We start from the raw sequence: 72,089 nt of genomic DNA on the forward strand, positions 1-72,089 counted from the left end.
GAGTCATCTGTTCTTTCTACAAATCGCCCCATGTGTTTTTATAAAATCAACTGTATGTACTGAACTTGTCTGATGCTTTAAGCACGCTGTTTGATTAAATAATTTAAACACAAATGACTGGAGGGAGCTCAGTCATCACTATAACCTGACTAGAGGGAGGGAGCCAGTCATCACTATAACCTGACTAGAGGGAGGGAGCCAGTTCACTATAACCTGACTAGAGGGAGGGAGCCAGTCATCACTATAACCTGACTAGAGGGAGGGAGCCAGTCATCACTATAACCTGACTAGAGGGAGGGAGCCAGTCATCACTATAACCTGACTAGAGGGAGGGAGCCAGTCATCACTATAACCTGACTAGAGGGGGGAGCCAGTCATCACTATAACCTGACTAGGAGGGAGGGAGCCAGTCATCACTATAACCTGACTAGAGGAGAGCCAGTCATCACTATAACCTGACTAGAGGGAGGGAGCCAGTCATCACTATAACCTGACTAGAGGGAGCCAGTCATCACTATAACCTGACTAGAGGGAGGGAGTCAGTCATCACTATAACCTGACTAGAGGGAGCCAGTCATCACTATAACCTGACTAGAGGGAGGGAGCCAGTCATCACTATAACCTGACTAGAGGGAGCCAGTCATCACTATAACCTGACTAGAGGGAGGGAGCCAGTCATCACTATAACCTGACTAGAGGGAGGGAGCCAGTCATCACTATAACCTGACCAGAGGGAGGGAGCCAGTCATCACTATAACCTGACTAGAGGGAGGGAGCCAGTCATCACTATAACCTGACCAGAGGGAGCCAGTCATCACTATAACCTGACTAGAGGGAGGGAGCCAGTCATCACTATAACCTGACTAGAGGGAGGGAGCCAGTCATCACTATAACCTGACTAGAGGGAGCGAGCCAGTCATCACTATAACCTGACTAGAGGGAGCCAGTCATCACTATAACCTGACTAGAGGGAGGGAGCCAGTCATCACTATAACCTGACTAGAGGGAGGGAGCCAGTCATCACTATAACCTGACTAGAGGGAGCCAGTCATCACTATAACCGGACTAGAGGGAGGGAGCCAGTCATCACTATAACCTGACTAGAGGGGAGGGAGCCAGTCAACATAACCTGACTAGAGGGAGCCAGTCATCACTATAACCTGACTAGAGGGAGCCAGTCATCACTATAACCTGACTAGAGGGAGGGGCCAGTCATCACTATAACCTGACTAGAGGGAGGGGAGCCAGTCATCAATATAACCTGACTAGAGGGAGGGAGCCAGTCATCACTATAACCTGACTAGAGGGAGGGAGCCAGTCATCACTATAACCTGACTAGAGGGAGGGAGCCAGTCATCACTATAACCTGACTAGAGGGAGGGAGCCAGTCATCACTATAACCTGACTAGAGGGAGGGAGCCAGTCATCACTATAACCTGACTAGAGGGAGGGAGCCAGTCGTCACTATAACCTGACTAGAGGGAGGGAGCCAGTCATCACTATAACCTGACTAGAGGGAGGGAGCCAGTCATCACTATAACCTGACTAGAGGGAGGGAGCCAGTCATCACTATAACCTGACTAGAGGGAGCCAGTCATCACTATAACCTGACTAGAGGGAGCCAGTCATCACTATAACCTGACTAGAGGGAGGGAGCCAGTCATCAATATAACCTGACTAGAGGGAGCCAGTCATCACTATAACCTGACTAGAGGGAGGGAGCCAGTCATCACTATAACCTGACTAGAGGGGAGGGAGCCAGTCATCACTATAACCTGACTAGAGGGAGGGAGCCAGTCATCACTATAACCTGACTAGAGGGGGAGGGAGCCAGTCATCACTATAACCTGACTAGAGGGAGGGAGCCAGTCATCACTATAACCTGACTAGAGGGAGGGAGCCAGTCATCACTATAACCTGACTAGAGGGAGGGAACCAGTCATCACTATAACCTGACTAGAGGGGAGGGAGCCAGTCATCACTATAACCTGACTGAGGGAGGGAGCCAGTCATCACTATAACCTGACTAGAGGGAGGGAGCCAGTCATCACTATAACCTGACTAGAGGGAGGGAGCCAGTCATCACTATAACCTGACTAGAGGGAGGGAGCCAGTCATCACTATAACCTGACTAGAGGGAGCCAGTCATCACTATAACCTGACTAGAGGGAGGGAGCCAGTCATCACTATAACCTGACTAGAGGGGAGGGAGCCAGTCATCACTATAACCTGACTAGAGGGAGCCAGTCATCACTATAACCTGACTAGAGGGAGCCAGTCATCACTATAACCTGACTAGAGGAAGCCAGTCATCACTATAACCTGACTAGGAGGGAGGGAGCCAGTCATCACTATAACCTGACTAGAGGGAGGGAGCCAGTCATCACTATAACCTGACTAGGAGGGAGGGAGCCAGTCATCACTATAACCTGACTAGAGGGAGCCAGTCATCACTATAACCTGACTAGAGGGGAGGGAGCCAGTCATCACTATAACCTGACTAGAGGGAGGGAGCCAGTCATCACTATAACCTGACTAGAGGGAGGGAGCCAGTCATCACTATAACCTGACTAGAGGGAGGGAGCCAGTCATCACTATAACCTGACTAGAGGGAGGGAGCCAGTCATCACTATAACCTGACTAGAGGGAGGGAGCCAGTCATCACTATAACCTGACTAGAGGGAGGGAGCCAGTCATCACTATAACCTGACTAGAGGAGGGAGCCAGTCATCACTATAACCTGACTAGAGGGAGCCAGTCATCACTATAACCTGACTAGAGGGAGGGAGCCAGTCATCACTATAACCTGACTAGAGGGAGCCAGTCATCACTATAACCTGACTAGAGGGAGGGAGCCAGTCATCACTATAACCTGACTAGAGGGAGCCAGTCATCACTATAACCTGACTAGAGGGAGGAGCCAGTCATCACTATAACCTGACTAGAGGGGAGCCAGTCATCACTATAACCTGACTAGAGGGAGGGAGGCCAGTCATCACTATAACCTGACTAGAGGGAGGGAGCCAGTCATCACTATAACCTGACTAGAGGGAGGGAGCCAGTCATCACTATAACCTGACTAGAGGGAGGGAGCCAGTCATCACTATAACCTGACTAGAGGGAGGGAGCCAGTCATCACTATAACCTGACTAGGAGGAGCCAGTCATCACTATAACCTGACTAGAGGGAGGGAGCCAGTCATCACTATAACCTGACTAGAGGGAGCCAGTCATCACTATAACCTGACTGGAGGGAGCCAGTCATCACTATAACCTGACTAGAGGGAGGGAGCCAGTCATCAATATAACCTGACTAGAGGGAGGGAGCCAGTCATCACTATAACCTGACTAGAGGGAGGGAGCCAGTCATCACTATAACCTGACTAGAGGGAGGGAGCCAGTCATCACTATAACCCGACTAGAGGGAGAGGAGCCAGTCATCACTATAACCTGACTAGAGGGAGGGAGCCAGTCATCACTATAACCTGACTAGAGGAGCCAGTCATCACTATAACCTGACTAGAGGGAGGGAGCCAGTCATCACTATAACCTGACTAGAGGGAGGGGGCCAGTCATCACTATAACCTGACTAGAGGGAGGGGAGCCAGTCACCACTATAACCTGACTAGAGGGAGCCAGTCATCACTATAACCTGACTGGAGGGAGCCAGTATCACTATAACCTGACTAGGAGGGGAGGGAGCCAGTCATCACTATAACCTGACTAGAGGGAGGGAGCCAGTCATCACTATAACCTGACTAGAGGGGGGGAGCCAGTCATCACTATAACCTGACTAGAGGAGGGAGCAGTCATCACTATAACCTGACTAGAGGGAGGGAGCCAGTCATCACTATAACCTGACTGGAGGGAGGGAGCCAGTCATCACTATAACCTGACTAGAGGGAGGGAGCCAGTCATCACTATAACCTGACTAGAGGGAGGGAGCCAGTCATCACTATAACCTGACTAGAGGGAGGGAGCCAGTCATCACTATAACCTGACTAGAGGGAGGAGCCAGTCATCACTATAACCTGACTAGAGGGAGGGAGCCAGTCATCACTATAACCTGACTAGAGGAGGAGCCAGTCATCACTATAACCTGACTAGAGGGAGGGAGCCAGTCATCACTATAACCTGACTAGAGGGAGGGAGCCAGTCATCACTATAACCTGACTAGAGGGAGGGGAGCCAGTCATCACTATAACCTGACTAGAGGGAGGGAGCCAGTCATCACTATAACCTGACTAGAGGGAGGGAGCCAGTCATCACTATAACCTGACTAGAGGGAGGGAGCCAGTCATCACTATAACCTGACTAGAGGGAGCCAGTCACCACTATAACCTGACTAGAGGAGCCAGTCATCACTATAACCTGACTAGAGGGAGGGAGCCAGTCATCACTATAACCTGACTAGAGGGAGGGAGCCAGTCATCACTATAACCCGACTAGAGGGAGCCAGTCATCAATATAACCTGACTAGAGGGAGGGAGCCAGTCATCACTATAACCTGACTAGAGGGAGCCAGTCATCACTATAACCTGACTAGAGGGAGGGAGCCAGTCATCACTATAACCTGACTAGAGGGAGCCAGTCATCACTATAACCTGACTAGAGGGAGGGAGCCAGTCATCACTATAACCTGACTAGAGGGAGGGTGCCAGTCATCACTATAACCTGACTAGAGGGAGGGAGCCAGCATCACTATAACCTGACTAGAGGGAGCCAGTCATCACTATAACCTGACTAGGAGGGGAGGGAGCCAGTCATCACTATAACCTGACTAGAGGGGAGGGAGCCAGTCATCACTATAACCTGACTAGAGGGAGCCAGTCATCACTATAACCTGACTAGAGGGAGGGAGCCAGTCATCACTATAACCTGACTAGAGGGAGGGAGCCAGTCATCACTATAACCTGACTAGAGGGGAGGGAGCCAGTCATCACTATAACCTGACTAGGGAGCCAGTCATCACTATAGCACCTGACTAGAGGGGAGGGAGCCAGTCATCACTATAACCTGACTAGGAGGGAGGAGCCAGTCATCACTATAACCTGACTAGAGGGGAGGGAGCCAGTCATCACTATAACCTGACTAGAGGGAGGGAGCCAGTCATCACTATAACCTGACTAGAGGGAGGGAGCCAGTCATCACTATAACCTGACTAGAGGGGAGGGAGCCAGTCATCACTATAACCTGACTAGAGGAGGGAGCCAGTCATCACTATAACCTGACTAGAGGGAGGGAGCCAGTCACCACTATAACCTGACTAGAGGGAGGGAGCCAGTCATCACTATAACCTGACTAGAGGGAGGGAGCCAGTCATCACTATAACCTGACTAGGGAAGCCAGTCATCACTATAACCTGACTAGAGGGAGCCAGTCATCACTATAACCTGACTAGAGGGAGGGAGCCAGTCATCACTATAACCTGACTAGAGGGAGCCAGTCATCACTATAACCTGACTAGAGGTGGGAGGGAGCCGGTCATCACTATAACCTGACTGGAGGAGCCAGTCATCACTATAACCTGACTAGAGGGAGCCAGTCATCACTATAACCTGACTGGAGGGAGCCAGTCATCACTATAACCTGACTAGAGGAGGGAGCCAGTCGTCACTATAACTGACTAGAGGGAGCCAGTCATCACTATAACCTGACTAGAGGGAGGGAGCCAGTCTCACTATAACCTGACTAGAGGGAGCCAGTCATCACTATAACCTGACTAGAGGGGAGCCAGTCATCACTATAATCTGACTAGAGGAGGGAGCCAGTCATCACTATAACTGACTAGAGGGGAGGGAGCCAGTCATCAATATAACCTGACTAGAGGGAGGGAGCCAGTCATCACTATAACCTGACTAGAGGGAGGGAGCCAGTCATCACTATAACCTGACTGGAGGGAGGGAGCCAGTCATCACTATAACCTGACTGAGGGAGGGAGCCAGTCATCACTATAACCTGACTAGAGGGAGGGAGCCAGTCATCACTATAACCTGACTAGAGAGGGGGAGGGAGCCAGTCATCACTATAACCTGACTAGAGGAAGCCAGTCATCACTATAATCTGACTAGAGGGAGGGAGCCAGTCATCACTATAACCTGACTAGAGGAGGGAGCCAGTCATCACTATAACCTGACTAGAGGGGAGCCGACCAGTTCTGAAAGCCTTTTGCCGTACCCTCATCCTACTCCTCTGGTGATGTAGACGTTATCCCAGGCCCTGTGTGTCCCCAGGCGCTCTCATTTGTTGACTTCTGTAACCGTAAAGCCTTGGTTTCATGCATGTTAACATCAGAAGCCTCCTCCCTAAGTTTGTTTTACTCACTGCTTTAGCACACTCTCCGCAAACCTTGATGTCCTTGCCGTGTCTGAATCCTGGCTTTGGAAGGTCACCAAAAATTCTGAAATTTCCATCCCCAACTACAACATTTTCCATCAAAATGAGAGGAGTTGCAATCTACTGCAGAGATGGCCTGCAATGTTCTATCATACTTTCCAGGTCTATGCCCAAACAGTTCGAGCTTCTAATTAAAAAAATGAATCTCTCCAGAAATAAGTCTCTCACTGTTGCCGCTTCCTGTTACAGACCCCCTCAGCTCCCAGCTGCCCTGGACACCATATGTGAATTGATTGGCTCCCATCTATCTTCAGAGTTTGTTCTGTTAGGTGACCTAAACTGGGATATGCTTAACCTCTCTAGGGGGTGTGGGACGCTACGCGTCCCACATGGCCAACATCCAGTGAAATTGCAGAGCACCAAATTCAAAACAGAAATACTCATTATAAGAATTCATAAAACATTCAAGTGTTATACATCGGTTTAAAGATTAACTTCTTGTTAATCAAAACCACGGTGTCAGATTTCATAAAGGCTTTACCGTGAAAGCATACCATGCGATTATCTGAGAACAGCGCCCAGCAGACAAATCATTACAAACAGTTAGCAGCCAAGTAGAGAGTTACACAAGTCAGAAATAGCGATAAAATGAATCACTCTTACTTTTGATGATCTTCATATCGTTGCAACTCACAAGACTCCCATTTACTCAATAAATGTTTGTTTGTTCGATAAAGTCTCTCTTTATATCCAAAAACCTCCGTTTTGTTCATGCGTTTGTTCAGTAATCCCACAGGCTCAAAGGCAGTCACTACAGCCAGACGAAAATCCTAAAAGTATCAGTAAAGTTCGTAGAAACATGTCAAACGATGTTTATAATCAATCCTCCAGGTTGTTTTTAGCCTAAATAATATATAACATTTCAACCGGACAATAACGTCGTCAATATAAAAGGTAAACAAGAAAGGTGCGCTCTCGGTCTCGCATGAAAAAATCTCTGAGATACTGAATGGTCCACTCATTCAGAGTGGTCTTACATCTCATTTTTCAGGATGCAAGCCTGAAACTATTTCTAAAGACTGTTGACATCTAGTGGAAGCCCTAGGAAGTGCAATTTGAGACCTAAGTCAATGGAATCTGTATAGGCAGTCAATGGAAAACACAACAACAACAAATCCCACTTCCTGGATGTATTTTTTCTCAGGTTTTCGCCTGTCATGTCAGTTCTGTTATACTCCACAGACATTATTTTAACAGTTTTGGAAACTTTAGAGTGTTTTCATCCAAATCTACCAAGTTTACTTTTGGCACGCTTTTCATCCGAGGTGAAACAGTGCCCCCTACCCTAGTGAGGTTAACACCCCGGCCGTCCTACAATTCAAGCTAGATGCCCTCAATCTCACACAAATTATCAAGGAACCCACCATGGTACAACCCCTAAATCTGTAAACATGGGCACCCTCATAGATATTATCCTGACCAACTTGCCCTCCAAATACACCTCTGCTGTTTTCAATCAGGATCTCAGCGATCACTGCCTCATCGCCTGCATCCGTTATGGGTTTGCGGTCAAACGGCCACCCCTCATCACTGTCGCATGCTCCTAGAACACTTCTGCGGAGCAGGCCTTTCTAATCGACCTGGTATACATATTCGTAGCCAAACCCACTGGCTCCAGGTCATCTATAAGTCTTTGCTAGGCCGACTTCACTCCGCTCACTGGTCACCATAGCAACACCCACCCATAGCACGCGCTCCAGGAGGTATATCTCACTGGTCATCCCCAAAGCCAACACCTCCTTTGGCGCCTTTCCTTCCAGTTCTCTGCTGCCGTCTGGGCAAAAAAATCCTGAAGTTGGAGACATATATCTCCCTCACTAACGAAGCATCAGCTATCTGAGCAGCTTACCGATCGCTGCAGCTGTACACAGCCAAAGCATCTGTACGTAGCCCATCTGTAAATAGCCCATCCAACTGCCTACCTCACCCTCATGTTTTTATTTACGTTTTTTTGCTCTTTTGCACGCAGTATTTCTACTTGAACATCTATCACTCCAGTGTTAAATTGTAATTACTTCACTACTATGGCCTATTTATGTGCCACCTCCAGTACTCCATTTGCACACACTATATATAGATTTTTTTTCTGTTGTACTTATTGACTGTTTTTGTTTGTCCAGCAGTGTAACTCTGTTGTTTTTTTGTCGCTTTTCTTTGCTTTATCTTGTGCCAGAGTTGCAGTTGTAAATGAGAACTGGTTCTCCAACTAGCCTACCTGGTTAAATAAAGGTGAAATACATTTTTTTTTTTTTTATCTTAGCTTTATTGATCTTGTAACTGTGTGCCTCAAATGGATTCTGTCATTAACGCGGTTCTTCAATAATTACACATAAATACTTAATACTACTGTAGATGTTTGAAGTTACAGTCACGCGATCAACTATCAGAAGATCCAGGAAATACTTTACGAATGCCGGTCGAATTACAAACATCGCGACAGCAACAACACCAGTAGCGCTCATTCATGACTCTGGTAAAGAACGGTTGTGCCGTGCTCCGTTGGATCCAACATCCCTAACAAATTGATGTTTTATAATGTGTTATTGTCTGCTTTGATTTACTGTAGGGTCTCGTTAGTCCGTTTGGAAACGGGGATAGTAGCTCATAATGTGTAGAGAACTGTTCCTTGATGGATATGGCTGTTGCTCAACACACAGAGCTATTTTCCTATATTCGTTGTTAGGTTTCATGGGTCCTACCGTAGGTCCTATGTTGTTTGTTAGGTGAAGTTATGGGTCCTACAGTGGGGTCTATGTTGTTGTTGGAGTGAAGTTATGGGTCCTACAGTGGGTCTATGTTGTTGTTAAGGTGAAGTTATGGATCCTACGATGAGGTCTATGTTATTGTTAGGGGAGTGAAGTTATGGGTCCTACAGTAGGTCTATGTTATTGTTAGAGTGAAGTTATACTGGGTCCTACAGTAGTCTGTTTGTTGGGTGAATTTGGGTCAACAGTAGGTCTATGTTGTTGTTAGGTGAGGTTATGGGCCTTGGTGTGTAAACAGTGTACAAGCCCTCATTGTCAGGCTGATGAAAAAGCCAAAGAGCATTTTTACTGGTTGAAGTGTTTTTTTAGGACAACGGTTTGATTTGCGATGGCGGCTTACTTTTATTAAGCAGGAGATTCAAGCGAGCCTGGGTGCAATCAATGTGTTGAAATAGACTCATAGCAACCTGGTAATGGAGGTTACTCCTGAGCAAAACCAGCAAAGCATAGAAAAAGGGCCTCCAATCTTAGATGTTACTACTAAATATGACTGTATTGTTGCTCATTTTTAAGACAAATGTCAAGCAATCATACCCATTCATTACAGATGTCAATTGTTGTACAACATCATGGCTACGCTGTTGGCATCACCTTTACAGTGGATTTCTTTCTGCTGTTGTGGGCCTTTAACCATCTGCTTAGTGACTTTGTCATTCACACAGGAGAGAGGCGTGATCTCTACGTGGATCTCTGAGGGAGCCTCAACAACATCATATGCTGAGGCAGAGAAGAGTCTCTCCAGATCAGAACTCCTCCAAGAAACACCAGCAGAGATCACAGGGAAGATGGTAACCTCTCTGACTGTGGGGAAGAGATTCACCTCATCAGGCATTAAAATTCATCGCAGAAGCCACACAGTAGAAAGCTTATTGCTGTACTCCAGTAGTGAGAAGAGGTTTGATACATCTAGCTCGTCTTATTGCTTTTAAAGAACACACACAGAGAGAAATCTTATAGCTGTGATGAATGTGGGAAGAGTTTTACTCCCGTTCAACCAGCTGAATTACACCCAGAGAACACACACAGGAGAGAAATCTTTTAGCTGTGATCAATGTGGGAAGAGTTTTACTCCTTCGAAGCAGCCTGATATCACACAAGAATACACACAGGAGAGAAACTTTCTAAGCTGTGATGAATGCAGGAAGAGTTTTTACTCCGTTCAGCAGCCTGAAATTACACCAGAGAACACACACAGGAGAGAAACCTTTCAGCTGTGATCCATAACATGTGGGAAGAGTTTTACTCAGCTAATCAACCTGATCCAAAACACACACAGGAGAGAAACCGTACAGCTGGTGAAATGTGGAGAGGTTTTACTCATTCAACCGGCCTGAAATTACAAAGAGAACACGCACAGGAGAGAAACCTTTTAGCTGTGATCAGTAGTGGGAAGTGTTTTACACATCGAAGCAGCCTGATATCACCAAGAATCACACACAGAAGAAACCGTATATCTGTGATGAGTGTGGGAAGAGTTTTTACTTGCTTTAATCTTGACTCTTCACCAGAGAACACACACAGGAGAGAAAACCTATAGCTGACTCGGTTGGGAAGTTTTTTTAAAATGTAACCATCTGACGATACACCAAAGAAGACACACAGGAGAGAAGCCCTATAGCTGTACTCAATGTAGGAAGAGTTTTTGTTCAATCTGGAGAACTGAAGATGCCCAAGAAGACACACAGGAAAGAAACCTTATAAGCTGTACTCGATGTAGCGAAGAGTTTTTGTTCAATCTGGCCGAACTGAAGATACGCCAGAACACACACAGGAGAGAAACCTTATAGCTGTGGTCGAGTATGTAGGAAGCGTTTTTGGTCAATCTGGCCGGCAGACATCACACCCAGAGAACACACACAAGGAGAAAAAAACCTAATAGCTGTGTCAATGTGACAAAGAGATACTCCGATAAAAGACATCTGATCAAACATCAGAAAATACATGAAGGAAGTTGTTTCATGATATCAATGAATTAATGTCACAATGTAGAATGTTTTAACATTGTAGAAGGTGTATTTTAATGATGTCACAATGTAGAAGCCTAAGCGTTTGTCCCCTGTTCCTTTGGATTTCAACATGATAATGGGATATTGGCCTCAGAAAATCCAGGCTCTCAAATGGAAGAGTTACTATTTTATGTGATTTAACAAAAAGTGACTAACTTACAAAAAGAGTTGTGTTACACTTACCACGTTGAGTGGCGCACTTCAATCAAAATATATCTGGCTGTGCTCTGCAAATTGTCCTCCTAACCAGGGATGTACACATTATTCCCGATTTTCCTGTAGTGGTTTTTTTGAGCTGTTGGTTTTAACAGGGCGTGCAACCTCATCTCCCTCCCTCTCGCACAAATAGTTTAACATGATATCGATGAGTTATGACAAATAAGTGTTGTATTTAGCTTTGTTTAGCGACCCCCTAGAAGTGAAATACATCACTCCCAAAATGTAGCTGGCTATCTGGTGTCTCTGCTAAAGTGAAAATAAATATCTCCATTCTATGTGGTTTTTGTTATTTTACAAAGCAGGTTAGCTTCATTTCCCCCAAATGATAATTTGTGGTGTTTATTGATGCGTTATCACTGTTCTTGGCTGTCCGGTTTTCGTGTGGGAGATACATTTTTTAAATGCTGTTTCAAGGGGCGAGCATTCTAGAAAGCTAGTGAGTTTTGGGAAGGCGAGGAGTTCTAGAAGCTAGTGAGGTTTTAGGAAGGCGAGTGTTCTGAGAAGCTAGTGAGTTTTAGGAGAGGCGAGGAGTTCTAGAAGCTAGTTAGGTTTTGGGAAGGAGCGAGAGATTCACTAGAAGCTAGTGAGGTTTTAGGAAAGGCGAGAGTTCTGGAAGCTAGTGTGAGTTTTTAGGAAGGCGGAGTTCTAGAAGCTAGTGGGATTTAGGATTCTATAGAAAGAAAAAGGAGAAAAATAATCCTGTTGTATGTTATAGTTGGGGAAATACGTGTTTTTTCTTGTTTTTTAATTGTTTGACAGCCAGTGATTATGTTGAAAAGTAGAAGGTGAAGCATTGTCGTTGATTTAAAATGTAGAAATGGAAGTTGTTTTTCTGTTGGTGGTGAGCAAACTTGTCCAGCTAAAAAATATGGGATATATTTGTCTTAAGGGTGTTACAGGCTTTGGTTTTGAGGTTGGACTTTGGGTCTGGCCACGTTATGCACGTCCTGGCTTCCGTTGGCACGTTTGGACGTTAACGTCTAGCTTTGCGTTGGCACGTCTGGCTTTCGTTAGCCGTCCGGCGTTGCCCGTCTGAAGCCGTTTAGCCCGTCTGGCCGTTAGCCCGTCGGCTCGTTGGCCACGTCTGGCGTCGTTGCTGCGTCTGGCTGGTTAGCCGTCTGGCTCGTTACCACGTGTGGCTTTGATTACCCGTCTAGCGGCGTCTGGCTTTCGTTGGCCAACGTCTGGCTTTCGTTAGCCCGTCTGGTTCGGTGGCACGTCCTGGCGCCGTTGGCCGTCTGGCTGCGTTAGCCGTCTGGCTTTCGTTGCTTCGTGGGGCGCGCTGATTGGTGTCACCTCGTTAGTCGGTATGTGTTATACCTGTGCTGGCACCCCATCTCGTTAGTGGGAAGGTGTTTCACCTGAAACTGGTCCAGGTTCTATTTAAAGTGTCTTTTGTTGGCACTCCGGTGTCTTGCGGAGAGTCAACACCTTTAGTTGCTCCACCTTTTTGGTTTTGCTTCCTGTCTTTAAAGTTTAGGTGTGGGTTTTTCTTTTGTTTTCTCTTCTTGGCGATTGGTGGGTCTCCTTGATGGGTGTCTTTTAGCCCGTTATTGTTGTTATGGTCAACTTCCAGTGGACACCCCCATAGTGTGCTTTGAGCCCCTCCTTTAAAAAACAAGTTATATTTTTGGGTTGGACATGCTGCATCATATTGTTGATATTTTTAATCAGTGGCATTTCTTACAATGCTCATTAGTCTTTCAGTTATTGTTATTTTTATCCTCATATTTGTGTACTAAATATTTCTGATTATTTTTCATAGTTTTTTTCTGTGAAGCCATTGTAGTTTGCATCCATGTCTGACATGTGCTGTATAAATAAAGCTTGATTTGATTTGAACACATTGTAAAAACAAATTAAGGCTATGATTGACCAATCCAACAGACTCCTGGTCCACCTTAGTATGAAAAACTTATCAATCCCACTTTTTCCAGCCTGCTGAAGGCGTATTGGTAGGAGTGGTAAACACCACCCCTGGCTCTACCAGGGGCTTGAGGAGGTCTCCCACAGCTCTGCTTATGTCGTATTCATGTGTTATGCTGTTCCATTTATTGACGCCCTGCAGCACAGAAACACATTTAGTCATGTTATATAAAACACTCCAATGTAATGGATATGGAGCATCTGTGGCTCCAGTTGCACCTGGCACCTAAATGTGATTCTGTCATCCCAGTCTCTCCAAGCTGCATTGGTTCCAAGATCTACCAGGATGGGCCTTTGACAAAGTCTGGGTGCATAGTCAGCCACTGAATATGCATAAGCATATAAAAGATGGGGTGAATGAGGGAAAATAGAATTTGACACAAATGACCTTCATAATAACAAAGAACAAATGTGTGTCTGAGGGAAGTTAGCTTTCCCTTTTCAGCCAAAGGGTGAAATTACACCAATATCAGTGGACAATTTGCACTATGTTGTAAACATAGATGATGGGGCATATTCCCTTTTGCTGGCGTGATGAACCGCTAAGGGGACACCAAATATTTACCATCTAAACCATGTGCTGAGCTCTCGCACTCTCTCTGGCTGTAGAAGTGTTCTTCCTAACCAGTCCCTCAACAGCTCTCTGGCTGAGCCCCCACCCTCACTGGGTCTTCAGAGGAGAGGAAGGCTGGCAGGGGAGGATGAAAGGATATGGTGAGTCAGTCAATAAAGTGTAGAGCTGCTGTCTGACAAAAATCACTATTTTTCTAGTAGTTCATTAAAGTAAGCAAGGCTTTGTGGCTGCTGAATACCAACTATCAATCACTTGGGTCATGTATTTTCAGGTAGAGATACATCCTTGGGACGTCCATAGCCCATTGAAGTTGACATTTTAAAATGGATTAAAGTAGGAGTTAAGGTTAGGAGTTTAGGGTAAGAGATGTCCCAAGGATCCCAAAAGCATTGACCATCGTGCATTATTCTGTCTCTTTTACACTAGCAGGTGTAAAATAAAGCACAGACAAGACAAAGTAGGCACGCAGATTACAGTATGGTCATTGTGGTTTCAAAAATAGCAACTCTAATTATGTGGGGTGACCATACGTCCTCTTTTTCCCGGACACCTTTTTGACCAAAAAAATGCGTCAGCCGGGATTTCTAATTCGCCTAAAATGTCCGGGATTCGGCTTTTTGCTCCCTACGGTCGCCATTCGTTGTGTGCGTTTTTGGGGGTTTTGCATTGCTGACACGCTTTCCAAGCGCTCGTACTAAGACCGAAGCAATTGTTAACGCTGTGTTAGCACCATATTCTACGTCGACATAGCTCCAGAAAGCACTAGAAGACATACCTTACTGTGGTGTTTCTACTGATAGGGAGAATACGGTGCTGTCGGAAATATTCCCTCTGCTTATTCAGTATTTTGATTGGAAGAGGCGGTGGCGTGCAAAGTAGGGTTAGTCGAAGTTTAAAAAACACTCCAAAAGAGACAGCTGATGATCGCGCAATACATCAAAAGAAACACTGGAAAATATTAGGATTTTTTCCAATATTGCATTTACAGTAGGGTGACCATACGTCCTCTTTTTCCCGGACATGTCACTCTTTTGGAAAGCTAAAATTTGGTCACCCTAAATTATGGCAATCTGTATGACCGGGTTGTTAGAGAAGAATGTGATTTGTAGCCCTATCAATGCATTCTAGCAGCTCATCGGGCTCTGAAAAAGGCTTCATTTGACGTGTTCCATCTATTCCAGGGCAGCAAGAACTAGCTCGATTCCAATCCTTCATCAATACAAGCAGCAAACACCTGAAATTCACCCTCACCTTTGATAAGCATGAAACAAGTTACCCGATGGTTGGACAATCCTTTCGTTAATCATCTTAAATACTTAAACTGGAAATCAACCAATCCTCCATTGTTACGCATGATGGAAAGGTCAAATAACTTTATTATCTACGCTGTAAAGTGGGTGAGACGGAGAGAGAAATAAAATGGTTAGGTTATGGTAAAGTTTATAAAAGATCTAAAATAAAATATTTTTCCCTAAAAAATTGTTTTTAAGTCCCAATGCAAAGTTACACTCACTGTTCTATTTTGGAGTTATTACATAAAACCAATCAGAATTCAGAAGACTAATAAAGGGAGGTGTGGTGATGTAATATGGAAGACGGTCTATTCCCTGTGATGTAAACAACAACGAAACAACTTCCAAATTAAACCAATCGTTTAAACCAGCGTTTTGGAAATACATAACGCTATCTAACCAAAAAAGAATATTAGCTATATGCAGTTATCTTAGCCAGCCAGCTAACGTAGCTATTTAACCAACTAGTTATGGTCAGCGAGCTGGGTGTAACTACAAGAGACCAGTTAGAACAGATTAACAAAAACCCAGCAAACATATTCAAGATCAGAAAGCAGGGAACATACAGAACTGATGGCTTAGGAAAATGACCTCCAAAATAGATAGATTCAGAAGTCAGTCAGCTGGTGCGCTTGCTTATTAAGCCAGGTGGAAAAGTGACAAAGCTCCCGTAATGGAAAGCACACAGAACATGCTGAAAATAGTGATGAAACAAAGCTTCACAAAACATTGACGCTTTTCAACCTGTTGTGTGTCAACAAAAAAACAAAAAAAGCAGGCAAACGGGTTGATATCCTGGTAGCACCAGACCTACTGTGCCCTAACGGGTTCCTCTAGATAACACAACCCACAGTTCATGAAAAGCATGGGTGTGACTAACGTTTTAACGAATAGATATCAGCGATGAAAACCTTCTGGTCCGTCTCAAAGTCAGTGAGTCAACACGAGAGAGGAGCAATGGATGGAAAGTTCATTTATTTGCGGCTGCAATGATGGTTTTGTTTACAGTGAGTGATCAGTAGTGGACAGGATATAAATAGCACTCCACGGCAGGCCTCCATAAACCTGCCACATAATATACTAACAAAAAAACAATCGGTGTCTGTCAAGAAGTTATTATGATCATATAGTGGATTTAACAGTTCCTAATAATTCCTAATTTACTATATTACAAAATAAATACATCGTTTCCATGTGTAATCTCATATTCACAACATCAGAATAAACTGTCATCCATTTTAGTATCAAAATATATCAAATTAACCTGGAATATTACTCAACGTGCCTACAAGGCGGTGAAGAAGTATAATCCACCTAAACTAACAGAACCGGGCTGATAAACGGCTGGTGTTCATGAGTTTATAAAACACATACTTTATACATCATAAATTACCTGCATTGATGAGACACAGTGGATGAATGATCGTAGTGACTTGGATATTAATAGCACTCCTAAAGAAAATGCAGTGTGGATGAATCATCCCAGGATATAAATAACACTCCTAAAGAAGATGCAGTGAGGGATGAATGATCAGGATATAAATAGAACTCTATTGAAGATGCAGTGTGGATGAATGATCCAGGATATAAATAGCACTTCTAAAGAAGACACAGCGTGGATGAATGATCAGGATATAAATAGCACTCCTAAAGAAGATGCGGTGTGGATGATCAGGATATAAATAGCACTCCACAAAAGAAGATGCAGTGTGGATGAATGATCATAATGACAGGGCACAGCGCTCCTAAAGAAGATGCAGTGTGGATGAATGATCGGTAGTGACAGGATATAAATAGCACTCCTTAAAGATGATGCAGTGAGATGAATGATCAGGATATAAATAGCACTTCTAAAGAAGATGCGGTGTGGATGAATGATCAGGATATAAATAGCCTTCTAAGAAGATGCAGTGTGGATGAATGGTCAGGATATAAATGGCCCTCCTAAAGAAGATGCGGTGTGGATGAATGATCAGGATATAAATAGCACTTCTAAAGAAGATGCAGTGTGGATGAATGATCAGGATATAAGTAGCACTTCTAAAGAAGATGCAGTGTGGATGAATGATCAGGATATAAATAGCACTCCTAAAGAAGATGCAGTGTGGATGAATGATCGAGGATATAAACGACTCTCTGAAGAAGATACGGGTGGATGATCAGTAGTATTGGGATATAAATAGCACTCCTAAAGAAGATGCAGTAGTGGATGAATGATCTTCGTAAAGCACTCCCTAAAAGAAGATGCAGTGTGGATGAATGATCAAAATATAAATAGCACTCTAAAAGAAGATGCAGTGTGGATGAATGATCAGAATATAAATAGCACTCCTAAAGAAGATGCAGTGTGGATGAATGATCAGGATTTTAATAGCACTCCTAAAGAAGATGCAGTGTGGATGAATGATCACTAGTGACGGGATATAAATAGCACTCCCTAAAGAAGATGCAGTGTGGATGAATGATCAGTAGTGACAGGATATAAATAAAACTCCTAAAGATGATGCAGTGAGGATGAATGATCTGGATATAAATAGCACTCCTAAAGAAGATGCAGTGTGGATGAATGATCAGGATATAAATAGCACTTCTAAAGAGATGCAGTGTGGATGAATGATCAGGATATAAATAGCCCTCCTAAAGAAGATGCAGTGTGGATGAATGATCAGGATATAAATAGCACTCCCTAAAGAAGATGCAGTGTGGATGAATGATCAGGATATAAATAGCACTCCTAAAGAAGATGCAGTGTGGATGAATGATCAGGATATAAATAGGCTACTAAAGAAGATGCAGTGGATGAATGATCAGGATATAAATAGCTCTCCTGAAGAAGATGCAGTGGATGAATGATCAGTAGTGACAGGATATAAATATCCAAAGAAGATGCAGTGTGGATGAATGATCAGGATATAAATAGCACTCCTAAAGAAGATGCGGTGTGGATGAATGATCAGAAGCTATAAATAAGCACTCCTAAAGAAGATGCAGTGTGGATAGGAATGATCAAGATATAAATAGCACTTCTAAAGAAGATGCAGGTGTGGATGAATGATCAGGATATAAATAGCACTCCTTAAAGAAGATGCAGTGTGGATGAATGATCAGGATATAAATAGCACTCCTAAAGGTGATGCAGTATTGGATGAATGATCAGGACATAAATAGCACTTCTAAAGAAGATGCAATTAATGGATGAATGATCAGAACATAATCTAAAGTGTTAATGGATGAAATGATCAGGATATATATAAGCACTCTAAAGAAGATGCAGTGGATGAATCAATCAGGATATAAATAGCAATCCACAAAGATGATGCAGTGTGGATATGAATGATCAGGATATAAATAGCACTCCTAAAGATGATGCGAAAGTGTGGATAGATGTTTTGGGATATAAATAGCACTCCTAAAAAGAGATGCAGTGTGGATGAATGATCAGGATATAAATAGCCTCCTATAGAAGATGCAGTGTGGACAGAATGATCAGGATATAAATAGCACTCCTAAAGAAGATGCAGTGTGGATGAATGATCAGGATATAAATAACACTCCTAAAGAGATGCAATTATTGGATGAATGATCAGGATATAAATGGCACTCCTGAAAAGATGTGGTGTGGATGAATAGTCAGGATATAAATAGCACTCCTATAAGAAGATGCGGTGGCTGGATGAATGATCCAGGAATAAATAGCACTCCTAAAGAGATGCAGTGTGTGGATGAATGATCCAGGATATAAATGGCACTTCTAAAGAAGATGCAGTGTGGATGAATGATCAGTAGTGACAGGATATGAAGAAGAGAGAAGAGAGAAATGAAGAGAAAGAAGAGAGAGAGAGAGAGACCGAGAGAGAGAGAGAGAGAGAGAGAGAGAGAAAGAAAGAGAGAGAGAGAGAGAGAGAGAGAGAGAGAGAGAGAGAGAGAGAGAGAGAGAGAGAGAGAGAGAGAGAGAGAGAGAGAGAGAGAGAGAGAGAGAGAGAGAACGAGAAAATAATGGCACTGGATGCGGTGTGGATTAATGATCAGGATATAAATAGCACTTACAAAGAGATGCAGTGTGGATGAATGGTCCAGTAGTGACAGGATATAATATACTCTAAAGAAGATGCAGTGTGGATGAATGATCAGGATATAAATAGCACTCCTAAAGAAGATGTGGTATGGATGAATGATCAGGATTCATAAATAGCACTCCTAAAGAAGATGAAAGTGTGGATGAATGATCGTGACTTGGGATATAAATAAACGCCTAAAGATGATGCATTTTTCAGTTTGCTACCAACCGATAGAAGGAACTTCAGCATAAAACCCACATGGAAAGCTGAGATTAGGAAGCGATAACACTTATAAAGAGAAGTGGCAACAACAGAAGTTACTAAAACATAAATTGCTAATTTATGATTTAAAGGTGGATTTTGAAGTCTAATGTCAACTTTATACATTTCTATCCCAGGACCACCCAATTTTCAAATTCTCCACAAATCTGCTGTGGATTACCCAGAATCCCATACGTTGTCACTGAATGTAATGTAAAACACGACATGGTAAGGTCGGCATCTCAGTGGTAGAGGCATCACTACAGACCGGGATCAGAAGCTACTAGACACAGGTCGTTATTGTAAATATGTTTGACCATAACTGGTTTTGCCTTGTTAAAGCTGAGGTTCAATAAATAGTATTTAAATGTAACTTCATTACACCACCATTTGCACTAGCATACAAAAAGAGTTGATAATACATATGACGTTGGAAATAGTGCATTGTGGGTGGTTTGATTTCCTAAATAAGTTAATAATACTGTAACGACCTGAGTTTATAAGGATATTGACTCTGCGTTCTGAACTTTAAACGATCAAATGTAACGCTGGACTTAAGACTTACGAAACCATCAATAAAACACCAAATGATGTAATTTCTTGTGGAAGAATAATTGTTACATCCCTTCAATAGACTTCCAGACAGCTGTAGAGATGTTTGCCGGGCTCATTGTAAGAGCTGGCAGAGACTCGGGAGAGAGAGAGAACAGGTAGAACCTGATATGTAAATGAGCAGAGCAAGCCGAATGTAACTTTCACGACGAATGATAGTCATTCCAGACTCTGTTTCTATTGAGAGATAAAAGGTAAGATGACGATTGTCATGTATTAATATAGTTGATGATAGTGTAATGTGTATTAATATAGTTGATGATATTGTTTATTGTGTATTAATATAGTTGATGGTATTGTTGTGTGTATTCATATAGTTGATGGTATTGTTGTGTGTATTAATATAGTTGATGATATTGTTTGTGTATTAATATAGTTGATGATATTGTTGTGTGTATTCATATAGTTGGTGATATTGTTGTGATTAATATAGTTGATGATATTGTTGTAGCTGTTTCCTTATAGTTGATGATATTGTTATGTGTTTTTCATATAGTTGGTGATATTGTTTGTGTGTATTAATATAGTTGATGGTATTGTTATGTGTATTCATATAGTTGATGATATTGTTATGTGTATTAATATAGTTGATGATATTGTTGTGTGTATTCCTTATAGTTGATGGTATTGTTATGAGTATTTGTGTGGTTAATTATATTTTTGGTGGTTATTGCAATAATTCTACTCTCTTTTAAAATGCGATATAAATTAGATGTGGGGTGAATTGGTTCTGTGCCCATCTGTGTGCCCCAGGGTGATCAACTCCTACACTATCTACAATCTAAAAGGGTTCTTTGGCTGTCGCAGAACCTTTGTAGAACCCCTTTTTTTGGTATTAGGTAGAACACTTTTGGGTTTCGTGAAACCCTTTCACAGAGGGGTTTTACATGGAAGCCAGAAGGTTCTACCTGGGGGGGACAAAAGCGTTCTCCTATGGGGACGGCCGGAGGACCCGTTTGGAACCCTTTTATTCTAAGAGGTATGTATCATGGGGTCTATACACTTGTTCTTCTCAAAACAGGCTTAAAACACAACAAGGGTCGCAAAACAAACATGTTTCTCTTTATAATCTAACAGTTAACTCCTTTCACTCAGGGAGGTATGTTGTGTGAAAGAGAGACAAATAAATAATGTTTGAGACTAACAACAACTTACACTTTCTCAAAACAGTTTGTGGTATTCATTAGTGCCCCACCGTAGCAAAACGTTTGGCAACAGAAACCGTTTGGGTCACATTGTACAGCGTTTAGAGTAAACGGTTCATGTTTTACTTAACATCTTAAAACTGTTGGCTGTGGAGTAAACTAATGAATACAAACCCAGGTTGTCGCTACCATTCGGCATGCTGATACCTGCCTCTTGCTGAAACCTGAAGTAGCCTGAGGGGTATACTATGATACAGGCTTGATATACTGGTTTTCTAAAAGCTAGCCAGCTTCAGTTAGCTTCACATTCCGAGCTCAGGCCTCACCCATCAGAATATACAGAACAGAACAGAAAAAATCACAATGAAGTTTCAAGGTGAGAATCCTGCCAGGGATTATTGTAAAATGTGTAGATAAATTAAATGTAATGTTAGTATAGTGAATGACAGTAAAACACTCCTAACGGTCTACTACTACTAGAGACAGGTTGGTGTAATGTTAGTATAGTGAATGACAGTAAAACACTCCTAACAGTCTACTACTGAGACAGGTTGGTGTAATGTTAGTATAGTGAATGACAGTAAAACACTCCTAACAGTCTACTACTACTGAGACAGGTTGTTGTCAGTTTAATCAGACAAAATGGAGCTGACTGGATGTGGTCAAGTCAAATTCAATATATCAATATTCAGATACTATAGTTCAGGTGCGACCTGGGTTCACTTCCCCTGCCCAGCTGTTTGCTACATTGGTGTCAGAAGTGGTATGGTGTCTGTGAGGTCATCAGAATGGACCGGATGTGTGAGGGGTCTGAGTAGCTGAAGCACGGGACTAATTAACACTGATACTGGGTTAACCCTATTGATACTGATACTGGGTTAACACTATTAATACTGATACTGGGTTAACCCTATTAATACTGATACGGGTTAACCCTATTAATACTGATACTGGGTTAACCCTTTATTGATACTGATACGGGGTTAACCCTATTGATACTGATACTGGGTTAACACTATTAATACTGATGCTGGGTTAACCTATTGATACTGATACTGGGTTAACACTTATTGATACTGATACTGGGTTAACACTATTAATACTGATACTGGGTTAACACTATCGATACTGATACTGGGTTGCACTATTAACACTGATACTGGGTTAACCCCTATTAAGGCTGATACTGGGTTAACCCTATTATACTGATACTGGGTTAACCCTCATTGATACTGATACTGGGTTAACCCTATTGATACCGATACCGGGTTAACACTGTTAATACTGATACCGGGTTAACACTATTGATACTGATACTGGGTTAACAATATTAATACTGATACTGGGTTAATCCTTGGGGCGGCAGGTAAGCTGCGGTCCAACGCCTTTCTAAGCGTTGGATTAGTAAACCGAAAGGTTACAAAGATCAAATCCCTGAGCTGACAAGGTAAAATCGGTTGTTTACCCCCTGAAGGCAGTTAACCCACTGTTCCTAAGCCATCATTGAAAATAAGAATTTGTTCTTAACTGACTTGCCTAGTAAAATGAATAAATAAATAAATACTGGGTTAACCCTATTTGTGCGATGCATAGGGTGTTTTCCTTGTTCACCAGTGACCTGGGTTCACTGCCCTGCACCACTGTTTGCTACAATATTAATATCATAGACTATCTGTTAACGAAGAGACACCACAATATGAGTGAAAGGATTTCAGGATAATATCAGTGAGTGTTGATTTAGAGTTGTCTTCTGGGTTCATCCTTGTAGCTGCCTTTATCAACAGGGGTGAAATGTAACAAATGACATCAGAGTTGGGAGGTAACCAGGTCCCTGTTTAAATCACCATGACAACCATTTCATTATTTCTCCAGAGCAGCAAGGAATCTAGAGACTCAACCTTTGTAGAATCACAATCACCTTTATTCACCAAGTACATTTACATCGTAGCATAGCGTGTAGGATCTTAATTTGAGGCGAGTTTACTACAGCAGAAAATATTCCTGCAGCAACAGAAAATGTGAATTATTATGTGAATTATAATTAATGGACATTTTTTGTAGGGTTACTACATTTTTCGTAAGGAAAACATACAAGTCTGAAATTTCTAAAGTGGAAATTACAAACTTCAGAAGCCTTTTTAAACCCTCAAATACATTTCAAGTTTTTAATTTCCTGCATTGTGGAAAGTTCTTCTGCAGTGGGGTGATCAAATTAAGATCCTACATCTGTACACATAATTGTACATGGGGATATGTATGGGGTCTATAACATCCAATCACAGAGGTTTCATCACAGCTGACAGTTGCAATGTTATTGCTAAGTAAATTCAAACTGCCCTTTTCAGATAAAGACATAAACTCTGTACAGATGTAGGATCTTAATTTGATCACCCTGATGCAGAAAAAACTAAACTTGTAGTGTATTTGAGTGTATTAAACTTTTAGAAAAGGTTTCTGAAGATGATAAATTCCACTTTTCCATTTTAAAACTGTTCATTGATTATAATCCACACAATAATTGAAATGTCCTGTTTCTGCAGGATTATTTTTTAGTGTAGCAAACCGGCTCAAATTAAGATCCAACATCTGCAGCAATATACCTCTCTAATGTATATGGCTATATTGAGATTCACTTTTGACCATTTGACATCTTGTATTTCCTGTTGTTTAGGCTGGTTGAATGAGTTGCCTGTGAAAGCTACTTCATCTGCAAGAAAACAGGCGGCTGCACCAGTGACTGTCGAAGTTTTGTGATTTCCTCATATGAACGTGAAAGTAAGTGTGTTTGTCTATGCAGTTACAAAAATGGCTGTTGAAACTGTGGCACATATTTCGGTAACATTGAATAAATGTGTTGGTATGTAGGAAAGACGGGGACTCTCGTACTGTTGGTCTAGACTGCCACAAACTATTATAAGGCTATGATCACTTATCATGCCGACAAACTCTGATGGTCTCTGTGAACTGATCTGAACAGGTTTAGACTGGTCATCGTATGATATGTAGGTTATATACAGTACATTCTCTGTCCTGCTACTGGTAGGACTATAACATTATGTTGATCTGAACAGGTTTAGACTGGTCATCTATGACTATGTAGGTTATATACAGTACATTCTCTGTCCTGCTACTGGTAGGACTATAACATTATGTTGATCTGAACAGGTTTAGACTGGTCATCTATGGTATGTAGGCTATATACAGTACATTCTCTGTCCTGCTACTGGTAGGACTATAACATTATGTTGATCTGAACAGGTTTAGACTGGTCATCTATGATATGTAGGCTATATCCCGAGGGTATAGACCTTGATCTGCATTTCACTAACAAACTGCTATTATACATTATAACCTAGTCTACTTTTACATAATATAAAACCTCTTACTTGTTGCAAAATAAACGTTGAATGTATCAATGATTTCCCCCTCAGATCAAATCATGTCCGTTTTAGCCCCTTCTGTCTACATTCTCAGATACATTTAGAAAACAACAGATTGAAAGACAATAAATAGTCTACTGTTAGTGAATACAAATAAGTGTGAGACATGGCCTTGTGTTGCTGTACTGTCTATAACTACCGTAACAAACAGTGACTTATTATTATTATTATTACTTTATTATTATTATTATGTTATTACTATTATTATTATTATTATTGTTATTACTATTATTATTATTATTATTATTGTTGCTGCACTGTCTATAACTACCTAAACCAACAGTGACTTTTATTATTACTATTATTATTATTATTATTATTGTTGTTGCTGTATTGTCTAGAACTACCTTAACAAACAGTCACTGTATTATTATTATTATGTTGTTGAACAGTTACATTTATATTTACATTTAGTCATTTAAGCAGACGCTCTTATCCAGAGCGACTTACAAATTGGTGCATTCACCTTATGATATCCAGTGGAACAACCACTTTACAATAGTGCATCTAGATCTTCTACGGGAGGGGGGGTTAGAAGGGATTACTTTATCCTATCCTAGGTATTCCTTAAAGAGGTGGGGTTTCAGGTGTCTCGGAAGGTGGTGATTCTCGCTGTCCTGGCGTCGTGAGGGAGCTTGTTCCACCATTGGGGTGCCAGAGCAGCGAACAGTTTCTGACTGGGCTGAGCGGGAACTGTGCTTCCTCAGAGGTAGGGGGGCCAGCAGGCCAGAGGTGGATGAACGCAGTGCCCTTGTTTGGGTGTAGGGCCTGATCAGAGCCTGAAGGTATGGAGGTGCCGTTCCCTTCACAGCTCCGTAGGCAATCACCATGGTCTGTAGCGGATGCGAGCTTCAACTGGAAGCCAGTGGAGAGACGGAGGAGCGGGGTGACGTGAGAGAACTTGGGAAGGTTGAACACCAGACGGGCTGCGGCGTTCTGGATGAGTTGTGGGGTTTAATGGCACAGGCAGGAGCCCAGCCAACAGCGAGTTGCAGTAATCCAGACTGGGAGATGACAAGTGCCTGGATTAGGACCTGCCGCCGCTTCCTGTGTGAGGCAGGTCGTACTCTTCGAATGTTGTAGAGCATGAACCTACAGGGATCGGGTCACCGCCTTGATGTTAGTGGAGAACGACAGGGTGTTGTCCAGGATCACACCAAGGTTCTTAGCACTCTGGGAGGAGGACACAAGGAGTTGTCAACCGTGATGGCGAGATCATGGAACGGGCAGTCCTTCCCGGGAGGAAGAGCAGCTCCGTCTTGCCGAGGTTCAGCTTGAGTGGTGATCCGTCATCCACACTGATGTGTCTGACAGACATGCAGAGATGCGATTCGCCGCCTGGTTATCAGAAGGGGGAAAGGAGAAGATTAATTGTGTGTCGTCTACATAGCAATGATAGGAGAGACCATGAGGATATGACAGAGCCAAGTGACTTGGTGTATAGACGAGAATAGGAGAGGGCCTAGAACAGAGCCCTGGGGGACACCAGTGGTGAGAGCGCATGGTGCGGAGAGACAGATTCGCCACGCCACCTGGTAGGAGCGACCTGTCAGGTAGGACGTAATCCAAGCGTGGGCAGCGCCGGAGATGCCCCAACCCGGAGAGGGTGGAGAGGAGGATCTGATGGTTCACAGTATCAAAGGCAGCAGATAGGTCTAGAAGGATTAGAGCAGAGGAGAGAGTTAGCTTTAGCAGCTTGCGGAGAGCCTCCGTGACACAGAGAAGAGCAGTCTCAGTTGAATGCCCAGTCTTGAAACCTGACTGATTAGGATCAAGAAGGTAATTCTGAGAGAGATAGGCAGGAGAGCTGGCGACGGCACGTTCAAGAGTTTTTGGAGAGAAAAGAAAGAAGGGATACTGGTCTGTAGTTGTTGACATCGGAGGGGATCGAGTGTAGGTTTTTTTTTCAGAAGGGGGTGCAACTCTCGCTCTCTTGAAAGACGGAAGGGACGTAGCCAGCGGTCAAGGATGAGTTGATGAGCGAGGTGAGGTAGGGGAGAAGGTCTACGGAAATGGTCTGGAGAAGAGAGGAGGATAGGGTCAAGTGGGCAGGTTGTTGAAGGCCGGCCGTCACAGACGCGAGATTTCATCTGGAGAGAGGGGAGAAAGAGGTCAAAGCACAAGGTAGGGGCAGTGTGAGCAGGACCAGCGGTGTCATTTGACCTTAGAACGAGGATCGGATATCGTCAACCTTCTTTTCAAAAATGGTTGACGAAGTCATCCGCAGAGAGAGGGAGGAGGGGGGGAGGGGGAGGAGGATTCAGGAGGGAGGAGAAGGTAGCAAAGAGCTTCCCTAGGGTTAGAGGCAGATGCTTGGAATTTGGAGAGTGGTAGAAAGTGGCTTTAGCAGCAGAGACAGAAGAGGAGAATGTAGAGAGGAGGGAGTGAAAGGATGCCAGGTCCGCAGGGGAGGCGAGTTTTATCCTCCATTTCTCGGCTGCCCGGAGCCCTGTTCTGTGAGCTGCGTAGTGAGTCGTCGAGCCACGGAGCAGGAGGGGAGGACCGAGCGGCCTGGAGGATAGGGGACAGAGAAAATCAAAGGAGCTGCAGAAAGGGAGGAGAGGAGGGTTGAGGAGGCAGAATCAGGGAGATAGGTTGGAGAAGGTTTGAGCAGAGGGAAGAGATGATAGGATGGAAGAGGAGAGAGTAGAGGCGGGAGAGAGAGAGCGAAGGTTGGGACGGCGCAATACCATCCGAGTAGGGGGGCAGAGTGGAGAAGTGTTGGATGAGAGCAAGAGGGAAAAGGATACAAGGTAGTGGTCGGGAGATTTGGAGGAGTTGCAATGAGATTAGTGGAAGAACAGCATCTAGTAAAGATGAGGTCAAGCGTATTGCCTGCCTTGTGAGTAGGGGGGGGAAGGTGAGAGGGTGAGGTCAAAGAGGAGAGGAGTGGAAAAGAAGGAGGCAGAGAGGAATGAGTCAAAGGTAGACGTGGGGAGGTTAGGAAGTCAACCAGAACTGTGAGAGGTGAGCCATCTTCAGGAAAGGAACTTATCAAGGCGTCAAGCTCATTGATGAACTCTCCAAGGGAACCTGGAGGCGATAAAGATAAGGATGTTAAGCTTGGAAAGGGCTGGTAACTGTGACAGCATGGAATTCAAATGAGGAGATAGACAGATGGGTCCCAGGGGAGAAAGAGAGAATGTCCACTTGGGAGAGAGATGAGGATTCCAGTGCCACCACCCCGCTGGCTCGATGCTCTAGGGGTATGTGAGAACACGTGGGCAGGTCGAAGAGAGAGCAGTAGGAGTAGCAGTGTTATCTGTGGTAATCCATGTTTCCGTCAGCGCCAGGAAGTCTAGGGACTGGAGGGTAGCATAGGCTAGAGATTAACCTCTTGGGGCTAGGTGGGACGCTAGCGTGCCACCTGTGGTGCACTCCATCACAGCAGGTGCATTTCAAGAGCGAAATTTGAATCCAAATAAATGTCAAAATTCAAATTTTTCAAAAAAATACAACTATGTTACACCATTTGAAAGATAAACATCTCCTTAATCTAACCACGTTTTACGATTTCAAAAAGGTTTTACGGTGAAAGCATAAATTTAGAGTATGTTAGGACAGTACATTTACAAGAGTGTGTGTGTAATGTTTTGTCAAGTCAAAGACAGGGTCACCAAAACCATAAAACCAGCTAAAATGATACACTAACCTTTTACAATCTCCATCAGATGACACTCCTAGGACATTATGTTAGACAATGCATGCATTTTAGTTCTATCAAGTTCATATTTATATACAAAACAGCGTTTTACTATGGCATTGATGTTGAGGAAATCGTTTCCCTCTCAATAACCGGCAGTCAAGTCAGCGTCACAAATTAAATAATTAAAATTAGAAAACATTGGTAAAATATTATATTGTCATTTAAAGAATTATAGATTTACATCTTTTGAACGCAATCAACTTGCCAGATTTAAAAAAATAACCTTACTGGGAAATCACTTTGCAATAATCTGAGCACTGTGCCCCAGAAAAAATACGCGTTGCGATACAGACTAGACGTCATGTTGGGGAGATCTAAAATCGAAAATACTATGTAAATAATCCATTACCTTTGATTCTCTTCATCAGATGTCACTTCCAGGTATCACAGGTCCATAACGAATGTAGTTTTGTTCAAAAAAGCTCATCATTTATGTCCAAAAATCTCCGTCTCAAGTTAGCACATGATGTAAGCCAGCCGGACTTCGTCATGAAACGAGGGAAAAATATATTTCCGTTCGTTCAAACATGTCAAACGTTGTATAGCATAAATCATTAGGCCTTTTTTTAACCAGAACATGAATAATATTCAAGGTGGGACGAATGCATAGCCTTTATAACGCATTGGAACGAGGGTACCCAACATGAAGTAGCGCCAGGTGTCTAATGGGACATCACCGTTCCATGGCTCTTGTTCGGTCAGATCTCCCTCCAGAAGACTCAAAACACTTTGTAAAGGCTGGTGACATCTAGTGGAAGCAATAGGAAGTGCCAAAATATTCCTAAACCCCTGTGTTTTTCAATGGGATAGGTTTAAAGTCAATACAACACATCAGGTATCCACTTCCCTGTCAGAAAATGTCTCAGGGTTTTGCCTGCCAAATGAGTTCTGTTATACTCACAGACACCATTCAAACAGTTTTGGAAACTTTAGAGTGTTTTCTATCCATATATAATAAGTATATGCATATTCTAGTTACTGGGTAGGATTAGTAACCAGATTAAATCGGGTACATTTTTTTATCCAGACGTGCAAATGCTGCCCCCTAGACCCAACAGGTTAACTCAGCCTTGTTGGCTGCAGACCGGCAGTTCCAGAGGCTGCCGGAGACCTCCACGTGTTAACCACAACCAACATGCTGGATCTCTGTTTAGTTGTTACTGTGTTAACCAACATGCTGAATCTCTGTTTAGTTGTCACTGTGTTAACCACAACCAACATGTTGGATCTCTGTTTACAGGGGTCAGTGCTCTAAAATGAGTCTCTGGGGAGAGAGAGGAGGGGGCCCTGCCTCTAAAATGAGTCTCTCTGGGGAGAGAGAGGAGGGGGTCCTGCCTCTAAAATGAGTCTCTCTGGGGAGAGAGAGGAGGGGGTCCTGCCTCTAAAATGAGTCTCTGGGGAGAGAGAGGAGGGGGGCCCTGCCTCTAAAATGAGTCTCTCTGGGGAGAGAGAGGAGGGGGGCCCTCCCCTCTAAAATGAATCTCTGGGGACATGACACCAAAGCTAAGAGGTGAGATAACAATTTTATGAATAATTTATTACGTTTTATTTCCTAAATAAATAGCTATCTTAAGGTGAATGCACTTACTGTAAATCTCTCTGGATAAGAGCTTCTGCTAAATCAGGGTTCTCAATCCGGGGTCTGCGGGAGGTACTGCAGGGGTTCTGCAGGAAGTGTGGGGATGGTGGTGGTGTATCCAGGGAGAAAACTAAACCAATATTCTGAAATGTCATTGTGGTCTTATGTTCCCATCTATTGAATTATTTAGCAACTGCAGTAGTGCTGAAAAATGTGTTATTCCTTACTAAAGTAGTAATTACTGAGAATTACTGGTTAATTGTATCACTTACAATCATAAAATAACAACATACCATAACAAACAATTAAACTGACATAAACCTAAATCACTATATATGTAGTTATTTAGTTAATTACCAAATTGAGCGGTCAGTCACATTTGAGAGTGAGGGGAGATATATAGCATTTTGCATAAAAAAACATGATTTTTGTCTCTCTGAAATGAAACCATCAAGTGATAGATTTTAAACAAATCCTTGTCTGTGAGATGTAATAATTAATACATAATTTCTTTAAACAATAAAAGCTCATTTCTGTAAAGTGATATGTTGCATGTTGGAACTCTTCTTATGTTTCCCATCTGAGATCAGAGTAGATGAGAGATGTAATGTTTGTCTCTGTTGTGTTGAAGACCAATCAAGCAGGAGAGATCAGCCTCCCCTGTACCCAGCTGTGTGTCCATGAAGAGTGACCAGTCTATGGATCATCCTATAGAGTTTAGAGAGGGAGACTTTTCTACTGAACAAAGGTAAGAAGAACTCATGGGTCATGGTCAGTGAGTTAAACAACATTGTCTCTAGTCATTTCTCCTCTCCCATTTTCACATTTCTTTTGGTTGTTTTCATAATCCATAGGCTAATCCTTTTGTCCATTTTCATAGTCCTAAAACAATATTAAACAAACACAATATTCCCTCCCTGTTTGTGTGTGTGTGTGTGTGTGTGTGTGTGTGTGTGTGTGTGTGTGTGTGTGTGTGTGTGTGTGTGTGTGTGTGTGTGTGTGCTTTCCCTGGATGAAGAGATATAATCTCTATCCTGATTGCCTAGTCACTTTTATCGCTTACCTACCTGTACATATTACCTCAATTACCTCAACTACCTGGTACCCTGCACATTGACTCAGTACTGGTACTCCTTATAGTCTCATTATTACCTCAACTACCTGGTACCCCTGCACATTGACTCAGTACTGGTACCCTTATAGTCTCATTATTATCTCAACTACCTGGTACCCCTGCACATTGACTCAGTACTGGTATCCTTATAGCCTCATTATTACCTCAACTACCTGGTACCCCTGCACATTGACTCGAGTACTGTTACTCCTTATAGTCTCATTATTACCTCAACTACCTGGTACCCCTGCACATTGACTCAGTACTGGTACTCCTTATAGTCTCATTATTACCTCAACTACCTGGTACCCCTGCACATTGACTCAGTACTGGTACTCCTTATAGTCTCATTATTACCTCAACTACTTGGTACCCCTGCACATTGACTCAGTACTGGTACTCCTTATAGTCTCATTATTACCTCAACTACCTGGTACCCCTGCACATTGACTCAGTATTGGTACTCCCTTATAGTCTCATTATTACCTCAACTACCTGGTACCCCTGCACATTGACTCAGTACTGGTAACCTTATAGTCTCATTATTACCTCAACTACCTGGTACCCCCTGCACATTGACTCAGTACTGGTACTCCTTATAGTATCATTATTACCTCAACTACCTGGTACACCTGCACATTGACTCAGTACTGGTACTCCTTATAGTCTCATTATTACCTCAACTACCTGGTACCCCTGCACATTGACTCAGTACTGGTACTCCTTATAGTCTCATTATTACCTCAACTACCTGGTACCCCTGCACATTGACTCAGTACTGGTATCTTATAGTCTCATTATTAGCCTCAACTACCTGGTACCCCTGCACATTGACTCAGTACTGGTACTCCATAGTCTCATTATTACCTCAACTACCTGGTACCCCTGCACATTGACTCAGTACTGGTACTCCTTATAGTCTCATTATTACCTAAACTACCTGGTACCCGGCATTGACTCAGTACTGGTACTCCCTTATAGTATCATTATTACCTCAACTACCTGGTACACCTGCACATTGACTCAGTACTGGTACTCCTTAGTAGTCTCATTATTACCTCAACTACCTGGTACCCCTGCACATTGACTCAGTACTGGTACTCCTTATAGTCTCATTATTACCTCAACTACCTGGTACCCCTGCACATTGACTCAGTACTGGTACTCCTTATAGTCTCATTATTACCTCAACTACCTGGTACCCCTGCACATTGACTCAGTACTGGTACTCCATAGTCTCATTATTACCTCAACTACCTGGTACCCCTGCATATTGACTCAGTACTGGTACTCCTTATAGTCTCATTATTACCAAAACTACCTGGTACCCCCTGCACATTGACTCAGTACTGGTACTCCTTATAGTCTCATTATTACCTAAACTACCTGGTAACCCTGCACATTGACTCAGTACTGGTACTCCTTATAGTCTCATTATTACCTCAACTACCTGGTACCCCTGCACATTGACTCAGTACTGGTACTCCATATAGCCTGATCTCTGAGAGTGAGACAGATATATATTATTACTGTGTTAAACCTAGCAGTACTACTGATTTCTCTGAGAGTGATGCAGATATATATTATTACTGTATTAAACCTAGCAGTACTACTGATTTCTCTGAGAGGCAAATATATATTATTACTGTATTAAACCTAGCAGTACTACTGATTTCTCTGAGAGGCAGATATATATTATTACTGTATTAAACCTAGCAGTACTACTGATTTCTCTGAGAGGCAGATATATTTTATTACTGTGTTAAACCTATCAGTACTACTGATTTCTCTGAGAGGCAGATATATATTATTACTGTATTAAACCTAGCAGTACTACTGATTTCACTGGGAGAGGCAGATATATATTATTACTGTGTTAAACCTAGCAGTACTACTGATTTCTCTGAGGCAGATATATATTATTACTGTGTTAAACCTAGCAGTACTACTGATTTCACTGAGAGGCAGTTATATATTATTACTGTGTTAAACCTAGCAGTACTACTGATTTCTCTGAGAGGCAGATATATATTATTACTGTGTTAAACCTAGCAGTACTACTGATTTCTCTGAGAGTGAGACAGTATATATTATTACTGTGTTAAACCTAGCAGTACTACAGATTTCTCTGAGAGTGAGGCAGATATATATTATTACTGTGTTAAAACCTAGCAGTACTACTGATTTCTCTGAGAGTGAGGCAGATATATATTATTACTGTGTTAAACCTAGCAGTACTACTGATTTCTCTGAGAGTGAGGCAGATATATAGCATTTAGCAAAACATTATTTCTCTCTGAAATGAAACCATCAAGTGATAGATTTTAAACAAATACATGTCTGTCACTGAACAACCCATGCCATGATTAGATAGTGAAATAACACACCAATCTCTTCCATAATTTCTTTAAACCATAAAGGCAAATTTCCGAACATTTCTGTAAAGTGATATGTTGCATGTTGGAGCTCTTCTTATGTTCCCCATCTGAGATCAGATAGATGAGAGATGTAATGTTTGTCTCTGTTGTGTTGAAGACCAATCAAGCCCGGAGAGAACAGCCTCCCCTGTACCCAGCTGTGTGTCCATGAAGAGTGACAAGTCTATGGGTGAACCTATATACTTTAGAGAGGGAGACTTTTCTACTGAACAAAGGTAAGAAGAACTCATGGGTCATGGGTCAGTGAGTTAAACAACACTGTCTCTAGTCATTTCTCCTCTCCCATTTCTCACATTTCTTTTGGTTGTTTTCACCAATCCACAGGCTAATCCTTTAGTCCATTTTCATAGTCCTAAAACAATATTAAACAAACACAACGTGCCTCCTGTGTGTGTGTGTGTGTGTGTGTGTGTGTGTGTGTGTGTGTGTGTGTGTGTGTGTGTGTGTGTGTGTGTGTGTGTGTGTGTGTGTGTGTGTGTGTGTGTGTGTGTGTGTGTGTCCAGAGGTCTTAACCTATAGAAGGACTATAGTATGTTTAGTCCCAGAGGTCTTAACCTAGAGGACTATAGTATGTTTAGTCCCAGAGGTCTTAACCTACAGAAGGACTATAGTATGTTTAGTCCCAGAGGTCTAAACCTATAGAAGGACTATAGTATGTTTAGTCCCAGAGGTCTTAACCTATAGAAGGAAGGACTATAGTATGTTATAGATACTTCAGTCCCCAGAGGTCTTAACCTATAGAAGGACTATAGTATGTTATAGATACTTCAGTCCCAGAGGTCTTAACCTAGAGGACTTTAGTATGTTTAGTCCCAGAGGTCTTAACCTATAGAAGGACTATAGTATGTTGTAGATACTTCAGTCCCCAGAGGTATTAACCTATAGAACGACTATTGTATGTTTAGTCCCAGAGGTCTTAACCTAACAGAAGGACCTATAGTATGTTTAGTCCCAGAGGTCTTAACCTATAGAAGGCTTAACCTAGAGGACTATAGTATGTTCAGTCCCCAGAGGTCTTAATCTATAGAAGGACTATAGTATGTTTAGTCCCAGAGGTCTTAACCTATAGAAGGACTATAGTATGTTATAGATACTTCAGTCCCCAGAGGTCTTAACCTACAGAAGGAATATAGTATGTTACAGATACTTCAGTCCCAGAGGTCTTAACCATAGAAGGACTATAGTATGTTATAGATATTTCAGTCCCCAGAGGTCTTAACCTATAGAAAGACTATAGTATGTTTAGTCCCAGAGGTCTTAACCTATAGAAGGACTATAGTATGTTTAGTCCCAGAGGTCTTAACCTATAGAAGGACTATAGTATGTTTAGTCCCAGAGGTCTTAACCTATTGAACAACTATAGTATGTTTAGTCCCAGAGGTCTTAACCTAGAGGACTATAGTATGTCTAGTCCCAGAGGTCTTAACCTAGAGGACTATAGTATGTTTAGTCCCAGAGGTCCCAACATATAGAAGGACTACAGTATGTTTAGTCCCAGAGGTCTAAACCTACAGAAGGACTATAGTATGTTATAGATACTTCAGTCCCCAGAGGTCTTAACCTATAGAAGGACTATAGTATGTTTAGTCCCAGAGGTCTTAACCTATAGAAGGACTATAGTATGTTTAGTCCCAGAGGTCTTAACCTATTGAACAGACTATAGTATGTTTAGTCCCAGAGGTCTTTAACCTAGAGGACTATAGTATGTTATGGATACTTCAGTCCCAGAGGTCTTAACCTATAGAAGGACTATAGTATGTTATAGATATTTCAGTCCCCAGAGGTCTTAAACCTATAGAAAGACTATAGTATGTTTAGTCCCAGAGGTCTTAACCTAGAGGACTATAGTATGCTCTAGTCCCAGAGGTCTTAACCTAGAGGACTATAGTATGTTTAGTCCCAGAGGTCTTAACATATAGAAGGACTACAGTATGTTTAGTCCCAGAGGTCTAAACCTACAGAAGGACTATAGTATGTTATAGATACTTCAGTCCCCAGAGGTCTTAACCTATAGAAGGACTATTGTATGTTTAGTCCCAGAGGTCTTAACCTACAGAAGGACTATAGTATGTTTAGTCCCAGAGGTCTAAACCTACAGAAGGGACTATAGTATGTTATAGATACTTCAGTCCAGAGAGAGGTCTTAAGCTATAAGAAGGACTATCGTATGTTTAGTCCCAGAGGTCTTAACCTATAGAAGGACTATAGTATGTTATAGATACTTCAGTCCCCAGAGGTCTTAACCTATAGAAGGGACTATAGTATGTTTAGTCCCAGAGGTCTAAACCTACAGAAGGACTTATAGTATGTTATAGATACTTCGGTCCCCAGAGGTCTTAACCTATAGAAGGACTATAGTATGTTTAGTCCCAGAGGTCTTAACCTAGAGGACTATAGTATGTTCAGTCCCCAGAGGTCTTAACCTATAGAAGGACTATAGTATGTTATGGATACTTCAGTCCCAAGAGGTCTTAACCTCACAGAAGGTCTATAGTATGTTATGGATACTTGAGTCCCCAGAGGTCTTAACCTATAGAAGGACTATAGTATGTTTAGTCCCAGAGGTCTTAACCTACAGAAGGACTATAGTATGTTTAGTCCCAGAGGTCTAAACCTACAGAAGGACTATAGTATGTTATGGATACTTCGCAGTCCCCAGAGGTCTAAACCTAGAGGACTATAGTATGTTTAGTCCCAGAGGTCTTAACCTATAGAAGGACTATAGTATGTTTAGTCCTAGAGGTCTTAACCTACAGAAGGACTATAGTATGTTTAGTCCCAGAGGTCTAAACCTACAGAAGGACTATAGTATGTTTAGTCCCAGAGGTCTAAACCTACAGAAGGACTATAGTATGTTATGGATACTTCAGTCCCCAGAGGTCTAAACCTACAGAAGGACTATAGTATGTTATGGATACTTCAGTCCCCAGAGGTCTTAACCCAGGAGGTAGATTACTCAGCTGTTCTAGTGGTCTGAGGCAGGAGGTAGATTACTCAGCTCTTCTAGTGGTCTGAGACAGGAGGTAGATTACTCAGCTGTTCTAGTGGTCTGAGACAGGAGGTAGATTACTCAGCTGTTCTAGTGGTCTGAGGGGAGGAGGTAGATTACTCAGCTGTTCTAGTGGTCTGAGACAGGAGGTAGATCACAAGCATTTTCCAAGTGTAATGTTATTGATGGTTTCGGGAAACAGCTCTTTTACGAAATCCATGCGGGTTACTGTTATCAGCTCCTCACAACCCCAAGCTGAACATCCCCACAACCAGAGCCTGATCGTCAAGGGGGAACCATAAACCTGCCTCTCCAACTCTCCCTGACCTGAGTGTTTTAACTCCTGAGAGTCTAGGGGGAACCATAAACCTGCCTCTCCATCTCTCCCTGACCTGAGTGTGTTAACTCCTGAGAGTCTAGGGGGGAACCATAAACCTGCCTCTCCAACTCTCCCTGACCTGGAGTGTGTTAACTCCTGAGAGTCTAGGGGGGGAACCATAAACCTGCCTCTCCAACTCTCCCTGACCTGAGTGTGTTAACTCCTGAGAGTCTAGGGGGGAACCATAAACCTGCCCTCTCCAACTCTCCCTGACCTGAGTGTGTTAACTCCTGAGAGTCTAGGGGGAACTATAAACCTGCCTCTCCAACTCTCCCTGACCTGAGTGTGTTAACTCCTGAGAGACAAGGGGGGAACCATAAACCTGCCTCTCCATCTCTCCCTGACCTGAGTGTGTTAACTCCTGAGAGTCTAGGGGGGGAACCATAAACCTGCCTCTCCAACTCTCCCTGACCTGAGTGTGTTAACTCCTGAGAGTCTAGGGGAACCATAAACCTGCCTCTCCACCTCTCCCTGACCTGAGTGTATTAACTCCTGAGAGTCTAGGGGGGAACCATAAACCTGCCTCTCCATCTCTCCCTGACCTGAGGTGTGTTAACTCCTGAGAGTCTAGGGGGGAACCATAAACCTGCCTCTCGATCTCTCCCTGACCTGAGTGTTTTAACTCCTGAGAGTCTAGGGGGGAACCATAAACCTGCCTCTCCAACTCTCCCTGACCTGAGTGTTTTAACTCCTGAGAGTCTAGGGGGAACCATAAACCTGCCTCTCCAACTCTCCCTGACCTGAGTGTGTTAACTCCTGAGAGTCTAGGGGGGAACCATAAACCTGCCTCTCCATCTCTCCCTCTGACCTGAGTGTGTTAACTCCTGAGAGTCTAGGGGGAACCATAAACCTGCCTCTCCAACTCTCCCTGACCTGAGTGTGTTAACTCCTGAGAGTCTAGGGGGAACCATAAACCCTGCGTCTCCAACTCTCCCTGACCTGAGTGTGTTAACTCCTGAGAGTCTAGGGGGGAACCATAAACCTGCCTCTCCATCTCCCTGACCTGAGTGTGTTAACTCCTGAGAGTCTAGGGGGGAACCATAAACCTGCCTCTCCATCTCTCCCTGACCTGAGTGTTTTAACTCCTGAGAGTCTAGGGGGAACCATAAACCTGCCTCTCCAACTCTCCTGACCTGAGTGTGTTAACTCCCTGAGAGTCTAGGGGGGAACCATAAACCTGCCTCTCCAACTCTCCCTGACCTGAGTGTTTTAACTCCTGAGAGTCTAGGGGGGAACCATAAACCTGCCTCTCCAACTCTCCCTGACCTGAGTGTGTTAACTCCTGAGAGTCTAGGGGGAACCATAAACCTGCCTCTCCAACTCTCCCTGACCTGAGTGTGTTAACTCCTGAGAGTCTAGGGGGGAACCATAAACCTGCCTCTCCAACTCTCCCTGACCTGAGTGTGTTAACTCCTGAGAGTCTAGGGGGGGAACCATAAACCTGCCTCTCCAACTCTCCCTGACCTGAGTGTGTTAACTCCTGAGAGTCTAGGGGAACCATAAACCTGCCTCTCCATCTCTCCCTGACCTGAGTGTGTTAACTCCTGAGAGTCTAGGGGGAACCATAAACCTGCCTCTCCATCTCTCCCTGACCTGAGTGTGTTAACTCCTTAGAGTCTAGGGGGGAACCATAAACCTGCCTCTCCAACTCTCCTGACCTGAGTGTGTTAACTCCTGAGAGTCTAGGGGGGAACCATAAACCTGCCTCTCCACCTCTCCCTGACCTGAGTGTGTTAACTCCTGAGAGTCTAGGGGGGAACCATAAACCTGCCTCTCCACCTCTCCCTGACCTGAGTGTGTTAACTCCTGAGAGTCTAAGGGGGGAACCATAAACCTGCCTCTCCAACTCTCCCTGACCTGAGTGTGTTAACTCCTGAGAGTCTAGGGGGGGAACCATAAACCTGCCTCTCCAACTCTCCCTGACCTGAGTGTGTTAATTAACTCCTGAGAGTCTAGGGGGAATAATAAACCTGTCTCTCCATCTCTCCATGACCTGAGTGTGCTAACTCCTGAGAGTCTAGGGGGGAACCATAAACCTGCCTCTCCAACTCTCCCTGACCTGAGTGTTTTAACTCCTGAGAGTCCAGGGGGGAACCATAAACCTGCCTCTCCATCTCTCCCTGACCTGAGTGTTTTAACTCCTGAGAGTCTAGGGGGAACCATAAACCTGCCTCCTCCAACTCTCCCTGACCTGAGTGTGTTAACTCCTGAGAGTCTAGGGGAACCATAAACCTGCCTCTCCAACTCTCCCTGACCTGAGTGTGTGTTAATTAACTCCTGAGAGTCTAGGGGGAACCATAAACCTGCCTCTCCATCTCTCCCTGACCTGGAGTGTTTTAACTCCTGAGAGTCTAGGGGGGAACCATAAACCTGTCTCTCCATCTCTCCCTGACCTGAGTGTGTTAACTCCTGAGAGTCTAGGGGGAACCATAAACCTGCCTCTCCAACTCTCCCTGACCTGAGTGTGTTAATTAACTCCTGAGAGTCTAGGGGGGGAACCATAAACCTGCCTCTCCATCTCTCCCTGACCTGAGTGTTTTAACTCCTGAGAGTCTAGGGGGGGAACCATAAACCTGTCTCTCCATCTCTCCCTGACCTGAGTGTGTTAACTCCCTGAGAGTCTAGGGGGAACCATAAACCTGCCTCTCCATCTCTCCCTGACCTGAGTGTGTTAACTCCTGAGAGTCTAGGGGGGAACCATAAACCTGCCTCTCCAACTCTCCCTGACCTGAGTGTGTTAACTCCTGAGAGTCTAGGGGAACCATAAACCTGCCTCTCCAACTCTCCCCTGACCTGAGTGTGTTAACTCCTGAGAGTCTAGGGGGGAACCATAAACCTGCCTCTCCAACTCTCCCTGACCTGAGTGTGTTAACTCCTGAGAGTCTAGGGGGGAACCATAAACCTGCCTCTCCAACTCTCCCTGACCTGAGTGTGTTAACTCCTGAGAGTCTAGGGGGAACCATAAACCTGCCTCTCCAACTCTCCCTGACCTGAGTGTTTTAACTCCTGAGAGTCTAGGGGGGAACCATAAACCTGCCTCTCCAACTCTCCCTGACCTGAGTGTGTTAACTCCCTGAGAGTCTAGGGGGAACCATAAACCTGCTCTCTCCAACTCTCCCTGACCTGAGTGTTTTAACTCCTGAGAGTCTAGGGGGGAACCATAAACCTGCCTCTCTCCAACTCTCCCTGACCTGAGTGCGTTAACTCCTGAGAGTCTAGGGGGGAACCATAAACCTGCCTCTCCAACTCTCCCTGACCTGAGTGTGTTAAAAAAACCTCTTACATCTAGACGTTCCGCTAGCGGAACACCTGCTCCAATATCCAATGATAGGCGTGGCGCGAATTACAAATTCCTGTAAAATACAAAAACTTCCATTTTTTCAAACATATGACTATTTCACAGCATTTTAAAGACAAGACTCTCCTTTATCTAACCACAATGTCCAATTTCAAAAGGCTTTACAGCGAAAGCAAAACATTAGATTATGTCAGCAGAGTACCCAGCCAGAAATAATCAGACACCCATTTTCAAGATAGCATATAATGTCACAAAAAACAAAACCACAGCTAAATGCAGCACTAACCTTTGATGATCTTCATCAGATGACACACCTAGGACATTATGTTATACAATACATGCATGTTTTGTTCAATCAAGTTCATATTTATATCAAAACCAGCTTTTGTCATTAGCATGTGACGTTCAGAACTAGCATACCCCCGCAAAACCTCCGGTGAATTTACTAAATTACTCACGATAAACGTTCACAAAAAACATAATAATTATTTTAAGAATTATAGATACAGAACTCCTTTGTGCAATTGAGGTGTCCGATTTTTAAAATAGCTTTTCAGTGAAAGCACATTTTGCAATATTCTTGAGTAGATAGCCCAGCCATCACGGCTAGCTATTTAGACACCCAGCAAAATGTAGCACTCATCAAAGTCAGATTTACTATAAGAAAATGTTATTACCTTTGCTGTCTTCGTCAGAATGCACTCCCAGGACTGCTACTTCAATAACAAATGTTGGTTTGGTTCAAAATAATCCATAGTTATATCCAAAAAGCGGCGTTTTGTTCGTCCGTTCAAGACACTATCCGAAGTGTTAATAAGGCGTGCGAGCATGGCGCAATTCGTGACAAAAGATTTCTAAATATTCAATTACCGTACTCCAAAGCATGTCAACCGCTGTTTAAAATCAATTTTTATGCCGTTTTTTCGTAAAAAGCGATAATATTCCGACCGGGAATCTGCGTTTAGGTAAACAGACAAAGAAAATAAAGCATTCGGTCGACTCGTGCACGCGCCTGAGTCTCACGGTACTGTAACCAGCCACTACCCAAACGCTCTACTTTTTTTTCAGCCAGAGCCTGCAAAGCCACGATTCAGCTTTTGCCGCCTTCTGAGAGCCCATGGGAGCCATAGGAAGTGTCACGTAACAGCAGAGATCCTCTGTAATGATAGAGATAATCAAGAAGGGCAAGAAATTGTCAGACAGGGCACTTCCTGCATGGAATCTTCTCAGGTTTTGGCCTGCCAAATGAGTTCTGTTATACTCACAGACACCATTCAAACAGTTTTAGAAACTTTGGAGTGTTTTCTATCCAAAGCTAATAATTATATGCATATTCTAGTTTCTGGGCAGGAGTAATAATCAGATTAAATCGGGTACGTTTTTTATCCGGCTGTGAAAATACTGCCCCCTAGCCATAACAGGTTAACTCCTGGGCTACTTTATTCCCCCTCTGGCTGGGGTGGAGTCAGTGAGTCACAAACCAGTAAAATATGTAGAGACGGGTCGCTCTCTTTCAAGCTCTGAGATTTAACGATGTTCCTATGAAGGTTCTAACGATTCATTCAGATGCTTTTGGGAAACCAGGCCCTGGATAAGGACATCTGCTAAATGACAAAAGTGTCAAATGTAAATGTTTTACAAACAGATCACATACAAATTTCTTGAATATTTTTTAAAATATATATATATATTGATGTCACAAATGTATCATTTGTACATTTCTTTATTAAAAATGTAGTACCATGTTATTTTTTTACTGTATAAAACATAGCAGTACTACTGATTTCTCTGAGAGAGATATATATTATTACTGTGTAAAACCTAGCAGTACTACTGATTTCTCTGAGAGTGAGGCAGATATATATTATTGCTGTAAAACCTAGCAGTACTACTGATTTCTCTGACAGGCAGATATATATTATTACTGTATTAAACCTAGCAGTACTACTGATTTCTCTGACAGTGAGGCAGATATATATTATTACTGTATAAAACCTAGCAGTAAGACTGATTTCTCTGAGAGTGAGACAGATATATATTATTACTGTATAAAACCTAGCAGTACTACTGATTTCTCTGAGAGTGAGGCAGATATATATTATTACTGTATAAAACCTAGCAGTACTACTGATTTTCTGAGAGTGAGGCAGATATATATTATTACTGTGTTAAACCTAGCAGTACTACTGATTTCTCTGAGAGGCAGAATATATAGTATTACTTTATTAAACCTAGCAGTACTACTGATTTCTCTGAGAGTGAGGCAGATATATATTATTACTGTGTAAAACCTAGCAGTACTACTGATTTCTCTGAGAGTGAGGCAGATATATTGCATTTAGCAAAAAACATTATTTGTCTCTGAAATGAAACCATCAAGTGATAGATTTTAAACAAATACATGTCTGTCATTGAACAACCCATGCCATGATTAGATAGTGAAAAAACACAACAATCTCTTTACTAATTTCTTTAAACAATAAAGACTAATTTATGAACATTTCTGTAAAGTGATATGTTGCATTTTGGAATGAAAGTCTTCTTATGTTTCCCATCTGAGCTCAGAGTAGATGAGAGATGTAATGTTTGTCTCTGTTGTGTTGAAGACCAATCAAGCAGGAGAGACCAGCCTCCCCTGTACCCAGCTGTGTGTCCATGAAGAGTGACTGGTCTATGGATCATCCTATAGAGTTTAGAGAGGGAGACTTTTCTACTGAACAAAGGTAAGAAGAACTCATGGGTCATGGTCAGTGAGTTAAACAACACTGTCTCTAGTCATTTCTCCTCTCCCATTTTCACATTTCTTTTGGTTGTTTTCATAATCCATAGGCTAATCCTTTAGTCCATTTTCATAGTCCTAAAACAATATTAAACAAACACAACGTTCCCTCCCTGCGTGTGTGTGTGTGTGTGTGTGTGTGTGTGTGTGTGTGTGTGTGTGTGTGTGTGTGTGTGTGTGTGTGTGTGTGTGTGTGTGTGTGTGTGTGTGTGTGTGTGTGTGTGTGTGTGTGTGTGTGTGTGTGTGTGTGTACTCCCTGGTTGAGGAGATGTAATCTCATGTTTTGTCCACAGAAACCAACAGGAGAGATCAGAGTCAGAGATTCTCAGTGGTCAGTCTTCCCAGAGTCATCAAACAGACCTGGACTCTATATTCAGTGTATGTGGTCCTGTTATGTACATTTGTTTTGTTTACCTCAAGTAAAGTTTATCTGTCAATTATTCATTATTGTGTTAATGAGAAAGCATTTCTTCTCTTGCTTAACTTATTTACTTTATTTATTTCAGTTGCTTGAAGAGAAAATTATGACATTTGTGAAGAACGAGGCTGAAGATGTTCAAGAGGATTCTTAGTCCTGAACTCCCAGAAGGCTTTGAGAGTCAGAAGCAGGATGAGGAAGTGGTGGATGCTGAAGATGAGAAGCTGGAGAGCAGTGCCAGAGAGGGGGCTCTGAAGATCACACTGCACGTCCTGAGGAAAATGAACCAGAAGGAGCTTGCTGACACACTGGAGAAATGTAAGATCTGTCTGCCTCATGTTGAATGCTGTTTTATAACATTTAAAAAGCTGTAGCTAAAGTACAGCTAAAGTAGCTGTGTAACTCAATGATATTGTAGCAGCCTTAACGCAACACCTTGTGACCTCATCAAGTAGCAGCAGGGATGTGTTGTGGTGATTAATTTAGAGAGAGAGAAGAGGAGAGACAGAGGACAGAGAGACAATTAGAGAGGGGAAAGAGAGAGAGAGAGGAGGGGAGGGACAACACTAATAATATCATCAATAATACCAATAATAACATAATGGAAACATTTATACAATCAGTTAAGAGAAGAAATTATTATAATTTAAACTTTATAACAGTCCTACAATACTGTAGGCATGAAAACAGATGTAATATTAATATCCTCTGTGGTATTTCTTTATTCAGATGAGCTTGCTGTGATTTGCCAACGTGAACTCAAATCTAATCTAAAGAAGAAGTTCCAATGTGTATTTGAGGGGATCGCTAAACAAGGAAACCCAACACTTCTCAATCAGATCTACACAGAGCTCTACATCACAGAGGGAGGAACAGGAGAGGTCAATAATGAACATGAGCTGAGACAGATTGAGACAACAACCAGGAAACAAGCAAGACCAGAGACTGCAATCAAATGTAACGACATCTTCAAACCCTTAACTGGACAAGACAAACTTATCAGAACTGTGCTGACAAAGGGAGTCGCTGGCATTGGAAAAAACAGTCTCTGTGCAGAAGTTCATTCTGGACTGGGCTGAAGGAAAAGCCAATCAGGATGTTCAATTTGTATTTTCATTCCCTTTTCGGGAGCTGAATTTGATGAAAGGGGACAAACACACTTTGATTGAACTTCTCAATCACTTCTCAATGGAAATCAAACAATCAAGAATCTCCAATTACGACAAGTACAAAGTTGTGTTCATCTTTGATGGTCTGGATGAGTGCCGACTGCCCCTAGACTTCCAGAATAACAAGATCTGTTGTGACGTCACAGAGTCAACCTCAGTGGATGTTCTGCTGACAAATCTCATCAAGGGAAATCTGCTTCCCTCTGCTCTCATCTGGATAACTACCCGACCTGCAGCAGCCAATAAGATCCCTTCAGGGTGTGTTGACCAGGTGACAGAGGTACGAGGGTTCAATGACCCACAGAAGGAGGAGTACTTCAGAAAGAGATTCAGTGATGAGGACCTGGCCAGCAGAATCATCTCACACATAAAGACATCAAGGAGCCTCCACATCATGTGCCACATTCCAGTCTTCTGTTGGATTTCTGCAACAGTCCTTGAACACATGCTGAAACATAAGAGAGAAGAGATGCCCAAGACTCTGACTGAGATGTACACACACCTTGTGGAGTTTTATACCAAACAGAAGAATGAAAAGTATCTTGGGAAAGAAGAGACAGGTCCACACTGGAATAAAGAGAGCATTCTGTCACTGGGAAAACTGGCTTTTCAACAGCTTGTGAATGGCAATCTGATTTTCTATGAAGGAGACCTGAAAGAGGCTGGCATTGATGTCAATGAAGCCTCGGTGTACTCAGGATTGTGCACACAGCTCTTTAAAGAGGAATGTGTTCTGTACCAAGACAAGGTGTACTGCTTCGTTCATCTGAGCATTCAGGAGTTTCTGGCTGCTGTGTATGTGTTCCTCTCATTCATCAACAACAATGAGAATCTAATGGCCGAACCGCAATCAACGTCCAGGAACCTTTCTGCGCTGTTCAGAGACAAGCCTGAAGTTACTGTCTACAAGAGTGCTGTGGATAAAGCCTTACACAGTGAGACGGGAAACCTGGACCTTTTCCTCCGCTTCCTTCTGGGACTCTCACTGGAGTCCAATCAGAAGCACTTACGAGATCTACTGACAAAGACAAGAAGCAGCTCAAAGACCCATGAAAAAACAGTCAAGTACATCAAAGAGAAGATCAGGAGAATCCCTCTCCAGAGAGGTGCATCAATCTGTTCCACTGTCTGAATGAACTGAATGACCATTCTCTAGTGGAGGAGATCCAAAGCTTCCTGAGCTCAGGAAGTCTCTCAGAACCCAACCTGTCACCTGCACAGTGGTCAGCTCTGGTCTTTGTGTTGCTGACTTCAGAAAAGGAGCTGGATGTGTTTGACCTGAAGAAATACTCCAGATCAGAGGAAGGTCTTCTGAGGCTGCTGCCAGTGGTCAAAGCCTCCAGAGCTGTTCTGTGAGTACATAAAATGACATATAAAAACTAATCATCAGGAAGAAATATTCAGGTTAAAGAAAATATGCATTATAATATGTGTTTAATATTATATTGAAAACATTGAATAAATGCATTGATTTTCACATTAGTATAACAATATGACCATACAACTCTAGGAGACAGAAGAAGAATCTATATGTTGTTTGGGAGAATTAACCAAATGCATCTGCCATTGTCCTTCTACACTAAATTAACAATGTGTTTGAAGTCATGATCTCTTTGTCAGGCTGTGGAGTCACAGAGGAAGGCTGTGCTTCTCTGGTCTCAGCTCTGAGGTCAAACCCAACACATTACTTGTAAATGGGTAACAGCGTAAACAGAGAAAGCTAAGCATATCATTTTAATACAACCTGTCTGTCATTGTATTTCTTCTGTGTTTGCAGACTCACTGGCTGTAAACTCACAGACACATCCTGTAAAGTGTTGGCCTCAGTTCTCAGTTCAAACCCCTCACACCTGAGAGAGCTGGACCTGAGTAACAATGACCTGAAGGATTCAGGAGTGAAGCTGCTCTCTGCTGGACTGGGGAATCCCCACTGTAAACTGGAGACTCTGAGGTCAGTATTATCAGATATGAAAGTATTTTATGCATGTAGTTCTCCCATTTGAAAAGTCGTAATTATTCGGACATATTACTTATAGTGTATTAAAGTAGTCATAAGTTTAGCATGTTGTCCCATATTCCATGCCTGCTGTCACGTTTCTCTAAGACAGAACCCAGAAGCAGACCAGGACAAGGTGAGTAAAATGAAGGTGAGTATTTATTGGTAGTCTTGATGTGTAATTTGAGTGATCCAGGAGACGAAGCGGAGGTGAGTTGATGAGTAGATGGGTGGATTCAATGACGTCACTGTATCCACCGACGGCCAGGCAAGGGAGTTGAATGTTCCGGGAGGATGACTGTAGACAGAGTAAACGGGGAGTGAGTAACCAGTAACAAGAACAAAACAACAAGACTAGCTCAGGAAACATGAGGCTGTTCGCTGCTAACGATCCAGCAGGGAATAGATGTCAGCTCAGGGCTTATGAAGAGGTGATGATCAGGACCAGGTGTGCAGAAGGTTGATGAGATGCAGGTGTAGGGTAATCACTAGATCTCCTGCCTAACTTCATCGCCTGGCAACCAGATAGGGTGCGTTCAGAAACCTTAGACACACTCCAAACAGAAAACAGTCAGCTCAGGCAGAAACAGACTCAGGAAGCGGGATTCCTGACACCTGCAGTGATTACATCAAGCTTGTGATTCTACTAACAAAGATCAAACCCCTCTGTTATTGGTAATGGTGAGAGGTTAGTATGTTTTGTTGTAGCCTCTGTTATTGGTAATGGTGAGAGGTTAGCATGTTTTGTTGTAGCCTCTGTTATTGGTAATGGTGAGAGGTTAGCATGTTTTGTTGTAGCCTCTGTTATTGGTAATGGTGAGAGGTTAGCATGTTTTGTTGTAGCCTCTGTTATTGGTAATGGTGAGAGGTTAGCATGTTTTGTTGTAGCCTCTGTTATTGGTAATGGTGAGAGGTTAGCATGTTTTGTTGTAGCCTCTGTTATTGGTAATGGTGAGAGGTTAGCATGTTTTGTTGTAGCCTCTGTTATTGGTAATGGTGAGAGGTTAGCATGTTTTGTTGTAGCCTCTGTTATTGGTAATGGTGAGAGGTTAGCATGTTTTGTTGTGGCCTCCGTAACTTTCTCACTCATTCTGATTCATGATTTATTCATGATTTTTCTTAATCATGGCATCATCAGAATTTAATTTTAATCGTCAATCACATACAGTTGAAGTCGGAAGTGTACATACACTTAGGTTGGAGTCATTAAAACGTGTTTTTGAACCTCTCCACAAATGTCTTGTTAACAAACTATATAGTTTTGGCAAGTCGGTTAGGACATCTACTTTGTGCATGACACAAGTAATTTTTTGAAACAATTGTTTACAGTCAGATTATTTCACTTATAATTCACTGTATCACAATTCCAGTGGGTCAGAAGTTTACATACACTAAGTTGACTGTGCCTATTAAACAGCATGGAAAATTCCAGAAAATCATGTTATGGCTTTAGAAGCATCTGGTAGGCTAATTGACATCATTTGGATGTATTTCAAGGCCTACCTTCAAACTCAGTGCCTCTTTGCTTGACATCATGGGAAAATGAAAAGAAATCAGCCAAGATCTCAGAAATAAATTGTAGACCTCCACAAGTATGGTTCATCCTTGGGGAGCAATTTCCAAACAATTTCCATCTGTTCAAACAATAGTACGAAGTCTAAACACCATGGGACCACTCAGCCGCCATTCCGCTCAGGAAGGAGACGCGTTCTGTCTCCTAGAGATGAACTTACTTTGGTGCAAATCAATCCCAGAACAACAGCAAAGGACCTTGTGAAGATGTTGGAGGAAACAGGTACAAAAGTATCTATATCCAGAGTAAAACGAGTCCTATATCGACATAATCTGAAAGGCCGCTCAGCAAGGGACGAAGCCACTGCTCCAAAACCACCATAAAAAAGCCAGACTACAGTTTGCAACTGCACATGGGGACAAAGATCGTACTTTTTGAAGAAATGTCCTCTGGTCAGATGAAACTATACAAGAACTGTTTGGCCATAATGACCATCGTTATGTTTGGAGGAAAAAGGGGGAGGCTTGCAAGCCAAAGAACACCATCCCAACCGTGAAGCCCGGGGGTGGCAGCATCATGTTGTGGGGGTGTTTTGCTGCAGGAGGGACTGGTACACTTCACAAAATAGATGGCATCATGAGGGCGGAAAATTACGTGGATATATTGAAGCAACATCTCAAGACATCAGTCAGGAAGTTAAAGCTTGGTCACAAATGGGTCTTCCAAACGGAAAATGACCCCAAGCATACTTCCAAAGTTGTGGCAAAATGGATTAAGGACAACAAAGTCAAGGTATTGGAGTGGCCATCACAAAACCTTGACTTCAATCCTATAGAAAATGTGTGGGCAGAACTGAAAAAAAGCGTGTGCAAGCAAGAGGCCTACAAACCTGACTCAGTTCCACCAGCTCTGTCAGGAGGAATGGGCCAAAATTCACCCAACTTATTGTGGGAAGCTTGTAGAAGGCTACCCGAAACGTTTAACCCAAGTTAAACCATTTAAAGGCAATGCTACCAAATACTAATTGAGTGTATGTAAACTTCTGACCCACTGGGAATGTGATGAAAGAAATAAAAGCTGAAATTAATCATTTTCTCTACTATTATTCTGACATTTCACATTCTTAAAATAAAGTGGTGATCCTAACTGACCTAAGACAGGGTATTTTTACTAGGATTAAATGTCAGGAATTGTAAAAATTGAGTTTAAATGCATTTGGCTAAGGTATATGTAAACTTCTGACTTCAACTGTATGTATTAAAATACCCTCAAAAAAAGGTGACATTGTATACTGTCACCTCATATGAAACATTTGATCTGAAATCCAAAATGTTGGAGTATAGAGCCACATTTAAAATGTTAGCTTCACTGTCAAAATAGATATGGTGTGGACTGTATACTCAATACAATCTAAATCTGATACCTCACTGTCTGTCTTTTGACTGATACTGCTTTTAAACTGGTCTGGTCAGTCTACTCAAATATTTGTACTATACATGTTTCTATCTGCAGGCAATACTTTGATCATTTGTCATTTTTAATGATGATACATTAATTTACGAATAGATATGGCAGGTTTCAGGACACTGATATCTGAAAAATTTTGAAAAATTATACTGCCACTATTTTCACCACCAAAGCATAGCAGTGTGATTTTAATATGATTTGACTCTTTGCAGGCTGTCAGGCTGTCTAGTCACAGAGGAAGGCTGTGCTTCTCTGGTCTCAGCTCTCAGAGGTCAAACCCCTCACACCTGAGAGAGCTGGACCTGAGTAACAATGACCTGAAGGATTCAGGAGTGAAGCTGGTCTCTGCTGGACTGGGGAATCCCCACTGTAAACTGGAGACTCTGAGGTCAGTATTCCTGTAGTTGGTCAACAAGTGATAACTGTTCACCAGATCCACATGTGTTTACCAGGGACACATAGTCCACACCATATGTGTTTGGACAGTGAAGCTTACAGTTTTACATTTGGTGCTATCCTCCAGCATTTTGGATTTCAGATGTTTCATATTAGGTGACCTTACAGAATGTCACCTTTTATTTGACGGTATTTTCATACATATCTGTTTTACCGTTTAGAAATTAAAGCACTTTCTGTACGTAGTTCTCCCATTTGAAGAAGTCTTAAAACCTGTTATGGCTAGGGGCAGTATTGACACGGCTGGATAAAAAACATACCCGATTTAATCTGGTTACCACTCCTACCCAGTAACTAGGATATGCATATACTTATTACATATGGATAGAAAACACCCTAAATTTTCTAAAACTGTTTGAATGGTGTCTGTGAGTATAACAGAACTCAAATGGCAGGTCAAAACCTGAGAGATTCCTTTACAGGAAGTGGCCTGTCTGACCATTTCTTGAACTTCTTTTCCATCTCTATCATTTACTAAGGATCTCTGCTCTAACGTGACACTTCCCACGTCGTCCATAGGCGCTCAGAGCCCGGGAAAAAAACAGAATGTCGTCATTCCAGCCCCAGGCTGAAACACATTATCGCCTTTCTCAAGTGGCCGATCAAGGGACACTGGGCTTATGCTCGTGACCCGACCGCCCCGCCTTTGGGATTTTTTCCTCTGTTTGCCGAAAAGGAGATTCCCTGTCGGAATATTATCGCTTTTCTACGAGAAAAAATGTCGTAAAAAATTGATTTTTAAACAGCGGTTGACATGCTTCGAAGTACGGTAATGGAATATTTAGAATTTTATTGTCACGAGTTGCGCCATCGCGCGACACTTCTTTACTATTTCGGATAGTGTCTGGAACGCACGAACAAAACGCCGCTATTCAGATATAACGATGGATTATTTTGGACCAAACCAACATTTGTTATTGAAGTAGCAGTCCTGGGTGTGCATTCTGACGAAGACAACAAAAGGTAATCAAACTTTTATAATAGTAAATATGATTATGGTGAGTGCTAAACTTGCCGGGTGTCTAAATAGCGAGCCCGTGATGCCTGGGCTATGTACTTAGAATATTGCAAAATGTGCTTTCACCAAAAAGCTATTTTAAAATCGGACATATCGAGTGCATAGAGGAGGTCTGTATCTATAATTCTTAAAATAATTGTTATGCTTTTTGTGAACGTTTATCGTGAGTAATTTAGTAAAATGTTAGCGAATTCCCCGGAAGTTTGCGGGGGTATGCTAGTTCTGAACGTCACATGCTAATGTAAAAAGCTGGTTTTTGATATAAATATGAACTTGATTGAACAAAACATGCATGTATTGTATAACATAATGTCCTAGGGTTGTCATCTGATGAAGATCATCAAAGGTGAGTGCTGCATTTAGCTGTCTTCTGGGTTTTCGTGACATTATATGCTGGCTTGAAAAATGGGTGTCTGATTATTTCTGGCTTGGTACTCTGCTGACATAATCTAATGTTTTGCTTTCGTTGTAAAGCCTTTTTGAAATCGGACAGTGTGGTTAGATTAACGAGAGTCTTGTCTTTAAATAGCTGTAAAATAGTCATATGTTTGAGAAATTGAAGTAATAGGATTTTTTACGGTTTTGAAAATCGCGCCACAGGCTGCCAGTGGCTGTTACGTAGGTGGGACGAATTCGTCCCGCCTAGCCTAGAGAGGTTAATTATTTGGACAAATTTACTTATATTGTATTAAAGTTGTCATAAGTTTAGTATTTAGTCCCATGTTCCATGCCTGCAGTGATTACATCAAGCATGTGATTCTACAAACTTGTTGAATTCATTTTTCAGTTTGTTTTGGTTGTGTTTTGGATGATGTTTTTCCTAATAGTAACTGAATTGTGAATAATGTCCTGTCATTTTGGAGACACTTCACTTGTATTGTCAGTAAGAATAGAAGATGTTTCTGAACACTTCTACATTCATGTGGATGCTACCATGATTATGAATAATCATGAATGAATCGTGAATAATGATAAATGAGAAAGTTACAGAGGCACAAAGATCAGACCCCCTTTGTTATTGGTGTTATTCTGTATACTTCTGGCCCTTCTTTGGACACTGTATTAACTAACCTCTAGACGAGCTTCAATGCCATACAGCTCTCCTTCCGTGGCCTCCAACTGCTCTTAAATACAAGTAAAACTAAATGCATGCTCTTCAACCGATCGCTGCCTGCACCTGCCCGCCTGTCCAGCATCACTACTCTGGATGGTTCTGACTTAGAATATGTGGACAACTACAAATACCTAGGTGTCTGGTTAGACTGTAAACTCTCCTTCCAGACTCACTATAAGGATCTCCAATCCAAAGTTAAATCTAGAATTGGCTTCCTATTTCGCAACATAGCATCCTTCACTCATGCTGCCAAACATACCCTTATAAAACTGACCATCCTACCGATCCTCGACTTCGGCGATGTCATTTACAAAATAGCCTCCAACACTCTACTCAATAAATTGGATGCAGTCTATCACAGTGCCATCCGTTTTGTCACCAAAGCCCCATATACAGTGGGGGAAAAAAAGTATTTGATCCCCTGCTGATTTTGTACGTTTGCCCACTGACAAAGAAAGGATCAGTCTATCATTTTAATGGTTTATTTGAACAGTGAGAGACAGAATAACAACAAAAAACATCCAGAAAAACTCATGTCAGAAATGTAATAAATTGATTTGCATTTTAATGAGGGAAATAAGTATTTGACCCCCTCTCAATCAGAAAGATTTCTGGCTCCCAGGTGTCTTTTATACAGGTAACGAGCTGAGAATAGGAGCACACTCTTAAAGGGAGTGCTCCTAACCGCAACTTGTTACCTGTAAAAAGACACCTGTCCACAGAAGCAATCAATCAATCAGATTCCAAACTCTCCACCATGGCCAAGACCAAAGAGCTCTCCAAGGATGTCAGGGACAAGATTGTAGACCTACACAAGGCTGGAATGGGCTGCACGACCATCGTCAAGCAGCTTGGTGAGAAGGTGACAACATTTGGTGCGATTATTCGCAAATGGAAGAAACACAAAATAACTGTCAATATCCCTCGGCCTGGGGCTCCATGCAAGATCTCACCTCGTGGAGTTGCAATGATCATGAGAACGGTGAGGAATCAGCCCAGAACTACGCGGGAGGATCTTGTCAATGATCTTAAGGCAGCTGGGACCATAGTCACCAAGAAAACAATTGGTAACACACTACGCCGTGAAGGACTGAAATCCTGCAGCGCCCGCAAGGTCCCCCTGCTCAAGAATACATACACATGCCCGTCTGAAGTTTGCCAATGAACATCTGAATGACTCAGAGGACAACTGGTGAAAGTGTTGTGGTCAGATGAGACCAAAATAGAGCTCTTTGACATCAACTCAACTCGCCGTGTTTGGAGGAAGAGGAATGCTGCCTATGACCACAAGAACACCATCCCCACCGTCGAACATGGAGGTGCAAACATTATGCTTTGGAGGTGTTTTTCTGCTAAGGCGACAGGACAACTTCACTGCATCAAAGGGACGATGGACGGGGCCATGTATCGTCAAATCTTGGGTGAGAACCTCCTTCCCTCAGCCAGGGCATTGAAAATGGGTTGTGGATGGGTATTCCAGCATGACAATGACCCAAAACACACGGCCAAGGCAACAAAGGAGTGGCTCAAGAAGAAGCACATTATGGTCCTGGAGTGGCCTAGCCAGTCTCCAGACCTTAATCCCATAGAAAATCTGTGGAGGAGATGAAGGTTCAAGTTGCCAAACGTCAGCCTTGAAACCTTAATGACTTGGAGAAGATCTGCAAAGAGGAGTGGGACAAAATCCCTCCTGAGATGTGTGCAAACCTGGTGGCCAACTACAAGAAACGTCTGACCTCTGTGATTGCCAACAAGGGTTTTGCCACCAAGTACTAAGTCATGTTTTGCAGAGGGGTCAAATACTTATTTCCCTCATTAAAATGCAAATAATTGTATAACATTTTTGACATGCATTTTTTCAGGATTTTTTGCCGTTATTCTGTCTCTCACTGTTCAAATAAACCTACCATTAAAATTATAGACTTTTCATTTCTTTGAAAGTGGGCAAACGTACAAAATCAGCAGGGGATCAAATACTTTCCCCCCCCACTTTACTACCCACCACTGCGACCTGTACGCTCTCATTGTCTGGCCCTCGCTTCATACTCGTCGCCAAACCCACTGGCTCCAGGTCATCTACAAGACCCTGCTAGGTAAAGTCCCCCCTTATCTCCGCTCACTGGTCACCATAGCAGCACCCACCTGTAGCACGCGCTTCAGCAGGTATATCTCTCTGGTCACCCCCAAAGCCAATTCCTCCTTCAGCCGCCTCTTCTTCCAGTTTTCTGCTGCCAATGACTGAAACGAGCTACAAAAATCTCTAAAACTGGAAACACTTATCTCCCTCACTAGCTCACAGATTACTGCACCTGTACATAGCCCATCTATACTTTAGCCCAACTACCTCTTCCACAACTGTATTTATTTATTTAGCTCCTTTGCACCCCATTACTTCTATTTCTACTTTCCACTTTCTTCCACTGCATATCTACCATAACAGTGTTTTACTTGCTATATTGTATTTACTTTGCCACCATGGCCTTTTTTTGCCTTTACCTCCCTTATTTCACTTCATTTGCTCACATTGTATATATACTTATTTTTCTACTGTATTATTGACTGTATGTTTGTGTAATACTCTTGTTTGAACCAAGTATTGAGTTTATTTGTTATAATTAATTGGTATTATATTTAAAAGATGATTGAATTGCTCCTAAACTGTAATGTTGTTAATGCATTATGCTTTTTGAAGTAATATTTATTTAATGTATAAGTGAATAGTTTGTTTTACTTTGAAGTTTACGTTTTGACCAATAAGGTCGCTTGTTAAGTTGTGGCCAATGGGAGTTGACCTGGTTAACAGGAGGGAAAAAGACGTTGATGAAAGGATGGACGTTTTACCTCAGGACGGTTGGTGAAGAAAAAATTATAAAAGAAGACGACAGAACTACAACAAAACCCATAGCTACTAAGACATGAAGGGAAATACATGTTTTATTTAATAAAAGAGTTGTTATAATTTAGCTAAAACTTAGTAAAGACTGAAGCTACCGTCTCGTTGTGGAGGTATTAGCCAGCTAGAGGTTAGCCTAGCATCGTGTGACACCGGGAGATAATTGCTTGGGAAGTTTAACGAGTTCGTGTTGCCATGGGGATATCGGTTACTAAGGAGTACTGTCTGCATGGGTCGCTGTGCTGCCTTGGACTTGGTGAGGAAACCTGCATGGAACTGCCATACTTCGCTGAGGGAATATCTACCATGTAGTGAGTAACCACAATGTGAGGTGCTTATAAATAAATACATTGGTAATGGTGAGAGGTTAGCATGTTTTGTTGTAGCCTCTGTTATTGGTAATGGTGAGAGGTTAGCATGTTTTGTTGTAGCCTCTGTTATTGGTAATGGTGAGAGGTTAGCATGTTTTGTTGTAGCCTCTGTTATTGGTAATGGTGAGAGGTTAGCATGTTTTGTTGTAGCCTCTGTTATTGGTAATGGTGAGAGGTTAGCATGTTTTGTTGTATCCTCTGTTATTGGTAATGGTGAGAGGTTAACATGTTTTGTTGTAGCCTCTGTTATTGGTAATGGTGAGAGGTTAGCATGTTTTGTTGTAGCCTCTGTTATTGGTAATGGTGAGAGGTTAGCATGTTTTGTTGTAGCCTCTGTTATTGGTAATGGTGAGAGGTTAGCATGTTTTGTTGTAGCCTCTGTTATTGGTAATGGTGAGAGGTTAGCATGTTTTGTTGTAGCCTCTGTTATTGGTAATGGTGAGAGGTTAGCATGTGTTGTTGTAGCCTCTGTTATTGGTAATGGTGAGAGGTTAGCATGTTTTGTTGTAGCTTCTGTAACTTTCTCACTATTATTCATGATTCATTCATGATTTTTCTTAATCATGGCATCATCAGGATGCTTTTAGTAGTGTTTAGAAACATGTTATCAACTCACTTGTAAATAAAATGACTCCAGTCACCATCTGTAATGAACACGATGGGGGACAGAGAGCTGGTTTCAAGCGCAGGGCTCAGCAGGTGTTTATTGTAAAGGACCACAGGAGGAGGCAGGTAGCTGGGTCCAGGGGCAGGCAGAAGGTCATACACAGGGGGTCCAAAAAGGCAACAGTACAGGCAGGGAAACGGCAAAAGGCATCATTAGTGAGGCAGGCAAAAACTATCATTCACAGGAGGATTATATACTGTCACCTCATATGAAACATTTGATCTGAAATCCAAAATGTTGGAGTTTAGAGCCACATTTAAAATGTTATCTTCACTGTCAAAATAGATATGGTGTGGACTGTATACTCAATACAATCTAAATCTGATACCTCACTGTCTGTCTTTTGACTGATACTGCTTTTAAACTGGTCTGGTCAGTTTACTCAAATATTTGTACTATACATGTTTCTATCTGCAGGAAAAACTTTGATAATTTGTAATTTATAATATGATACTTTAATTTATGAGTAGATATGGCAGGTGTCAGGACACTGATGTATCTGAATATGTTGAAGAAATATACTGCCACTATTTTCACCACCAGAGAATAGCAGTGTGATTTTAATATGATTTGACTCTTTGCAGGCTGTCAGGCTCTCTAGTCACAGAGGAAGGCTGTGCTCCTCTGGTCTCAGCTCTGTGGTCAAACCCAACACATTATTTGTAAACGGGTAACAGTGTAAGCAGAGAAAGCTAAGCGTATCATTTTAATACAACCTGTCTGTCATTGTGTTTCTTCTGTGTTGGCAGACTCACTGGCTGTAAACTCACAGACACATCCTGTAAAGTGTTGGCCTCAGTTCTCAGTTCAAACCCCTCACACCTGAGAGAGCTGGACCTGAGTAACAATGACCTGAAGGATTCAGGAGTGGAGCTGCTCTCTGATGGACTGGGGAATCCCCACTGTAAACTGGAGACTCTGAGGTCAGTATTCCTGTAGTTGGTCAACAAGTGATAACTGTTCACCAGATCCACATGTGTTTACCAGACACACAAAGTCCACACCAAATGTGTTTGGACAGTGAAGTTTACAGTTTTAAATGTGGTGCTATGCTCCAGCATTTTGGATTTGAGATAGAATGTTTCATATCAGGTGACAGTACAGAATGTCACCTTTTATTTGAGGTTAAAGGTGAGAGGTTAGCATGTTTTGTTGTAGCCTCTGTTATTGGTAATGGTGAGAGGTTAGCATGTTTTGTTGTAGCCTCTGTTATTGGTAATGGTGAGAGGTTAGCATGTTTTGTTGTAGCCTCTGTTATTGGTAATGGTGAGGTTAGCTGTTTTGTTGTATTCTCTGTTATTGGTAATGGTAAGAGGTTAGCATGTTTTGTTGTAGCCTCTGTTATTGGTAATGGTGAGAGGTTAGCATGTTTTGTTGTATCCTCTGTTATTGGTAATGGTGAGAGGTTAGCATGTTTTGTTGTATCCTCTGTTATTGGTAATGGTGAGAGGTTAGCATGTTTTGTTGTAGCCTCTGTTATTGGTAATGGTGAGAGGTTAGCATGTTTTGTTGTAGCCTCTGTTATTGGTAATGGTGAGAGGTTAACATGTTTTGTTGTGGCCTCTGTAACTTTCTCACTCATTCTGATTCATGATTTATTCATGATTTTTTTATGTTATGGCTTTAGAAACATCTGGTAGGCTAATTGACATAATTTGGATGTATTTCAAGGCCTACCTTCAAACTCAGTGCCTCTTTGCTTGACATCATGGGAAAATGAAAAGAAATCAGCCAAGATCTCAGAAAAAAAATTGTAGACCTCCACAAGTATGGTTCATCCTTGGGAACAATTTCCAAACAATTTCCATCTGTTCAAACAATAGTACGCAAGTCTAAACACCATGGGACCACTCAGCCGCCATTCCGCTCAGGAAGGAGTCGCGTTCGGTCTCCTAGAGATTAACTTACTTTGGTGCAAATCAATCCCACAACAACAGCAAAGGACCTTGTGAAGATGTTGGAGGAAACAGGTACAAAAGTATCTATATCCACAGTAAAACGAGTCCTATATCGACATAATCTGAAAGGTTGCTCAGCAAGGATGAAGCCACTGCTCCTAAACCACCATAAAAAAGCCAGACTACAGTTTGCAACTGCACATGGGGACAAAGATCGTACATTTTGGAGAAATGTCCTCTGGTCAGATTAAACAATACAAGAACTGTTTGGCCATAATGACCATCGTTATGTTTGGAGGAAAAAGGGGAAGCTTGCAAGCCAAAGAACACCATCCCAAACGTGAAGCCCGGGGGTGGCAGCATCATGTTGTGGGGGTGTTTTGCTGCAGGAGGGACTGGTGCACTTCACAAAATAGATGGCATCATGAGGGAGGAGAATTATGTGGATATATTGATGCAACATCTCAAGACATCAGTCAGGAAGTTAAAGCTTGGTCACAAATGGGTCTTCCAAATGGACAATGACCCCAACGATACTTCCAAAGTTGTGGCAAAATGGCTTAAGGACAACAAAGTCAAGGTATTGGAGTGGCCATCACAAAGCCCTGACCTCAATCCTATAGGAAATTTGTGGGCAGAACTGAAAAAGCGTGTGCGAGCAAGAGGCCTACAAACCTGACTCAGTTACACCAGCTCTGTCAGGAAGAATGGGCCAAAATTCACCCAACTTATTGTGGGAAGCTTGTGGAAGGCTACCCGAAACGTTTAACCCAAGTTAAACCATTTAAAGGCAATGCTACCAAATACTAATTGAGTGTATGTAAACTTCTGACCCACTGGGAATGTGATGAAAGAAATAAAAGCTGAAATTAATCATTCTCTCTACTATTATTCTAACATTTCACATTCTTAAAAGAAAGTGGTGATCCTAACTGACCTAAGACATGGAATTTTTTACTCGGATTAAATGTGAGGAATTGTAAAAATTGAGTTTAAATGTATTTGGCTAAGGTGTATGTAAACTTCTGAATTCAACTGTATGTATTAAAATACCCTCAAATAAAAGGTGACATTATATACTGTCACCTCATATGAAACATTTGATCTGAAATCCAAAATGTTGGAGTTTAGAGACACATTTAAAATGTTATCTTCACTGTCAAAATAGATATGGTGTGGACTGTATACTCAATACAATCTAAATCTGATACCTCACTGTCTGTCTTTTGACTGATACTGATTTTAAACTGGTCTGGTCAGTCTACTGAAATATTTGTATTATACATGTTTCTATCTGCAGGCAATACTTTGCTCATTTGTCATTTTTAATGATGATACATTAATTTACGAATAGATATGGAAGGTTTCAGGACACTGATATCTGAATATGTTGAAAAATGATACTGCCACTATTTTCACCACCAAAGCATAGCAGTGTGATTTTAATATGATTTGACTCTTTGCAGGCTGTCAGGCTGTGGAGTCACAGAGGAAGGCTGTGCTTCTCTGATCTCAGCTCTGAGGTCAAACCCCTCACACCTGAGAGAGCTGGACCTGAGTAACAATGACCTGAAGGATTCAGGCGTGAAGCTGCTCTCTGCTGGACTGGGGAATCACCACTGTAAACTGGAGACTCTGAGGTCAGTATTCCTGTAGTTGGTCAACAAGTGATAACTGTTCACCAGATCCACATGTGTTTACCAGGCACACATAGTCCACACCAAATGTGTTTGGACAGTGAAGCTTACAGTTTTACATTTGGTGCTATGCTCCAGCATTTTGGATTTGAGATGTTTCATATTAGGTGACCTTACAGAATGTCTACTTTTATTTGAGGGTATTTTCATACATATCTGTTTTACCATTTAGAAATTAAAGCACTTTCTGTACGTAGTTCTCCCATTTGAAGAAGTCTTAATTATTTGGACAAATTGACTTATATTGTATTAAAGTAGTCATAAGTTTAGTATTTGGTCCCATATTCCATGCCTGCAGTGATTACATCAAGCTTGTGATTCTACAAACTTGTTGAATTCATTTTTCAGTTTGTTTTGGTTGTGTTTTGGATGATGTTTTTCCTAATAGTAACTGAATGGTGAATAATGTCCTGTCATTTTGGAGTCACTTCACTTGTATTGTCAGTAAGAATAGAAGATGTTTCTGAACACTTCTACATTCATGTGGATGCTACCATGATTATGAATAATCATGAATGAATCGTTAATGATGATGAATGAGAAAGTTACAGAGGCACAAAGATCAGACCTCCTTTGTTATTGGTGTTATTCTGTATACTTCTGGCCCTTCTTTGGACACTGTGTTAACTAACCTCCAGACGAGCTTCAATGCCATACAACTCTCCTTCCGTGGCCTCCAACTGCTCTTAAATACAAGTAAAACTAAATGCATGCTCTTCAACCGATCGCTGCCTGCACCTGCCCGCCCATCCAGCATCACTACTCTGGACAGTTCTGACTTAGAATATGTGGACAACTACAAATACAGTAGGTGTCTGGTTAGACTGTAAACTCTCCTTCCAGACTCACTATAAGCATCTCCAATCCAAAGTTAAATCTAGAATTGGCTTCCTATTTCGCAACATAGCATCCTTCACTCATGCTGCCAAACATACCCTTATAAAACTGACCATCCTACCGATCCTCGACTTCGGCGATGTCATTTACAAAATAGCCTCCAACACTCTACTCAATAAATTGGATGCAGTCTATCACAGTGCCATCCGTTTTGTCACCAAAGCCCCATATACAGTGGGGGGAAAAAAAGTATTTGATCCCCTGCTGATTTTGTACGTTTGCCCACTGACAAAGAAAGGATCAGTCTATCATTTTAATGGTTTATTTGAACAGTGAGAGACAGAATAACAACAAAAACATCCAGAAAAACTCATGTCAGAAATGTAATAAATTGATTTGCATTTTAATGAGGGAAATAAGTATTTGACCCCCTCTCAATCAGAAAGATTTCTGGCTCCCAGGTGTCTATTATACAGGTAACGAGCTGAGATTAGGAGCACACTCTTAAAGGGAGTGCTCCAAACCGCAACTTGTTACCTGTAAAAAAGACACCTGTCCACAGAAGCAATCAATCAATCAGATTCCAAACTCTCCACCATGGCCAAGACCAAAGAGCTCTCCAAGGATGTCAGGGACAAGATTGTAGACCTACACAAGGCTGGAATGGGCTACACGACCATCGCCAAGCAGCTTGGTGAGGAGGTGACAACATTTGGTGCGATTATTCGCAAATGGAAGAAACACAAAAGAACTGTCAATATCTCTCGGCCTGGGGCTCCATGCAAGATCTCACCTCGTGGAGTTGCAATGATCATGAGAACGGTGAGGAATCAGCCCAGAACTACACGGGAAGATCTTGTCAATGATCTCAAGGCAGCTGGGACCATAGTCACCAAGAAAACAATTGGTAACACACTACACCGTGAAGGACTGAAATCCTGCAGCGCCCGCAAGGTCCCCCTGCTCAAGAATACATTTACATGCCCGTCTGAAGTTTGCCAATGAACATCTGAATGACTCAGAGGACAACTGGTGAAAGTGTTGTGGTCAGATGAGACCAAAATGGAGCTCTTTGACATCAACTCAACTCGCCGTGTTTTAGAGGAGGAGGAATGCTGCCTATGACCCCAAGAACACCATCTCCACCGTCAAACATGGAGGTGGAAACATTATGCTTTGGGGGTGTTTTTCTGCTAAGGGGACAGGACAACTTCACTGCATCAAAGGGACGAAGGACGGGGCCATGTACGTCAAATCTTGGGTGAGAACCTCCTTCCCTCAGCCAGGGCATTGAAAATGGGTCGTGGATGGGTATTCCAGCATGACAATGACCCAAATAATTGTATAACATTTTTGACATGTGTTTTTCTGGATTTTTTTGCTGTTATTCTGTCTCTCACTGTTCAAATAAACCTACCATTAAAATTATAGACGGATAATTTCTTTGTAAGTGGGCAAACGTACAAAATCAGCAGGGGATCAAATACTTTTTACCCCCCACTGTACTACCCACCACTGCGACCTGTACCCTCTCGTTGTCTAGCCCTCGCTTCATACTCGTCGCCAAACCCACTGGCTCCAGGTCATCTACAAGACCCTGCTAGGTAAAGTCCCCCCTTATCTCCGCTCACTGGTCACCATAGCAGCACCCACCTGTAGCACGTGCTCCAGCAGGTATATCTCCCTGGTCACCCCCAAAGCCAATTCCTCCTTCGGCCACCTCTTCTTCCAGTTCTCTGCTGCCAATGACTGGAACGAACTACAAAAATCTCTAAAACTGGAAACACTTATCTCCCTCACTAGCTTTAAGCACCAGCTGTCAGAGCAGCTCACAGATTACTGCACCTGTACATAGCCCATCTATAACTTAGCCCAACTACTTCTTCCCCTACTGTATTTATGTATTTATTTAGCTCCTTTGCACCCCATTATTTCTACTTTGCACTTTCTTCCACTGCATATCTACCATTCCAGTGTTTTACTTGCTATATTGTATTTACTTTGCCACCATGGCCTTTTTTTGCCATTACCTCCCTTATTTAACTTCATTTGCTCACATTGTATATAGACTTATTTTTCTACTGTATTATTGACTGTATGTTTGTGTAATACCCTTGTTTGAACCAAGTATTGAGTTTATTTGTTATAATTAATTGGTATTATATTTAAAAGATGATTGAATTGCTCCTAAACTGTAATGTTGTTAATGCATTATGCTTTTTGAAGAAATATTTATTTAATGTATAAGTGAATAGTTTGTTTTACTTTGAAGTTTACGTTTTGACCAATAAGGTCGCTTGTTAAGTTGTGGCCAATGGGAGTTGACCTGGTTAACGGGAGGGAAAAATACGTTGATGAAAGGATGGACGTTTTACCTCAGGACGGTTGGTGAAGAAAAATTATAAAAGAAGACGACAGAACTACAACAAACCCCATAGCTACTAAGACATGAAGGGAAATACATGTTTTATTTAATAAAAGAGTTGTTATAATTTAGCTAAAACTTAGTAAAGACTGAAGCTACCGTCTCGTTGTGGAGGTATTAGCCAGCCTTGAGGTTAGCCTAGCATCGTGTGACACCGGGAGATAATTGCTTGGGAAGCTTAACGAGTTCGTGTTGCCATGGGGATATCGGTTACTAAGGAGTACTGTCTGGGTAGCCTAAGGAGTACTGTCTGCATGGGTAGCTGTGCTGCCTTGGACTTGGTGAGGAAACCTGCATGGAACTGCCATACTTCGCTGAGGGAATATCTACCAAGTAGTGAGTAAGCACAATGTGAGGTGCTTATAAATAAATACATTGGTAATGGTGAGAGGTTAGCATGTTTTGTTGTAGCCTCTGTTATTGGTAATGGTGAGAGGTTAGCATGTTTTGTTGTAGCCTCTGTTATTGGTAATGGTGAGAGGTTAGCATGTTTTGTTGTAGCCTCTGTTATTGGTAATGGTGAGAGGTTAGCATGTTTTGTTGTAGCCTCTGTTATTGGTAATGGTGAGAGGTTAGCATGTTTTGTTGTAGCCTCTGTTATTGGTAATGGTGAGAGGTTAGCATGTTTTGTTGTAGCCTCTGTTATTGGTAATGGTGAGAGGTTAGCATGTTTTGTTGTAGCCTCTGTTATTGGTAATGGTGAGAGGTTAGCATGTTTTGTTGTAGCCTCTGTTATTGGTAATGGTGAGAGGTTAGCATGTTTTGTTGTAGCCTCTGTTATTGGTAATGGTGAGAGGTTAGCATGTTTTGTTGTAGCCTCTGTTATTGGTAATGGTGAGAGGTTAGCATGTTTTATTGTAGCCTCTGTTATTGGTAATGGTGAGAGGTTAGCATGTTTTATTGTAGCCTCTGTTATTGGTAATGGTGAGAGGTTAGCATGTTTTGTTGTAGCTTCTGTAACTTTCTCACTATTATTCATGATTCATTCATGATTTTTTCTTAATCATGGCATCATCAGGATGCTTTTAGTAGTGTTTAGAAACATGTTATCAACTCACTTGTAAATAAAATGACTCCAGTCACCATCTGTAATGAACACGAGGGGGACAGAGAGCTGGTTTCAAGCGCGGGGCTCAGCAGGTGTTTATTGTAAAGGACCAAAAAGGAGGCAGGTAGCTGGGTCGAGGGGCAGGCAGAAGGTCATACAGGGGGTCCAAAAGGCAACAGTGCAGGCAGGGAAACAAAGGCATCATAGTGAGGGCAGGGCAAAAACTATCATTCACAGGAGGATTATATACTGTCACCTCATATGAAACATTTGATCTGAAATCCAAAATGTTGGAGTTTAGAGCCACATTTAAAATATTATCTTCACTGTCAAAATAGATATGGTGTGGACTGTATACTCAATACAATCTAAATCTGATACCTCACTGTCTGTCTTTTGACTGATACTGCTTTTAAACTGGTCTGATCAGTCTACTCAAATATTTGTACTATACATGTTTCTATCTGCATGTAATATTATGATAATTTATAATAATGATGCATTCATTAATGTATGAGTAGATATGGCAGGTTTCAGGACACTGATATATCTGAATATGTTGAACAAATATACTGCCACTATTTTCACCACCAAAGAATAGCAGTGTGATTTTAATATGATTTGACTCTTTGCAGGCTGTCAGGCTGTCTAGTCACAGAGGAAGGCTGTGCTTCTCTGGTCTCAGCTCTGAGGTCAAACCCCTCACACCTGAGAGAGCTGGACCTGAGCTACAATCACCCAGGAGACTCAGGAGTCAGACTGCTCTCTGCTGGACTGGAGGATCCACACTGCAGACTGGAGAAACTCAAGTATGTGGAGGGTTTATGTCAATGTTCATATCAGACATGTTTGATTTATCAGGCTAGTTAAGACAAACATTCTGAACACCACTTAGACAAAGTTATATGCTGACTGTGTGTGTGTGTGTGTGTGTGTGTGTGTGTGTTCAGGTGTATCCCTCAATGACTGTCTGTTTTTCTGCTTACCGCTACAGTGTGGAACATGGTGGAGAGAACAGAATGAAACCTGGACTTAGAAAATGTGAGTGTTGACTGCTGTGAAGAATATGACTAAGAATAAGTCTTAATTCAAGTTAAGTCAAAGACCCCCATCATTACTGACTTGGTCATATTAAATATCATCTGTAGTTCTACAGAAGCAGAAATCAGGGACACCAAAGTTTACAAAGAGTTGATATGACAATTGTGTGTGTGTGTGTGTGTGTGTGTGTGTGTGTGTGTGTGTGTAATTAATGTGAATAAGTGTGTTTTATATTACCATACAGTATAACATGTGATCATTCAACAAGTCTCAAGTGACCTTAACCTCTTGGGGCTAGGTGGGGACGCTAGCGTGCCACCCGTGGTGCACTCCATCAACAGCAGGTGCATTTCAAGAGCGGCAAATTTGAATCCAAATAAATGTCAAAATTCAAATTTTTTCAAAAAATACAACTATGTTACACCATTTGAAAGATAAACATCTCCTTAATCTAACCACGTTTCTACGATTTCAAAAAGGTTTTACGGCGAAAGCATAAATTTAGAGTATGTTAGGACAGTACATTTACAAGAGTTGTGTGTAATGTTTTGTCAAGTCAAAGACAGGGTCACCAAAACCATAAAACCAGCTAAAATGATGCACTAACCTTTTACAATCTCCATCAGATGACACTCCTAGGACATTATGTTAGACAATGCATGCATTTTTAGTTCTATCAAGTTCATATTTATATACAAAAACAGCGTTTTACTATGGCATTGATGTTGAGGAAATCGTTTCCCTCCAATAACCGGCAGTCAAGTCAGCGTCAGAAATTAAATAATTAAAATTAGAAAACATTGGTAAAATATTATATTGTCATTTAAAGAATTATAGATTTACATCTCTTGAACGCAATCAACTTGCCAGATTTAAAAATAACCTTACTGGGAAATCACACTTTGCAATAATCTGAGCACTGCGCCCAGAAAAAATACGCGTTGCGATACAGACTAGACGTCATGTTGGGGAGATCTAAAATCGAAAATACTATGTAAATAATCCATTACCTTTGATTCTCTTCATCAGATGTCACTTCCAGGTATCACAGGTCCATAACGAATGTAGTTTTGTTCAAAAAAGCTCATCATTTATGTCCAAAAATCTCCGTCTCGTTAGCACATGATGTAAGCCAGCCGGACTTCTCGTCATGAACGAGGGGAAAAAATATATTTCCGTTCGTTCAAACATGTCAAACGTTGTATAGCATAAATCATTAGGGCCTTTTTTAACCAGAACATGAATAATATTCAAGGTGGACGAATGCATACTCTTTTATAACGTATTGGAACGAGGGTACCCAACATGAACTCGCGCGCCAGGTGTCTAATGGGACATCACCGTTCCATGGCTCTTGTTCGGTCAGATCTCCCTCCAGAAGACTCAAAACACTTTGTAAAGGCTGGTGACATCTAGTGGAAGCAATAGGAAGTGCCAAAATATTCCTAAACCCCTGTGTTTTTCAATGGGATAGGTTTAAAGTCAATACAACACATCAGGTATCCACTTCCTGTCAGAAAATGTCTCAGGGTTTTGCCTGCCAAATGAGTTCTGTTATACTCACAGACACCATTCAAACAGTTTTGGAAACTTTAGAGTGTTTTCTATCCATATATAATAAGTAATGCATATTCTAGTTACTGGGTAGGATTAGTAACCAGATTAAATCGGGTACATTTTTTTTATCCAGACGTGCAAATGCTGCCCCCTAGACCCAACAGGTTAACTTCTCCTTTTGATACCTAGAAACATCTACATTAAATGAATTAGTGAAAAGTGAGTTAATATTCTAATGTGAATGATGATGATTTCTAATATTGTGTCTGGTTTCATCCATCAGATGTCTGTGATCTCACACTGGACCTAAACACAGTAAACAGACTCCTCTCTCTGTCTGAGGAGAACAGAAAGGTGACATGTAGGAGAGAGGAGCAGCCGTATCCTGATCACCCAGAGAGATTTGAGGACTGTGAACAGGTGCTGTGTAGAGAGGGTCTGACTGGGCGCTGTTACTGGGAGGCAGAGTGGAGTGGCAGAATGGGGGCTGGTATAGGAGTGACATATAAAGGAATCAGCAGGAGAGGAGAGTTTAAGGACGGTTGTCTTGGACACAATGACAAGTCCTGGAGTCTGATCTGCTCTGACAATTGTCACTCTGCCAGGCATAATAATCATCTCACTACCATAGACGTCCCCTCCTCCAGCTCCCACAGAGTAGGAGTTTATCTGGACTGGTCAGCCGGCACTCTGTCCTTCTATAGAGCCTCCTCTGACAAGCTGACCCACCTGATCACATTCACCTCCACATTCACTGAACCCCTCTATCCAGCGTTTAGGGTTCATTATGTTCGCTCTTCAGTGTCCCTGAAATAATAACTGGACACACACACACACACGCACACACGCAGAACAAACACGCACACACGCAGAACAAACACACACACACGCAGAACAAACACACACACACGCTGGACACACACACACACACACGCTGGACACACACACACACACACGCTGGACACACACACACACACACGCTGGACACACACACACACACACGCTGGACACACACACACACTCTGGACACACACACACACACACGCTGGACACACACACACACACACACACACACGCTGGCACACACACACACACACACACACGCTGGACACACACACACACACACACACACACGCTGGACACACACACACACACACACACACACTGGACACAAACTGGACGCACACACACTGAACACACACAAACACTGGACACATACACACACACTGGACACAAACTGGACACACACACGTAAACACACACTCAACACACCCACTGAACACGTACACTGGACACACACTTAACACACACACTGGACATAAACTGAACACACACTCAACACACACACACTCAACACACACACACTCAACACACACACACTGGACACACACACACACTGGACACACACACACACTGGACACACACACACACTGGACACACACACACACTGGACACATACTCACACACTGAAACACACACACTGGACACATACTCACACACTGAAACACACACACTGGACACACACACACTCACTGGACACACACACACACACTGAAACACACACACACACTGAAACACACACACATACACTGGACACACACACACACTGAAAAAACACACACTTTGGACATGCACACACACACTGGACTGACACACACTGGACACAGACACACACAAACACTGGGCAAACACACTGGACACACACACACACTCACTGGACACACACACACACACACACACACACACACTGGAATGACACATACACACACTCACTGGACACACACACTCACTCAAACGGACATACAAACACACTGGAAACACACTGGACACACACACACACACTGGACCCACTGGACAAACATACACACTGGACACACACACACACTGGACACACACACACACTGGACACACACACACACTGGACACACACACACTGGACACACACGCACACTCATACACACACACTGGACACACACACGCTTGACACACACACGCTTGACACACTGGATACACACACGCTTGACACACTGGATACACACACGCTTGACACACTGGATACACACACGCTTGACACACTGGATACACACACGCTTGACACACTGGATACACACACACACTGGATACACACACACAAACACACTGGATACACACACAGAAACATACTCTGGACACACACATACAAACACACACACACACACACACACTGAACACACACACACACTGATCCAGAACAGCTTCTATCCCAGTTCTATGTTCTATCTGCCTGTTAAATCAGTTTCTGGATCACAGGTTCTAGAACAGCTTCTATCCCAGTTCTATCTGCCTGTTAAATCAGTTTCTGGACCACAGGTTCTAGAACAGCTTCTATCCCAGTTCTATCTGCCTGTTAAATCAGTTTCTGGACCACAGGTTCTAGAACAGCTTCTATCCCAGTTCTATCTGCCTGTTAAATCAGTTTCTGGACCACAGGTTCTAGAACAGCTTCTATCCCAGTTCTATCTGCCTGTTAAATCAGTTTCTGGACCACAGGTTCCAGAACAGCTTCTATCCCAGTTCTATCTGCCTGTTAAATCAGTTTCTGGACCACAGGTTCTAGAACAGCTTCTATCCCAGTTCTATCTGCCTGTTAAATCAGTTTCTGGACCACAGGTTCTAGAACAGCTTCTATCCCAGTTCTATCTGCCTGTTAAATCAGTTTCTGGACCACAGGTTCCAGAACAGCTTCTATCCCAGTTCTATCTGTCTGTTAAATCAGTTTCTGGACCACAGGTTCTAGAACAGCTTCTATACCAGTTCTATCTGCCTGTTAAATCCGTTTCTGGACCACAGGTTCTAGAACAGCTTCTATCCCAGTTCTATCTGCCTGTTAAATCAGTTTCTGGACCACAGGTTCTAGAACAGCTTCTATCCCAGTTCTATCTGCCTGTTAAATCACTTTCTGGACCACAGGTTCTAGAACAGCTTCTATCCCAGTTCTATCTGCCTGTTAAATCAGTTTCTGGACCACAGGTTCTAGAACAGCTTCTATCCCAGTTCTATCTGCCTGTTAAATCACTTTCTGGACCACAGGTTCTAGAACAGCTTCTATCCCAGTTCTATCTGCCTGTTAAATCAGTTTCTGGACCACAGGTTCTAGAACAGCTTCTATCCCAGTTCTATCTGTCTGTTAAATCAGTTTCTGGACCACAGGTTCTAGAACAGCTTCTATCCCAGTTCTATCTGCCTGTTAAATCATCAACCTAAACTGTTGTCATCAGACTATTACAACATGACTGAACCTTTTTGGTTCCTTTTCTGATCTTTTACCACTTTGCATTTTTTATGATATATTTTACTGTTTGTGTTTGTACCACAGGAGGTTGGTGGGACCTTATTTAGGGAGGACAGGCTTGTAGTGGCTGGAGTGGAATAAGTGGAATGGTATCAAACACGTGGTTTCCATGTGTTCCATTTCATTCACTCTGTTCCAGACATTATTATGAGCCGTCCTCCCCTCAGCAGCCTCCTCTGGTATGTACTGTCCTGTATGTGAGAGAGATCCAACAAGGAATTACAATGTATGTATTACTTTTAATACCTGCAAATGGCAAATAAACTACTGGAACTCCTTATGAATGTCTGCAGCCGACAAGAGGTGAAAATATTACCGGAATATTCTGCAAAATGTTGATGAAGACGTCACTCAATCCACCCAAAACAACATGCAGTCTTTCCACAAGACTCCCATGAAGTTATAGTGTGACGTTATGAGTCGACGTTAAAGTAACATTCTCACAACATACTGCACTTGTTTTATCCTGTTTTAGATGTATCCTCTGTTTAAACATTTAAACTCTTACAATAACACTGTTAAAATACCAATGTGATCATTTCTTGTCTTTTATGTTGGAAAAACAAATTGTACAATTATATGTGGACATACGCTCCATAGTTGTACAAGTATACATGGTTATATTGTACTTTTCATAATAAAACATAGTTGAACAAGAAAAAGCATGTTTATTGTGAAAACAATTTCGTTATTGATTTTTACATTGCTTCTCACTGTCTCATGTTGACGTTTGTCATGAATCTTGACCTGGAGGCAGAACTGTGCGATTTCCTCTAGATATGTCAGCTGCAAAGTCAGAATTGGCTGTGGAAAATGTTGTTTTATGGTCTTAATTTAAGGAAAGGATTAGCAGTGTGGTTAGGGTTGAGGTTAGGATTAAAATCTGATTGTATTACTTTGTGCCTGTGCCAGCTAGGTAATACTTTGCTGAACTGCCTCCAGGGCAAGATTCATGACAATAAATGCCAACCTGCCTCCAGGGCAAGATTCATGACAATAAATGCCAACCTGCCTCCAGGGCAAGATTCATGACAATAAATGCCAACCTGCTTCCAGGGCAAGATTCATGACAATAAATGCCAACCTGCCTCCAGGGCAAGATTCATGACAATAAATGCCAACCTACCTCCAGGGCAAGTCTTACCTGTGGCTCCGTTTGTAGAGCATGGTGTGTGCAACGCCAGGGTTGTGGGTTCGATTCCCACGGGGGGCCAGAACAATTTTTATTTTTTTTAAATGTATGAAATGTATACATTCACGACTGTAAGTCGCTCTGGATAAGAGCGTCTGCTAAATGACTAAAATGTAAATGTAAAATGTAATTCATGACAATAAATGCCAACCTGCCTCCCAGTCGTCCCCTCCTTATCTTTACAAGGCTGCAGAACATGAAAGCTAGTGATGTGGGGGTTCTCTCATAACCCTCAGTCCCCAGGTGGGTAGATGGCAGGTTGAATAAAGAGAAGCTAGTGATGTGGGGGTTCTCTCATAACCCTCAGTCCCCAGGTGGGTAGATGGCAGGTTGAATAAAGAGAAGCTAGTGATGTGGGGGTTCTCTCATAACCCTCATTCCCCAGGTGGGTAGATGGCAGGTTGAATAAAGAGAAGCTAGTGATGTCGGGGTTCTCTCATAACCCTCAGTCCCCAGGTGGGTAGATGGCAGGTTGAATAAAGAGAAGCTAGTGATGTGGGGGTTCTCTCATAACCCTCAGTCCCCAGGTGGGTAGATGGCAGGTTGAATAAAGAGAAAACAATAGGCAACATAAAACAATCCATAAATGTATAACTATTATGTAATTTACACAAAACATTAAGGACACCTTTTCTTTCCATGACAAACTGACCAGGCGTAACTCAATATTAGGAAGGTATCCTTAATATTTTGTCCACTCAGTGGCTCTGACCCTTTACGTAACAGACAATCCTCTTTACCAGGAAACTTTCTTTAAATTTCCCCAAACGTTTCTTTCCACACTGATGCTCTCTCACTGCTGCTCCAGGGCCTCTTGGGTTGAGGAGTCATTCTCTTCTAACCTGATCACTGCTGCTCCAGGGCCTCTTGGGTTGAGGAGTCATTCTCTTCTAACCTGATCACAGCTGCTCCAGGGCCTCTTGGGTTGAGGAGTCATTCTCTTCTAACCTGATCACTGCTGCTCCAGGGCCTCTTGGGTTGAGGAGTCATTCACTTCTAACCTGAT

General features: G+C 42.4%; 1 long non-coding RNA gene and 1 pseudogene across 1 annotated transcript; both read left to right on the forward strand.

Annotated features, from left to right (window-relative positions):
- The first annotated feature begins 20,281 nt into the window (after positions 1 to 20,281).
- On the forward strand, positions 20,282 to 29,664 carry LOC123741914 (uncharacterized). Its single transcript, XR_006769440.1, has 3 exons — positions 20,282 to 20,302; positions 23,925 to 23,992; positions 29,640 to 29,664. It is a non-coding gene; the product is annotated as an uncharacterized lncRNA (long non-coding RNA).
- Positions 29,665 to 43,527: 13,863 nt separating this feature from the next.
- LOC123741875 (NACHT, LRR and PYD domains-containing protein 3-like) lies at positions 43,528 to 67,376 on the forward strand (annotated as a pseudogene).
- The last annotated feature ends 4,713 nt before the right edge of the window (positions 67,377 to 72,089 follow it).

Source organism: Salmo salar, chromosome ssa03 (genome assembly GCF_905237065.1).
Source record: "Salmo salar chromosome ssa03, Ssal_v3.1, whole genome shotgun sequence".
Lineage (NCBI taxonomy): Eukaryota > Metazoa > Chordata > Actinopteri > Salmoniformes > Salmonidae > Salmo > Salmo salar.